General features: G+C 43.2%; 1 protein-coding gene across 2 annotated transcripts; it reads right to left on the reverse strand.

The window, feature by feature from the left end:
- Window positions 1-827: 827 nt before the first annotated feature.
- LOC139372733 (raftlin-like) lies at window positions 828-49,704 on the reverse strand. Of its 2 annotated transcripts, none has more exons than XM_071112530.1 (10): window positions 49,358-49,704; window positions 37,395-37,584; window positions 14,681-14,864; window positions 12,811-12,916; window positions 3,305-4,289; window positions 2,932-3,135; window positions 2,369-2,478; window positions 2,039-2,142; window positions 1,727-1,802; window positions 828-1,360 (listed from the first exon to the last, which is right to left on the reverse strand). In XM_071112530.1, exons 2-10 carry the CDS (start codon window positions 37,540-37,542, stop codon window positions 905-907), a joined length of 2,373 nt encoding a protein of 790 aa, XP_070968631.1. In that variant the 5' UTR covers window positions 37,543-37,584; window positions 49,358-49,704; the 3' UTR covers window positions 828-904. The 2 variants fall into 2 exon arrangements, with proteins under 2 accessions (XP_070968631.1, XP_070968630.1); XM_071112529.1 differs by having other exon boundaries at window positions 828-1,363.
- Between the last annotated feature and the right edge of the window lie 3,296 nt (window positions 49,705-53,000).

The following is a 53,000-nucleotide window of genomic DNA, read 5'->3' on the forward strand; positions in this document are numbered from 1 at the left end:
ATCAACAACAGTCACCCACGAAGCATCGTTACCCATCGCTCAACAAAAGCCGCGGCCCTTGCAGAGCAAGGGGAACTACTACTTCAAGGTCTCAGAGCAAGTGACGTCACCGATTGAAATGCTATTTAGCGCGCACCGCTAACTAAGCCAGCCGTTTCACATCCGTTACATTAGTATATGTAAACTTCTGACCCACTGGAATTGTGATACAGTGAATTATATTAAATACTGTCTGTAAACAATTGTTGGAAAAATGACTCGTGTCATGCACAAAGTAAATGTCCTAACCAACTTGCCAAAACTATAGTTTGTTAACAAGAAATTTGTGGAGTAGTTGAAAAACGAGTTTTAACGACTCCAACCTAAGTGTACTTACGACTTCAACTGTATGTATATATATATACACACAAATATATTATATATATATATATATATATACACACACAGAGTATATACTGTATACGACTCCAGGTTTGATACAGTACCAGGAATAAGTGACTGTTAAGTGACTGTTAAGTGACTTGGTTTCCATCGATGAGCTACTAGTGCTTCGTCCTATTCTGTCATTCTGTATATTTATTATTTCCATTCCAGGGTTACAATAGTAGGCTGTTTGAAATATTGCAACTTGCTGAGCGTGCCTAGAGTGTCAGGTGGGCTGGGTTTGCACTTTTGGTACTTTTCCATTGGTTCCATCCAGGCAAGGCACCATGCAAGCTCAATCAAGCAATCTTACAAATACTATTTGAACCCAGGTCAGGGCCTGTAACGTTATTCAGAACACATCTCAGAGTAGGAGTGCTGATCTAGGATCAGTTCCCCGCTTATTCATTATGATTTAAAAGACAAAACTGTTCCTAGATCAGCACTCCTACTCAGGTGCTTTATATTTAATTCTATCTAATTAACATACTCCAGAAAACAGCGCTCTCTCACTCAGCTGCTGTGTGATCTTCTCCTCTGACTTCTCTTCATCATTCTTCTGATTGACAAACTGATCTGCAAACCTAACGGCCTTCTCATGTCTGGCCAATAGGGCTTTGCCATTCCCCCGCTCTACTTCCTGGTTGAGGTCTGTGGCCCCGCCCTCTGTACCCTGGGTGAAGTCTTCTTGAAATTCTGTCTCACACTCTCTCTCCTCTTCTCTCTTGATTCCATCTCTGTCTACGGTTCTTCTTTTCTCATTTATTTTGTTCTCACAATTCCTTCTCACCTCTCTCTCCTCCTCCTCTTCCGTGTTCCTCTTCTGTCCATCCATCCCTCTCTCCATCACTGGGGATGTGTCCTTTCTCTCCTCTTTCTTCTCTAGCATTTCTCCAGCAGAGTTTTTCTTCGGCTTGTTCCGACCCCTGAGGTTCAACTTCTGAAAGATAGACATTTTAAGGATATGTTTTTTTTTCTTTATATGAACTCTCTCTCTCTCTTCAGACACCTGACAAATGACTACAAACATCTCTGTGATGCTTCTCTTGGACAGTTAACAGCAAAGAATTGACTGAAGAAAGTAATCTTTCTGACTGTAATGTACTAAGAAATGATTATTTTTAGAACATAAAAACTCTCCCCCTGAGTGTTAACAGAACCAGAGTAGGACTATATCAGCTGGGTTATCTACAGCTACATTAAGAAGTATGACTTTTTATGACACAGCATTGTGTAAGGTACAAGGAAAGAGTGAGTGATAGAGAGAAAGACAGAAGTAGAGGAACAAAAAAAAGTGAGGAACCTTGAAGTCTTTCCTGTTGCGTTGCAAGGCAGGTCTCTGGAGGAAGAGGATCTGCTTTGTGGACAAACTGCCATCACTAAGGAGAGAACAGTGCTATTAACGTAATGTACATCACTACTGGCTTCACATCTTGGAACTTGATATTAGAACTTCTGAGTCCTATACAGTATCTTATAGTGTGAAAGAAAATGTGAAATGTCATTTTGTTCCAAATGATGTGCAGTGTTCCAATGTTTAGTATGGTTTAGAGAAATACTGTAGCTACTAGTCTGGGCTAGGCTAGTGCTCCTGACTGGTGGGTTGGGACAGCACCTGTTGGTCTTAACGATGGGAGTAGGCAGCACACACGTCAGTCTCCATCCATAGGGAGCCAGAGACTGGAGCAAGGGAATGTAGTCTGTCCTTACCACTACACCCTGGAGAGGAGAACAACAGTGTCACACACACGTCGACAATGGTCGCTCGGGTGCACACACACACGCGCACATTTACACGCACGCGCACACACTCACATCGACAATGGTCGCTCGGGTGCATACACACGCGCGCACATTTACACGCACGCGCACACACTCACATCGACAATGGTCGCTCGGGTGCACACACACACGCGCACATTTACACGCACGCGCACACACTCACATCGACAATGGTCCACTGCTCCACCACAATGGCGTCGTATGAAGTGGGTGGGGTTTCTTCTGAGGAGCTCTGAAAGATGAACACACTGTCCACGGAGGAGACCCCGCTGTCTGAAAGAGAGAGAGAGAGAGAAACTCAACAACGTCTTCTGTTACAGTTGAATCTCTTCCACAGATTTGGAAAAGATAGAGTTGATCCGTTCTTGGCTTTGATGTACTTCCATGCATCATAGGTGAAGGGACATGGGTAAGCTTTCCAAATAGGCCTTTTTTCCATTTTCCCCTAAGTTCCAAAAGTATGTTGTAAGTTGTAAGTATGTTCGCCATGGTAAACACTACAGCACTAGCGTTGTCAAAGAGCTGTTTGTGCTCTTCCTAACTGCAATGCTCATGGACAAGCCAAACAGTCTGGCCTCACTGAAATCTTCAAATATGAACATGTTATCTTTAATGAGCTAGGACCTATTGTTTGGCATGACAATGAGTGACAAGGAGTTTGACAGCACAAACAGACTGACACTCAGGCTACTACTGTATTACACATCACCATTGTGCAAAACATACCATTGTCGTCTCCTAGGTGAAAGAAGCCGTCAATGAGGTGAGCTCCGCTGGTGAAATGCTGGGTCATGTGATCCAGCCAGTGGGCGTCGACCTCAGTCACTAGCCCTGCCTCTCTCTGCAGCTGCAGCGGAACCCTGAGGGAGTAGAACCTCAGAGAGCTGGACAGCTCCCCCGTGTGGTTGTATAGGGCAAACAGCTGCACCCCTACATACACAGACACACACACAGAGAGAGACACAAAGCATTAGTTTTAAATACTATACATACTATACATATATCTGAAATCAATCAATATTATATTATTCAGTAATATTCAGTTTAAACTCTATAACCTCTATAACCCAGTGGCAATAGTCGTAGACTTCACACTCACTGCTCTGTGCTGGTGGAGACCCTACCCGACTCTTTTCTCTGTCTGGACTCTTGACCCGGATGTGATTGTTGTTGTTGTGGGTCGGAACTCTGCTGCTCCTCAGATGCTCACCCGGGTCACCACCCGTGCCTTCGTTTCTACGGTTACACCCCCTCTCAGCCCCGGACTCTGACCTGTGGTCACCGTTGTCTAGTTCTGGTGACCGGACCAGGTTGTCTGAGCCGTGGTCTATTTGCGGTCTCTGTTTGTGGTTCTGTGTCTGAGGGCTTAGACTCTGTCTGTCTCCATGGCACTGTCTGTCTGCGTCTGGACCACCAAGTCCATGTGTTAACTCTGTTGGGCTGAAGTTGGGTAGTAGAATCCTGAGGAAGTCTGCTTGGCTTTCATTCTGTTGTCTCTCTATACATGTGGTCTCTATTGTGTTGTCAGACTGTAGTTGATCCTGGTCACCAGGGAGTTCTGTTGGGGCGTGGTTGTGGTTCTGTTGGTCACTAGCTGGATCTCTTTGGCTGGGTCTCTCTGGTGAGTCTGCTGGTTCATCTGGACAGCGTTTTGGTTGGTCTTCTATTGAGGCTATTTTGCCTGGACTGTGGTCGTGTTCTCTGTTTGATGATTCTATTGGAGTAGAGTCCTGTGTGAGATCTAGCGGTCCTGTGGAGCTCAAGTCCAGCTCCACCAGACTGGTATCTGTAGGGTTCTGCTCAATTGTTCTGAGTTCAACCGACTTGTGTTCTGGTGTTTTCACTTCTGTGTTCCGGTTGTGTTCTGGTTCTAGGAGGTTCTGGTGGGGTTCTGCAGAGTCTGTAGGGCTGGGATCCAGTATCATGGGTTCTGAGGGACTGGTGGGGTGTCTGTGTATGGGGGAGGGGCTGGAGTGCAGGGAGGACAGGTCCTCAGGGTCCAAGTGCCCCAGGAAACAGGGTCCCCCGCCAGGCTGCTGCAGGAAGCCCACAAACAGCATACCCTGCTCCGCCATGTCCTGGATCTGGTCAAACACAAAACACACACACACACACACACACACACACACACACACAGAGTAGTGGTCACTTAGCAGACACATACAGTACCAGTCAAAAGTTTGGACACACCTTCTCATTCAAGGGTTTTTCTTTATATTTACTATTTTCTACATTGTAGAATTATAGTGAAGACATCAAAACTATGAAATAACACATATGGAATCACGTAGTAACCCCAAAAGTGTTAAATAAATCAAAACATATTTTATACTTGAGATTCTTCAAAGTAGCCACCCTTTGCCTTGATGACAGCTTTGCACACTCTTGGCATTCTCTCAACCAGCTTCATGAGGTAGAATGCATTTCAATTAACAGGTGTGTCTTGTTAAAAGTTAATTTGTGGAATTTCTTTCCTTCTTAATGCGTTTGACAAGGTAGGGGTGGTGTACAGAGGATTTGGTAAAATACCAAGTCCATATTATGGCAAGAACAGCTCAAACAAGCAAAGAGAAATGACAGTCCATCATTAAGATATCGGAAAATGTGTGCAGTTGCAAAAGCCATCAAGCGCTATGATGAAACTGGCTCTCATGAGGACCGCCACAGAAAAGGAAGACACAGAGTTACCTCTGCTGCCGAGTATAAATTCATAAGAGTTACCAGCCTCAGAAATTGCAGCCCAAATAAATACTTCACAGAGTTCAACAGACACATCTCAACATCAACTGTTCAGAGGAGACTGCGTGAATCAGGCCTTCATGGTCGAATTGCTACAAAGAAACCACTACTAAAGGACACCAATAATAAGAAGAGACTTGCTTGGGCCAAGAAACACAAGCAATGGACATTAGACCAGTGGAAATCTGTCCTTTGGTCTGATGAGTCAAAATCTGGTCTGATGAGTCAACATCCATATCTTTGTGAGACGCAGAGTAGGTGAGCGGATGATCTCTGCATGTGTGTTTCCCACTGTGAAACATGGAGGAGGTGTAATGGTGTGGGGGTGCTTTGCTGGTAACACTGTTGGTGTCACCACAGCATTCTGCAGCGGTACGTCATTCCATCTGGTTTGCGCTTAGTGGGACTATCATTTGTTTTTCAACAGGACAATGACCCAAAACACTTCTCCAGGCTGTGTAAGGGCAATTTGACCAAGAAGGAGAGTGATGGAGTGCTGCGTCAGATGACCTGGCCTCCACAATCACCCGACCTCAACCCAATTGAGGTGGTTTGGGATGAGTTGGACTGCAGAGTGAAGGAAAAGTAGCCAACAAGTGCTCAGCATATGTGGGAACTCCTTCAAGACTGTTGGAAAAGCATTCCTAATGAAGATGCTTGAGAGAATGCCAAGAGTGTGCAAAACTGTCATCAAGGCAAAGGATGGCTACTTTGAAGAATCTAAAATATATTTTGATTTGTTTAACACTTTTTTGGATACTACATGATTCCATATGTGTACTGGTACTGTGCACTCAAGCACACAGACACGGACGGACACGGACACACACACACTCATGCCCGATACATATATAGATACAAATCATATTCAATCAGTAGCCATTACGCTTACTTGGGGTTACACCCACAGCCTCATTTACACACTACAGACATTCTGCAAACCATCCTGCAAACAGCCTAATCATCCCTAAAGACCAAGTATTCTAATGACAAAGGAACCTCATTATCCACGGTCTGTATGTGCGTTTGTCATTACCGTGTGTGTGTGTGTCATTCTCCCTCTCCCTCCCACAGAGCTCCTCTGGTTAACTGTCAGTTGATATTAATGCTGACAGTTTGAGAGGGGCTCGTTAGAGAGAACACAGAATGCTAACTACCACCAATAATAACGAGACATTTTTCCCCATTACCATCTCTCCTTCAATGACAATCAACACACACACACACATTTTTGTTGGGGGAGGCAGATGAAGATGATGGACAGTGAACAGACACTGCCCAACTCTTGAGTGTGTCAAGATGTGAGTAGAAATACAAAATGTGTGTGTGTGTGTGTGTGTGTGTGTGTGTGTGTGTCACGTGTATGTGGGTGGTGGGGATTATTACTCAATCCCACCCAAAGGCTTATTATACCTCCTTGACATGTACTTACTCATGTTTAGTGTGTCCATGTACGCAAGAGTACACGTGTGTGTGTGTGTCATAAGAAGGAAGGAAGTAAGTGCCAAACCCTGCAGTATGAGAAGACCCATCAATGTCCCCTACTCTTCTATTGCGTCCTGTCCGTGGTTCTTTTCAGTGATTCCCTAGCAGCCAGGCTGCTATCTGATTGCCTATTCATGTCACGCTGCCTGACCATATCACATTATACTGAGCCCTGTGCATTTCAATCCAATCACCGCTCCCTTTTATGCTCCGCCTGTTCACATGCAAATCTCCTCAATAAGGCCTGTTCACTTATAGTAGTGAATTAATTTCATTCTACAGTGACTCATAGTCGCTGTAGACTGAGATGAATTCACAACTATAAGTGCCTAAGAGGGAGTTTGTGATTGTTAAATGATGTTACAGCTGATAGTGACATTACGGGGGCATCTCAATAGTCATAGTGGCTTCCTCTTCTTCCAGTAAGGAGGCATCCAAGGAAATTAGGATGAGCTTGCCACTAGAATTTTTCAGTCAAATATTAAGGTTCAAATAAGGGATGAATTTTAGAGTGTAATGTCCCTTTAAAGGGAGAATCTGCAGTTGCTACATCCATTTTTTACTTATAAATTAAAGATATATACCTATTGATTCTTGAAGAATGTAACTTATAAACGCCTAATGACTTTAGTTCAACTGTCGTACCCCATCAGAACCCATAATGTTAGCTTGTTTTACTCCATTGTTTGTAAACAATGCAAATGTAAATAAACACTGTAGCGCCTCAAAACATGCTTTAAACTATCATTTTGATATCTTGGATTGGTCAGTCCTTGAATCCATAGCTCAGTCTATGAATTTGAATTTCTCCAGGCCCATCGTTGAGTCATTTGTATCCTCTGTCACAGGAGGAGACGGTGGCTATGGAAACATATGTCACCGAATCTCTGGGACAGGGATACATTCAACCTTCCATCTCACCCATCTCCTCGAGTTTCTTTTTTGTGAAGAAAAAGGATGGAGGTTTGCGCCCGTGTATTGATTATCGAGGTTTGAATAAGATCACGGTAAAATAAAGTTACCCGCTACCGCTCATAGCCAGTATGACCGAGTCATCACACGGGGCACGCTTCTTCACAAAATTGGACCTCAGGAGCGCTTACAACCTGGTGCGTATGTAACGGATGTGAAACAGCTTAGTTAGCGGTGCGCGCTAAGTAGCATTTCAATCGGTGACGTCACTTGCTCTGAGACCTTGAAGTAGTTGTTCCCCTTGCTCTTAAAGGGCCGCGGCTTTTGTGGAGCGATGGGTAACGATGCTTCGAGGGTGACTGTTGTTGATGTGTGCAGAGGGTCCCTGGTTCGCGCCCGGGTATGGGCGAGGGGACGGTCTAAAGTTATACTGTTGCACATATCCGGGGGGGAGATGAGTGGAAGACAGCATTTAGCACCACTTCTAAACTAATGAATGCTCCATCAGTCTTCCAATTCTTTGTAGATGAGATTTTCAGGGACCTGCACGGGCAGGGTGTAGTGGTGTATATCGACTACATTCTGATATACTCCGCTACACGCGCCGAGCATGTGTCCCTGGTACCCACGGTGCTTGGTAGACTGTTGGAACATGACCTGTACGTCAAGGCTGAGAGATGTCTGTTCTTCCAACAGTCCATCTCCTTCCTAGGGTACCGCTTTTAGCCTCAGGGGTGGAGATGGAGAGTGACCGCATTTCAGCAGTGAGTAATTGGCCGACTCCAACCACGGTAAAGGAGGTGCAGCGGTTTTTAGGGTTTGCCAACTACTACCTGAGATTTATCAGGGGTTTTGGTCAGGTAGCGGATCCCATTACCTCACTGCTGAAGGGGGGACCGGTGCGACTGCAGTGATCAGCTGGGGCGGACAGGGCTTTTGGTCACCTGAAGGCTCTGTTTACCTCGGCTCCCATGCTGGCTCATCCTGATCCCTCCTTAGCGTTCATAGTTGAGGTGGACACGTCCGAGGCAGGGATAGGGGCTGTGCTGTCTCAGCGCTCGGGTACGCCACTAAAGCTCTGTCTCTGTGCATTCTTTTCGAAGAAGCTCAGCCCCGCGGAGCGAAACTATCATGTGGGGGACCGGGAGTTGTTAGCTGTTGTCATGGCTCAGAAAGCGTGGAGACATTGGCTTGAGGGGGCTAGACACCCTTTTCTCAATCTGGAGTACATTCGAGCAGCGAGGAGACTGAAGCCTCGCCAGGCAAGGTGGGCCATGTTTTTTACCCGTTTTGTTTTCACCCTTTCTTTCAGATCAGGTTCCCAGAACGTGAAGGTAGACGCACTGTCCCGGCTGTATGATACAGAGGAGCGGTCCACAGATCCCACTCCCATAATTCCAGCTTCTCGCCTGGTGGCACCGGTGGTATGGGAGGTGGACGCTGACATCGAGCGGGCGTCGCGTGCAGAGCTCACTCCCCCTGGGTGTCCAGCTGGGCGTCTGTACGTTTCGTTTGATGTCCGCGATCGTTTGATCTGTTGGGCTCACACGTCGCCCTCCTCTGGTCATCCTGGCATCGGTCGGACGGTGCACTACCTTGCTGGGAAGTACTGGTGGCCCACTTTAGCTAAGGACGTGAGGGTGTATGTTTCCTCCTGTTCGGTATGCGCACAGTGCAAGGCACCTAGACACCTGCCCAGAGGTAAATTACAACCCCTTCCCGTTCCACAATGACCATGGTCACACCTATCGGTGGATTTCGTGAAGGATCTTCCCCCGTCGCGGGGTAACACCACGATTCTGGTCGTTGTGGATCGATTTTCTAAGTCCTGTCGCCTTCTTCCTTTGCCCAGTCTCCCTACGGCTCTACAGACTGCGGAGGCCATTTTCACCCACGTATTCCGGCACTACGGGGTGCCTGAGGATATAGTTTCTGATCGGGGTCCCCAATTCACGTCTAGAGTATGGAGGGCGTTTATGGAACGCCTGGGGGTCTCGGTCAGCCTTACCTCAGGTTTTCACCCCGAGAGTAACGGGCAGGTGGAAAGAGTCAACCAGGATGTGGATAGGTTTCTGCGGTCCTATTGCTAGGACCGGCCGAGGGAGTGGGCGGTTTATATCCCCTGGGTGGAGATGGCCCAAAACTCCCTCCGCCACTCCTCTACCAACCAATCACCATTTCAATGTGTGCTGGGTTATCAGCCGGTCGTGGCACCATGGCATCAGAGCCAGATCGAGGCTCCTGCGGTGGATGAATGGTTTCGGCACTCAGAGGAGACATGGAACGCTGGCCATGTGAGGCTACAACGGGCCGTCAGGAGGCAAAAGGCGAGTGCTGACCGCTACCGCAGTGAGGCCATACACCGGGGGATCGGGTCTGGCTCTCGACCCGAAACCTGCCCCTTCACCTGCCCTGCCAGAAGCTGGGTCCGCGGTTTGTGGGGCCATTTAAAGTCCTGAGGAGACTGAACAAGGTTTGTTATAGGTTACTACTCCCCCCTGATTATCACATTAAACCCTCGTTCCATGTGTCTCTCCTCAGGCCGGTGGTGGCTGGTCCACTCCAGCAATCTGAGGTGCGGGAGGTTCCTCCGCCCCCTCTGGACATCGAGGGGGTCCCGGCGTATACCGTACGAGCCATCATTGACTCAAGGCGTCGGGCGAGGGGCCTTCAGTACCTGGTGGAGTGGGAGGGGTACGTCCCGGAGGAGAGATGCTGGGTACCGGTGGATGACATCCTAGCGTGTCAGCACGCTGCTGGAGCCGCGCGTCAAGGGGGGGTACTGTCACAACTTCCGCCGAAGTCGGCCCTTCTCCTTGTTCAGGTGGTGTTCGGCGGTCGACGTCACCAGCTTTCTAGTCACTAACGATGCATTTTTCTGTTTCGTTTTGTTTTGTCTGATTACACACACACCTGTTTTACATTCCCTCATTACATTCCCTATTTAACCATCTGACATACATTTCTGTTCTGTCCGTGATTGTTCATGTCATTAGTGGTTGTGTTTGTGTTAGAGCTGTGTTGTATGTTCCTATTTGGAATTTTGCTTTATTCTTTGAGTAAAACTCAGTTGGATTACTCTATACCTGTGTCCTGCGCCTGACTCCGCTTTCACTCTGCACCCAATCGCTGACAGAATATCTACATAGGCATACAGAAGCCTGATATCAGGAACCATCACTCCTGTGTCCCAATGGCACGTTGTATTAGCTAATCCAAGTTTATCATTTTAAAAGGCTAATTGATCATTAGAAAACTCTTTTGTAATTATGTTAGCACAGCTGAAAACTGTTGTGCTGATTAAAGAAGCAATAAAACTGGCCTTCTTTAGACTAGTTGAGTATCTGGAGCATCAGCATTTGTGGGTTCGATTACCGTCTCAAAATGGCCAGAAACAAAGACCTTTCTTCGGAAACTCGTCAGTCTATTCTTGTTCTGAGAAATGAAGGCTATTCCAAGTGAGAAATTGCCAACAAACTGAAGATCTTGTACAACGCTGTGTACTACTCCATTCACAGAACAGCTCAAACTGGCTCTAACCAGAATAGGAATAGGAGTGGGAGGCCCCGGTGCACAACTGAGCAAGAGGACAAGTACATTAGAGTGTCTGAGAAGCAGATGCCTTACAAGTCCTCAACTGACAGCTTCATTAAATAGTACCCGCAGAACACCAGTCTCAACATCAACAGTGAAGAGGTGACTCCAGGATGCTGGCCTTCTAGGCAGAGTTTAAAAGAAAAAGCCATATCTCAGACTGGCCAATAAAAATAAAATATTAAGATGGGAAAAAGAACACAGACACTGGACAGAACTTTGCCTAGAAGGCCAGCATCTTGGAGTCGCCTCTTTACTGTTGATGTTTAGACTGGTGTTTTGCGGGTACTATTTAATGAAGCTGCCAGTTGAGGACTTGTAAGGCATCTGTTTCTCAAACTAGATACTAGGCGGTGTGAGAGGAATGCCCAAAAATTGTCAAAGACTCCAGTCCCCCAAGTCATAGACTTGGATTCTCTCTGCTACCGCACAGCAAGCGGTACCGGATCGCCAAGTCTAGGTCCTTTCCAGCTTCTACACCCAGGCCATAAGGCTGCTGAACAATGAATCAAATGCCCACCTGTGCTATTTACATTGACCCCCCCCCCCCCCCCTTTGTTTTTACACTGCTACTACTCATTGTTTATTATCTATGTATAGTCACTTTACCCCTACCTACATGTACAAATGACCTCAACTAACCTGAACCCCAACACATTGACTCGGTAACGGTATTTTATTGTGTTACTTTAAACAAATGTTTTATTTTATTTAAGAAATATTTTCTTAACTCTTTTTCTTAACTGCATTGTTTTTTATGGGCTTGGAAGTAAGCATTTCACGGTAAAGTCTGTAATACCTGTTGTATTCTGCGCATGTGACAAATAACATTTGATTTCAACAGTTCCCCAAGACTGAATTCAAGCATTTAACTGTTGTTTTAGGTGCATTTTACATTTACTGTACTGTTCACTGCATATGTTGACAACGAAATCTGAAAATATTCTGGATACATTCAGTAACATGATAAGACTATTCCTGGAAAACGTGGTGTAGGTGCAACCTAAGACATAAAAATGGTTTGAGTGAGAAAGTGTGCACAGTTGCGAAGCAATTTCAATGCACTTTTATGAATCAAAGAAGAGTCTTCAAGTTGAAGGTGCTTTTTGGAGCTCTCCTAGCCGTGCCATTGAGGGAATAGAGCAAGCACACTTTTAGTTGTTTCAGATGGAACACAACCCTGCATCACACAATTACTGTTGTTTAAGCAATCCAAAAACTGTCCATTAAAAATCGCAATCTGTGTCAAGTGGGCATGATTAGAAAGTGTGTTCTATTGCTAGCTAAGTTATAAAATACAACCTTACAGTGTTAGGCGTTCACAAGGCAATTCAGAGAAACAGATCGTAATTTTGGTGCGCATAAAAAGGAGTCATGAGTGCATTTAAGTGAAATAAACAAACACAAGCTCATTGTGTTCAGAACATCCCAGGGTATGACCACATGTCATCTGGTAACTGTACATCAAACATAGTGATCAGAAACCTTGACCCTGCATATGGCATGAGTTTTATGATTTGGAGATGTGATGTGACTCACAGGTGTTTGGCTTGCTTGTATGACATCAACATATCATATTTCAAAATACATAGAGTCCTCTTAATTTACAGCATTTCTGACTCAGACACCGACTCTTATTAGTGCCCAAATCTGCCATTTTCAACCCGAAAGTAAAGGGCTACAATTAAAATGTATGGGGGAATTTGTTGATCCTAGATCTGTGTCTATGGGTTACTTCTCCCAGAGTGGAGCTGAGTGTAAATAGTAAGCTGTTCCTAGATCTGTGCCTATGGGTAACTTCTCCCAGAGTGGAGCTGAGTGTAGGTAGTAAGCTGATCCTAGATCTGTGCATTAGGACTAATGGGCAGGGCTGACCTTCTTCACGTAGTTCTGGATGACTTCTGGGTCAGGGGCCTGTTGACCCGCCACACACACGTCTGTCTCCAGGCGAAGCCCCGCCCATTTCAGCTCGTTCTCTGAACTGGACAGAGAGAAATGAAAGAGGGTTGAAGGAAGACATCAGCGGACATTTATGTACCCTATTCCCTATATAGTGCACTACTTTTGCAGGGCTCATAGGGGCCCATATGGCTATGGTCAAAATGAGTGCACTATGTAGGGAATAGCCATTTAGGACACAGCTTTACTTTCTTCTCAAAGAAAGACATGAACGTGGAGAAAGACATGAACATGTAGAAAGGACTGATGAAGGCCTGAATAAAACTATAGATAATCATGTTTGCATTCTGGATCTTAGTAATCTATTGTGCTTTAGAGAATAGAAGAAAGGAGAATGGTGATAATGGAGGGAGGAGAGAGATGAAGTGATGGAGAGATAAAAGGAGGAGAGAGTGGAGGATAGAGGGTTGGAGAGAGGAGAGAGATGAATTGATGGAGAGATAAAAGGAGGAGAGAGTGGAGGATAGTGGGTTGGAGAGAGATGAAGTGATGGAGAGATAAAAGGAGGAGAGAGTGGAGGATAGAGGGTTGGAGAGAGATGAAGTGATGGAGAGATAAAAGGAGGAGAGAGTGGAGGATAGAGGGTTGGAGAGAGATGAAGTGATGGAGAGATAAAAGGAGGAGAGAGTGGAGGATAGAGGGTTGGAGAGAGGAGAGAGATGAATTGATGGAGAGATAAAAGGAGGAGAGAGTGGAGGATAGTGGGTTGGAGAGAGATGAAGTGATGGAGAGATAAAAGGAGGAGAGAGTGGAGGATAGAGGGTTGGAGAGAGATGAAGTGATGGAGAGATAAAAGGAGGAGAGAGTGGAGGATAGAGGGTTGGAGAGAGATGAAGTGATGGAGAGATAAAAGGAGGAGAGAGTGGAGGATAGAGGGTTGGAGAGAGATGAAGTGATGGAGAGATAAAAGGAGGAGAGAGTGGAGGATAGTGGGTTGGAGAGAGATGAAGTGATGGAGAGATAAAAGGAGAACAGAAGGCCTCATGGTTCCCCTATCCTAGCACATTGTTCCCCTCCGGCGGGTGCTGATGATGCAATCAGTCGTCGCCACGGTGACAAGTGCCAATTGGCAGGATCACCCAACTGTGTGTGTGTGTGTACGCACACACACATGTGAGTATGAGGGAAAGATTGTGTGTGTGTGTGTGTGTGTGTGTATTTGTGTAAGCATATACAGTATGTGTGGAAGTGTGAGAGAAAAACAGTTTACATTTCTAAGTGTGAGCATGTCTATAAGCATGGGCCTGCAACATGGGCCTGCCACACGCTGTATACAGTTCCCTATCTACACATACAGTATGCTTCAAGAATTACACGGGTGAGAATAGATCTCTGTCGAGAATCCTCAGTGTGAAAATAGGATTCTGCTCAGATTTCACACATTCTGTGGGGGAGAATAGAATTCAGATGAGGCTCCTGCAGGTGAGAATAGAACTCAGATGAGGCTCCTGCAGGTGAGAATAGAACTCAGATGAGGCTCCTGCAGGTGAGAATAGAACTCAGATGAGGCTCCTGCAGGTGAGAATAGAACTCAGATGAGGCTCCTGCAGGTGAGAATAGAACTCAGATGATGCTCCTGCAGGTGAGAATTGAAGGCATTCCCTAACTATGTGTCTCTGTGTTCTGTGTAGCAGGCGTTGGTTGCAGAAAATGAGTGTGTGTGTGTATATATGTTTCCGTACCTGTGTGTGTGTGTGTGTGTGTGTGTGTGTGTGTGTGTGTGTGTGTGTGTGTGTGTGTGTGTGTGTGTGTGTGTGTGTGTGTGTGTGTGTGTGTGTTTCCATACCTGTGTGTCTCTCTGATGAGGACAGCTCTGTGTAGCTGGCGTTGGATGCGTGCAGGCCTGGGGCCACAAGGGTGGACAAAGGGATGGACAGCCACCAGGACGAAGCCCTGACCATACAGCTCCCTCACCTGGACTGGTAACTCTCTCACTGACGACAGACACAGTACTGAGGACACAGACACCTCTGTAGAGAGAAAGAGAACGTGTGTGAGAGAGTGAGTAAGTGTGTGGGAGGGTATGTGTGGTTGTGTGTGTGGGGGGTATGTGTGGTTGTGTGTGTGTGTGGGGGGAGGGGTCTGTGTGGTTATGTGTGTGGTTGTGGGGGTGTGTGTGTGGATGTGTGTGTGGGGAGTGTATGTGTGACTGTGGGGGGTGGTGGGGTTGTGTATGTGTAGAGGTGTGTGTGGTTGTGTGTGTGTGGGGGGGGGGTAGGTGTGGTTGTGTATGGGTGGGTGTGGGGTGTGTGTGTGTGTGTGTGTGTGTGTGTGTGTGTGGAGGAGGGTGAGTTGGTGGGTGGGTGGGTGGGTGGGTATGTGTGGTTGTGTATGGGTGTATGGGTGTGTGTGTGTGTGTGTGTGTGTGTGTGTGTGTGTGTGTGTGTGTGTGTGTGTGTGTGGTAGTGGGTGTGTGTGGGTGTGTGGGTGGGTGGGTGGGTGGGTGTGGAGGAGGGTGAGTTGGTGGGTGGGTGGGTGGGTGTGAGTGGTAGAGACACACAAAGACAGAGGAAGAAAATAAGGGGAATGTGAGTGAGAAAGTAGTATATAGGGAGAGAGGGTGTAGGGTTATGGTTAGAGAGGGTTATGGTTAGAGAGGGTTAAGGCTATGGTTAGAGATGGTTATGGTTAGAGAGGGTTAGGTGGAGAGAGGGTTAGGGGGAGCGAGAGTGATGGTTACGGTTAGAAAGGGTTGGGGTTGGGGGAGAGGGTGTATGGAAAGAGGGTGTAGGGAGAGAGGGTGTAGGGTTACGGTTAGAGAGGGTTACGGTTAGAGAGAGTTACAGTTAGAAAGGGTTAGGGTTATGGTTAAAGATGGTTATGGTTAGAGAGGGTTAGGGTTAGAGAGGGTTATGGTTAGAGAGGGTTAGGATTAGAGAGGGTTATGGTTAAAGAGGGTTATGGTTTCGGGAGGACAAGTGTGCGAGCAAGAAATAAATCACAAGATCTGTATTTCGGTGTTCCTCAAGGTTCCGTTTTAGGACCACTATTGTTTTCACTATATATTTTACCTCTTGGGGATGTCATTCGAAAACATAATGTTAACTTTCACTGCTATGCGGATGACACACAGCTGTACATTTCAATGAAACATGGTGAAGCCCTAAAATTGCCCTCGCTAGAAGCATGTGTTTCAGACATAAGGAAGTGGATGGCTGCAAACCTTCTACTTTTAAACTCGGACAAAACAAAGATGCTTGTTCTAGGTGCCAAGAAACAAAGAGATCTTCTGTTGAATCTGACAATTAATCTTAATGGTTGTACAGTCCTCTCAAATACAACTGTGAAGGACCTCTGCGTTACTCTGGACCCTGATCTCTCTTTTGAAGAACATATCAAGACAGCTTTTTTCCATCTGCGTAACATTGCAAAAATCAGAAACTTTCTGTCCAAAAATGATGCAGAAAAATTAATCCATGCTTTTGTCACTTCTAGGTTAGACTACTGCAATGCTCTACTTTCCGACTACCCGGATAAAGCACTAAATAAACTTCAGTTAGTGCTAAATACGGATGCTAGAATCCTGACTAGAACCCAAAAATTGGATCATATTACTCCAGTGCTAGACTCCCTACACTGGCTTCCTGTCAAGGCAAGGGCTGATTTCAAGGTTTTACTGCTAACCTACAAAGCATTACATGGGCTTGCTCCTACCTATCTCTCTGATTTGGTCCTGCCGTACATACCTACACGTACACTACGGTCACAAGACGCAGGCCTCCTAATTGTCCCTAGAATTTCTAAGCAAACAGCTGGAGGCAGGGCTTTCTCCTATAGAGCTCAATTTTTATGGAATGGTCTGCCTACCCATGTGAGAGACGGAAACTCGGTCTCAACCTAAGTATTTACTGAAGACTCATCTCTTCAGTGGGTCATATGATTGAGTGTAGTCTGGCCCAGGAGTGTGAAGGTGAACGGAAAGGCTCTGGAGCAACGAACCGCCCTTGCTGTCTCTGCCTGGCCGGTTCCCCTCTTTCCACTTTCCACCCCCCCCTTGGGTTGTGCCGTGTCGGAGACCTTTGTGGGCTATACTCGGCCTTGTCTCAGGATGGTAAGTTGGTGGTTGAAGATATCCCTCTAGTGGTGTGGTGGCTGTGCTTTGGCAAAGTGGGTGGGGTTATATCCTTCCTGTTTGGCCCTGTCCGGGGGTGTCATCGGATGGGGCCACAGTGTCTCCTGACCCCTCCTGTCTCAGCCTCCAGTATTTATGCTGCAGTAGTTTATGTGTCAGGGGGCTAGGGTCACTTTGTTATATCTGGAGTACTTCTCCTGTCCTTTCCGGTGTCCTGTGTGAATTTAAGTATGCTCTCTCTAATTCTCTCTTTCTTTCTCTCTCTCTGAGGACCTGAGCCCTAGGACCATGCCTCAGGACTACCTGACATGATGACTCCTTTCTGTCCCCAGTCCACCTGGCCGTGCTGCTGCTCCAGTTTCAACTGTTCTGCCTATGATTATTATTATTTGACCATGCTGGTCATTTATGAACATTTGAACATCTTGGCCATGTTCTGTTATAATCTCCACCCGGCACAGCCAGAAGAGGACTGGCCACCCCACATAGCCTGGTTCCTCTCTAGGTTTCTTCCTAGGTTTTGGCCTTTCTAGGGAGTTTTTCCTAGCCACCGTGCTTCTACACCTGCATTGCTTTGAGATATCAGCTGATGTACGAAGGGCTATATAAATACATTTTATTTGATTTGATGTAGGAAAGAGAGAGAGATACAGAGGGAAAGAGAGTGGGAGAGTGAGAAAAGAGAGAGAGGAGTGGGAATGGCGGGGCAGAGAGAGAGAGAGGGAGAGAGAGAGAGAGAGGAATGGGAACGGGAGGCAGAGAGAGAGGGAGAGGGAGAGAGAGGGAAAGAGAGAGGGAGAGAGAGAGGAATGGGAACGGGGGGCAGAGAGAGAGAGAGAGAGAGAGAGGGAGAGGGAGGGAGAGAGAGAGAGAGAGGGAGAGAGAGAGGAATGGGAACGGGGGGCAGAGAGAGAGAGAGAGGGAGAGAGAGGGAGAGGGAGAGAGAGAGGAATGGGAACGGGGGGCAGAGAGAGAGAGAGAGGGAGAGAGAGAGGGAGAGAGAGAGAGGGAAAGAGAGAGGAATGGGAACGGGGGGCAGAGAGAGAGAGAGAGAGAGAGAGAGAGAGAGAGAGAGAGAGAGAGAGAGAGAGAGAGGAATGGGAACGGGGGGCAGAGAGAGAGAGAGAGGGAGAGAGAGAGGGAGAGAGAGAGAGGGAAAGAGAGAGGGAGAGAGAGAGGAATGGGAACGGGGGGCAGAGAGAGAGAGAGGGAGAGAGAGAGAGGGAGAGAGAGAGAGAGAGAGAGGGAAAGAGAGAGGGAGAGAGAGAGGAATGGGAATGGGGGGGCAGAGAGAGAGAGAGAGGTGTGGGAACGGGGGTGGGCAGAGAGAGAGAGCATTATTTAGATATTATAGTTTGAATTGAATAGTAACATAGCAGCTAAATATGCTGCTGATTAAACCGGAACTCATAGCCTCAAACCACAGCTTAACACTGTCTGGCTTTTGTTTAGTTCACACACACACAACCAAACTACACGTGTTTCGTTCTTCCAGAGGATATGTACAATAACTCTCCCACAGTGCAGAGTGTGTGTGTTCTTGCGTTTTCCTGTGAGTGTGTGTGCGAGCAGTCTTTCTCTCCTCTGGCATTGGGATAGCAGGGATGAGCTGTGACTGCAGTATTAATGGTTATAGCTACCAGGATCAGCTCCTAGTTGCTCCCATTACAGAACACAATGGAGAGAGAGGAGCCATCAGGACACAATGGAGAGAGAGTGGAGCCATCAGGACACAATGGAGAGAGAGGAGCCATCAGAACACAATGGAGAGAGAGAGGAGCCATCAGGACACAATGGAGAGAGGAGCCATCAGAACACAATGGGGAGAGAGTGGAGCCATCAGAACACAATGGAGAGAGAGAGGAGCCATCAGGACACAATGGAGAGAGAGAGGAGCCATCAGGACACAATGGAGAGAGAGGGGCCATCAGAACACAATGGAGAGAGAGAGGAACCATCAGGACACAATGGAGAGAGTGAGGAGCCATCAGGACACAATGGAGACAGAGTGGACACAATGGAGTGAGAGAGGAGCCATCAGGACACAATGGAGAGAGAGGGGAGCCATCAAAACACAATGGAGAGAGTGGATCCATCAGGACACAATGGAGATAGTGTGGAGCCATCAGAACACAATGGAGAGAGAGAGGAGCCATCAGGACACAATGGAGAGAGAGAGGAGCCATCAGAACACAATGGAGAGAGTGTGGAGCCATCAGAACACAATGGAGAGAGTGGAGCCATCAGGACACAATGGAGAGAGAGAGGAGCCATCAGGACACAATGGAGAGAGTGTGGAGCCATCAGGACACAATGGAGAGAGAGGAGCCATCAGGACACAATGGAGAGAGTGTGGAGCCAACAGGACACAATGGAGAGAGAAGCCATCAGGACACAATGGAGAGAGAGGAGCCATCAGGACACAATGGAGAGAGAGAGGAGCCATCAGGACACAATGGAGAGAGAGGGGAGCTAATTAGAACACAACAGAGAGAGAGAAGAGCCAATTAGAACACAATGGAGAGAGAGGAGCCAATTAGAACACAATGGAGAGAGAGAGGAGCCATCAGGACACAATGAAGAGAGAAGAGCTAATTAGAACACAACAGAGAGAGAGAAGAGCCAATAAGAACACAATGGAGAGAGAGAGGAGCCAATTAGAACACAATAGAGACAGCCATGGTATATCAGACCGTATACCACGGGTATGACAAAACATGTATTTTTACTGCTCTAATTACGTTGGTAACCAGTTTATAATAGCAATAAGGCACCCCGGGGTATATATGGGGTATATGGCCAATATACCACGGCTAAGGGCTGTGTTGCGTTATGCATAAGAACAGCCCTTAGCCGTGGGATATTGGTCATATACAGTGCCTTGCGAAAGTATTCGGCCCCCTTGAACTTTGCGACCTTTTGCCACATTTCAGGCTTCAAACATAAAGATATAAAACTGTATTTTTTTGTGAAGAATCAACAACAAGTGGGACACAATCATGAAGTGGAACAACATTTATTGGATATTTCAAACTTTTTTAACAAATCAAAAACTGAAAAATTGGGCGTGCAAAATTATTCAGCCCCTTTACTTTCAGTGCAGCAAACTCTCTCCAGAAGTTCAGTGAGGATCTCTGAATGATCCAATGTTGACCTAAATGACTAATGATGATAAATACAATCCACCTGTGTGTAATCAAGTCTCCGTATAAATGCACCTGCACTGTGATAGTCTCAGAGGTCCGTTAAAAGCACAGAGAGCATCATGAAGAACAAGGAACACACCAGGCAGGTCCGAGATACTGTTGTGAAGAAGTTTAAAGCCGGATTTGGATACAAAAAGATTTCCCAAGCTTTAAACATCCCAAGGAGCACTGTGCAAGCGATAATATTGAAATGGAAGGAGTATCAGACCACTGCAAATCTACCAAGACCTGGCCGTCCCTCTGAACTTTCAGCTCATACAAGGAGAAGACTGATCAGAGATGCAGCCAAGAGGCCCATGATCACTCTGGATGAACTGCAGAGATCTACAGATGAGGTGGGAGACTCTGTCCATAGGACAACAATCAGTCGTATATTGCACAAATCTGGCCTTTATGGAAGAGTGGCAAGAAGAAAGCCATTTCTTAAAGATATCCATAAAAAGTGTTGTTTAAAGTTTGCCACAAGCCACCTGGGAGATACACCAAACATGTGGAAGAAGGTGCTCTGGTCAGATGAAACCAAAATTGAACTTTTTGGCAACAATGCAAAACGTTATGTTTGGCGTAAAAGCACATCACCCTGAACACACCATCCCCACTGTCAAACATGGTGGTGGCAGCATCATGGTTTGGGCCTGTTTTTCTTCAGCAGGGACAGGGAAGATGGTTAAAATTGATGGGAAGATGGATGGAGCCAAATACAGGACCATTCTGGAAGAAAACCTGATGCAGTCTGCAAAAGACCTGAGACTGGGATGGAGATTTGTCTTCCAACAAGACAATGATCCAAAACATAAAGCAAAATCTACAATGGAATGGTTCAAAAATAAACATATCCAGGTGTTAGAATGGCCAAGTCAAAGTCCAGACCTGAATCCAATCGAGAATATGTGGAAAGAACTGAAAACTGCTGTTCACAAATGCACTTGAAATACATTCATTAGGCCCTAATCTATGGATTTCACATGGTCAGGGGTGCACATAAGCCCAGCCACTTGGGAGCAAAGCCCAGCCAATCACAATGTGTTTTCCCCCACAAAAGAGCTGTATTACAGACAGAAATACTCCTCCGTTTAATCAGCTGTCCGGGTGGCTGGTCTCAGTATATGACTACAGTATGTCTGTGTGTATGGAATTTGTGCGTGTTTGAGGTGTGTGTGTGTGTCTATTGGTGTGTGTGTGTAATTAGGTGTGTGTGTGTCTATTGATGTGTGTGTGTAATTAGGTGTGCGCGTGCATGTTTGAGGTGTGTGTGTGTACATATTGAGGTGTGTGTGTGTGTAATTAGGTGTGTGTGTGTGTGTGTGTATTGAGGTGTGTGTGTGTGTGTAGCCTGTCTGTATGCTTGTCATCCTCTCCCATTCCATCTCATTTGCATGGGCCTGGAGAGACACTAGGCTGAATAAATTAACTGAGCTACACAAAGATGTGTTAGCCATCTCATTCTCAATCTGTTCCCCAGATCATCATCTGGCCTGTTCTCTCATACACACACACACACACACACAAGTCAGTGGAGGCCGCTATGGGGAGGACAGCTCATAATAATGTCTGGAACAGAGCAAATGGAATGGCATCAAACACATGGAAACCATATGTTTGATGTTGTTGATACCTTTCCACTTATTCCACTTCAGCCATTACCACGAGCCCATCCTCCCCAATTAAGGTGCCACCAACCTCCTGTGATACCAGTGTTAATGTACATACACAAGCATGCACACACACACACACACACACACATCTACACACACTTTGCCACACATACTCATCACATGGAAACAAGCTTTTTTTCTAACATTAAAATCTCATACTAAAACACTGAATCTATAGGGATTCATCCCACCTCCCCTCTCTTCATTCTCTCCTTCTGGTCATAATAACAGCTGGAGATGGATACAATATGATTGTGTCACTAAACAGTAATTTAGGCATCATTATCTTAACACTCCTATTACACTAACCAGCAAGACATACACAACATATTTGGGTAATTCCCCCCTGCAGTGAAATAGGGAGGAGGTAGGGAGGAGTCATTTCATTTATACGTTTACCACATTGGCTTTAAGAGGGCTATCATTCCGCTCTGCCATGAGAACACTCTCTGGAAGTTTACAATGCCAGGTTCTGCCAGTGGGAATTTTGGATACCCACTCCTCTTGACTCCGTATGTCTTGACTGGTGGGACAGACAGAGGGACGGAGGAAGGTGAAATTTACGGTCCAGGTGTTAATCAGCACTTCACCATTAAGAACCGCTATACTCCAGAATGGGAATATTGAATTCTGGAATCAGAATTATGAGTTATCAAGGTTCTCCAAATAGTACCTTGAGCTCCCAACGCTCCTGTAATCCTGACTGGTGAGGATCTGTGTGTGTCAAGAGTAAGTGGGTGGTGGGGATGATTACTCCCTCCCCAGGACATATTATACCTCCTTGACATTTCCTCAGTATCTTTTAATGACTAGCAGAGTGGAGCAGAGATATACGTGCCAACCACTGACTATAAAATAATACTCTACTGAAAGCATAGAGTTTCCCACCGCTGAGGTATGAGACACACAGACACACACAACGCTGAGGTATGAGGAAAGAGCCTGTGGGTTAGACTGCTGTTGGTCAGGGTCGTAACACACAGGATGCATCCCAAATTACACCCTATTCCCTACATACAGCACTACTTTTGACCAGTACCCATATTTCCCTGTATTTTTTATTTTACCTTTATTTATCGAGGCAAGTCAGTTAAGAACAAATTCTTATTTTCAATGACGGCCTAGGAACAGTGGGTAAACTGCCTTGTTCAGGGGCAGAACTAAAGTTTTGTACCTTGTCAGCTTGGGGATTTGATCTTGCAACCTTTCGGTTACTAGTCCAACGCTCTAACCACTAGGCTCTAACCACTACCTGCCGCCATATGTTGGAAATATGGTGCAATGTGGGAGGCAGACAATCTGTGGGGGTCGGAGTTTGGAGCATTCGTAGTACAGGAAATGCTTGACTAAGTGCACCGAGTTCGGATGAACTGACTGAAAACACCCCAAGACATTTCTGTAGTCTAGAGAGTAGAATATTGCTCGGTCTGAATACTGACTACATCAGTCACGTTTAAAATTCTATCAGTAAACCTCTTCATGCGTTTTCTACAGAGCTTAATATTAACACCGTACACACATTTTGATAGATTCACACAACACATGCAATCTCCTAAATCACTCATTCTGATACCTCAATACATAATCTGTTTTGATAGCTCAATATATGTGTGTTTTGATAGCTCAATATATCATCTGTTTTGATCGCTCAATATATCATCTGTTATGATAGCTCAGTATACAATGTGTTTTGAAAGCTACATTCAACAAACAATCTGAATAGCTGAATACATCAAACTTTGGCAGCTATATGCATCTTGGTCCCTGGCACATATGGGCGCACACAAAAGATCCACACCGCCTGAAGTTCCTATTCTGACTGACCTGCTTTATAGCCTTCATGGTCGTCACCAGTCAGAATAGGAACTGTGTTTCTTTCTCTACAGTGTCTCTAAAACTCAGCAGATGACTTCAGAGGCCCAATGTGTCAGTTGAGGAGAGAAGCTTTAGTCACTGTGTGATCACACCTGACTCATTTTCCCACCCTCACTCTCCTCCTCTCTCTCCTTTTCTAACACATTTTCGCGCCCACTCTTTTTCTCCTTCTTTAATGGCCTCTCCCGCCATTTACTCACTCATATAAATGCAATATGCAACAACTTCAAAGATTTTACTGAGCTACATTTCATAAAAGAAAATCAGTCAATTTAAATAAATTAATTTCTATGCATTTCACATTACGTTAAAAAAATAAAGTAGGGGTGTGCATCAGAAAATCAGTCAGTCTCTGGTGTGACCACCATTTGCCTCATACAGTGCGACACATCTCCTTCGCATAGAGTTGATCAGGCTGTTGATTGTGGCCTGTGGAATATTGACCCACTCCTCTTCAATGGCTGTGCGAAAGTTGCTGGATATTGGCAGGACCTGGAACACACTGTCGTACATGTTAATCCAGAGCATCCCAAACATGCTCAATGGGGGACATGTCTGGTGAATACGCAGGTCATGGAAGAACTAGGACATTTTCAGCCTCCAGAAATGATGTACAGATCCTTGTGACATGGGGCCATGTATTATCATGCTGAAACATGAGGTAATGGCGACGGTGAATGGCACGACAATGGGCCTCAGGCTCTCGTCATGGTATCTGTGTGCATTCAAATTGCCATTGATAAAATGCAATTGCGTTCATTGTACCATAACCATACCATAACCCCACAACCACGGGGCACTCTGTTCACAATATGAACATCAGCAAACTGCTTGCCCACACGATGCCATACACATGGTCTGCGGTTGTGATGCCGGTTGGAGGTACTTCCAAATTTTTGTTCAATGATGTTGGAGGTGGCTTATGGTAAAGAGATTAACATTCAATTCTCTGGCAACAGGTCTGTTGGAACTTCCTGCAGTCAACATGCAAATTGCACACTCCCTCAAAACTTGAGACATCTGTGGCATTGTGTTGTGTAACAAAACTGTTTATTTTAGAGTGGCCTTTTATTGTCCCAGGCACAAGGTTCACCTGTGTAATGATCATGCTGTTTAATCAGCTTCTTGATATGCCACACCTGTCTGGTGGATGGATTATCTTGGCAAAGGAGAAATGCTCACTAACAGGGATGTGAACAAATTTGTGCATCAAATTTGTCCACAACATTTGAGAGAAATAAGCTTTTTGTGCATATGGAAAATCTCTGTGATCTTTTATTTCAGCTCATGAAACATGGGACCAACACTTTACATGTTTAATTTATATTTTTGTTCAGTGTATACATACAGTGCCTTGCGAAAGTATTCGGCCCCCTTGAACTTTGCGACCTTTTGCCACATTTCAGGCTTCAAACATAAAGATATAAAACTGTATTTTTTTTGTGAAGAATCAACAACAAGTGGGACACAATCATGAAGTGGAACGACATTTATTGGATATTTCAAACTTTTTTAACAAATCAAAAACTGAAAAATTGGGCGTGCAAAATTATTCAGCCCCTTTACTTTCAGTGCAGCAAACTCTCTCCAGAAGTTCAGTGAGGATCTCTGAATGATCCAATGTTGACCTAAATGACTAATGATGATAAATACAATCCACCTGTGTGTAATCAAGTCTCCGTATAAATGCACCTGCACTGTGATAGTCTCAGAGGTCCATTAAAAGCGCAGAGAGCATCATGAAGAACAAGGAACACACCAGGCAGGTCCGAGATACTGTTGTGAAGAAGTTTAAAGCCGGATTTGGATACAAAAAGATTTCCCAAGCTTTAAACATCCCAAGGAGCACTGTGCAAGCGATAATATTGAAATGGAAGGAGTATCAGACCACTGCAAATCTACCAAGACCTGGCCGTCCCTCTAAACTTTCAGCTCATACAAGGAGAAGACTGATCAGAGATGCAGCCAAGAGGCCCATGATCACTCTGGATGAACTGCAGAGATCTACAGCTGAGGTGGGAGACTCTGTCCATAGGACAACAATCAGTCGTATAATGCACAAATCTGGCCTTTATGGAAGAGTGGCAAGAAGAAAGCCATTTCTTAACCTCTTTGATCTCTAGGGGCGCTATTTCATTTTTGGATAAAAAACGTTCCCGTTTTAAGCGCGATATTTTGTCACGAAAAGATGCTCGACTATGCATATTCTTGACAGTTTTTGAAAGAAAACACTCTGAAGTTTCAGAATCTGCAAAGATATTGTCTGTAAGTGCCCCAGAACTCATTCTACAGGCAAACCAAGATGATGCATCAACCAGGAAATGATCAGAATTTCTGAAGCTCTGTTTTCCATTGTCTCCTTATATGGCTGTGATTGCGCAAGGAATGAGCCTACACTTTCTGTCGTTCCCCCAAAGTGTTAGCAGCATTGTGACGTATTTGTAGGCATAGCATTGGAAGATTGACCATAAGAGACTACATTTTCCAAGTGTCCGCCTGGTGTCCCTGCGTCGAAATTGGAGCATAAAGCCAGGTGCAATTATTTTTCCATTTGAGAGCAAGGAGAAACCAGGCTTCCACGAAGGATATATCATTGAAGAGATATGTGGAAAAACACCTTGAGGATTGATTCTAAACCACGTTTGCCATGTTTCAGTCGATATTATGGAGTTAATTTGGAAAAAAGTTCGCGTTTTGAGGGCTGAATTTTCGTTTTTTTTTTTTTTTTGTTTTTTTTTTGGTAGCCAAATGTGATGTACAAAACGGAGCTATTTCTAATACACAAAGAATCTTTTTGGAAAAACGGAGCATCTGCTATCTAACTGAGAGTCTCCTCATTGAAAACATCAGAAGTTCTTCAAAGGTAAGTTATTTTATTTGAAGGCTTTACTTGTTTTTGTGATAGTTGCCTGCTAAATGCTAACGCTAATGCTAACGCTAATGCTAACGCTAAATGCTACGCTAGCTAGCTACTGTTACACAAATGATTGTTTTCCTATGGTTGAAAAGCATATTTTGAAAATCTGAGATGACAGTGTTGTTAACAAAAGGCTAAGCTTGAGAGCTAGCATATTTATTTCATTTCATTTGCGATTTTCATGAATAGTTAACGTTGCGTTATGGTAATGAGCTTAGGTCTATAAATAGAATCCCGGATCCGGGTTTGGTCGTCGCAACAGGTTAAAGATATCCATAAAAAGTGTTGTTTAAAGTTTGCCACAAGCCACCTGGGAGACACACCAAACATGTGGAAGAAGGTGCTCTGGTCAGATGAAACCAAAATTGAACTTTTTGGCAACAATGCAAAACGTTATGTTTGGCGTAAAAGCAACACAGCTGAACACACCATCCCCACTGTCAAACATGGTGGTGGCAGCATCATGGTTTGGGCCTGCTTCTCTTCAGCAGGGACAGGGAAGATGGTTAAAATTGATGGGAAGATGGATGGAGCCAAATACAGGACCATTCTGGAAGAAAACCTGATGGAGTCTGCAAAAGACCTGAGACTGGGACGGAGATTTGTCTTCCAACAAGACAATGATCCAAAACATAAAGCAAAATCTACAATGGAATGGTTCAAAAATAAACATATCCAGGTGTTAGAATGGCCAAGTCAAAGTCCAGACCTGAATCCAATCGAGAATCTGTGGAAAGAACTGAAAACTGCTGTTCACAAATGCTTTCCATCCAACCTCACTGAGCTCGAGCTGTTTTGCAAGGAGGAATGGGAAAAAATGTCAGTCTCTCGATGTGCAAAACTGATAGAGACATACCCCAAGCGACTTACAGCTGTAATCGCAGCAAAAGGTGGCGCTACAAAGTATTAACTTAAGGGGGCTGAATAATTTTGCACGCCCAATTTTTCAGTTTTTGATTTGTTAAAAAAGTTTGAAATATCCAATAAATGTCGTTCCACTTCATGATTGTGTCCCACTTGTTGTTGATTCTTCACAAAAAAATACTGTTTTATATCTTTATGTTTGAAGCCTGAAATGTGGCAAAAGGTCGCAAAGTTCAAGGGGGCCGAATACTTTCGCAAGGCACTGTACATACATGCATACATACAGCCTGAATTCAACATTCACCCCTCTACACACAATACACCATAACGACAAAGTGAAAACATGTTTTTAGAAATCTTAGCAAATTTATTGAAAATTAAATACATAATTCTCATTTACATAGGTATTCAGACCCCTAAGTCAATACTTTGTAGAAGCATCTTTGGCAGCGATTACAGATGTGAGACTTTCCACACATAGATTGTGCAACATTTGCCCATTATTATTTTCAGAATTCTTCAAGCTTTGTCAAATTGGTTGTTGATGATTGCTAGACAACCATTTTTAGGTCTTGCCATAGATAATCAAGTAGATTTAAGTCAAAACTATACCTCTGCCACTTAGGAACATTCACTGTCCAGTGTAGATTTGGCCTTGTGTATTAGGTTATTGTCCCGCTGAAAGGTGAATTAATTTCCCAGTGTCTGGTGGAAAGCAGACTGAACAAGGTTTTTCTCAAGGATTTTGCCTGTGATTAGCTCCATTCCATTTCTTCATTTATCCTGAAAAACTCCCCAGTCCTTAAAGATTAAAATCAAATCCATAACACAGTGGCAGTCGCTGCCGTTTAAGATGAGGGAGGACAATCATTTTTTTATGAGCATGGCCTTATTTCTGGATGACTGTCATTCATATTGGGGCGGCAGGCAGCCTAGTGGTTAGAGTGTTGGGCCAGAAACCGAAAGGTTGCTAGACTGAATCCCCAAGCTGACAAGGTAAGAATCTGTTGTTCTGCCCCTGAACAAGGCAGTTAGCCCACTGTTCCTAGGCCATCATTTTAAATAAGAATTTGTTCTTAACTGACTTGCCTAGTTAAATAAAGGTTCAATTAAAAAATAAAGATCTATTCCAGTCACCCAGCTCAATGTAACATTGACAGGTTTAGGCTACTACATGATACTCAAATTGTTCCTATACCCATCATGAGGTTGCAACAACCTATGAATGAAAGTTTACAACGTAGGTGCATAGGTCGAGAGAACATTTGTAGTAATCAAGGTGACAGAAAGTGACACATTCAATACTACATTGCACACTTTTGCCTGCATCTAGCTGATCTAGGGTGCAATCAATAGTCCAGTGTTTCCCAAACAAGGCTTCATGATTAGTTGACTATTTGAATCAGCTGTGTAGTGCTTTGAAGAAGACAAAAACACATGTACCCCATGGGGTCCCCAGGACCGAGTTTGGGAAACAATTGTCCAACAATTGCAAACAATAGTTTCTATTGGACAAATTAAGGTATGTTTATACCCATTCTGTTCTGTTTGCTTCTGTTTATGATACTTTAAAAAAAAAAATCCAACGGAATCGGTGGAATGAATACACCCCTGATCACACGCAAACACAGTTCCCTTTCATTGCAGCCACATACAAACAGCATGATCACTTTCTTCATTTAACAATTCCTTATAGCATCTACGCGCTCTCCTTCTCTCACCTTTTCCCTTCGCTTGTGGACTTTAGTGCACAACACAATTGTGACCAGGCAAAAAAACTTTCCAAGTTAAACCGTCATATCATAATCGCTACACACAGCCTACATCATTGTCAACATAGTTACTAGAATTAACCAGCTAGTAAACCTGCTACAATCATGCAGTACAGTGTACAGTCAGCAAGCAGTTTAGCAGTTATACCGGCGGGCCCCTGGTTGCAATTAATTAATAAAACCAAACACGTTCCTGTGTGGATAGCCATAGCCTGCTAGCTAACATAGCATCCTTCTATGTTTGAGCCGGGTGTTTGAGTAGGCTAAACTAGCTAGCTGCATTCGCTAGCTACGTGAAAAAATACAACGAAATATAGCTATCTCTCGCTATCTCTTGCTTCTCTTTCATTTTAATTAGAAACTTATCATATCTGAAAATGTAGCTAGACTCTTACCCGTATAAATTAATAAACGCTTCATGGCAACGTGACTTTTCCGTTTGATTTGTAGCTAGCTGCAGCTTGTTTGGCCAGTTGTGTCAAGTCAATCTTGTTCACACTGGCTGTGTGCAGAAAGTAGTCCATCACAAATAAAGTAATAGTGCAAAAATGTCTTGAATACAAAGTTTTATGTTTGGAGCAAATCCAATACAACACATTACTGAGTACCACTCTCCATATTTTCAAGCATATTGGTGGCTGCATCATGTTATGGCAGTCGAGGCTCCTCAGATGAGGAAGGGGAAGTGAAACATTTCAAAAAGTGAACCATTAAAGTTACCTTTTTCAGATAAAACTATACTAAATATATATAGCTAGCACTGCATAACATGTGGTGAGTAGTTAACTAAAAGAGAGAAAGACAATAGTTGAGCAGTTTTGAACAAATTCAAGTGAAAAAAATACTCACGCTCTCTCTTGATTCTTGAAGAAATGCATTTGTTCAAAACTGGTCAACTATTGTCTTTCTTTTAGTCAACTGCTCACCACATTTTATACAATGCAGTGCTAGCTAGCTGTAGCTTATTCTTTCAGTACGAGATTCATTATCTGATCCTTTGATTGGGTGGACAACAAGTCAGTTCATGCTGCAAAGTTTGAGGACATCCTCCAGAAGTTGTCAAAATTACTGTGTAAGTCTATGGAAGGGGGTGAGAACCATGAGAACCATGAACCTCCATGAGTACCCAGAGCAGGATGGAAACTAGCTGTCCTCCGGCAACGCCACGGTGCTACCCTACAGATTGCTGTTGAGGCTACTGTAGACCTTCATTGCAAAACAGTGTGTTTTAATCAATTATTTGGTGACGTGAAAATATTTAGTATAATTTCATCTAAAAAGGATATCTTTAATGTTTCACTTCCCCATCCTCCTCTGAGGAGCCTCCACTGCCATAAGATGATGCAGCCACCACTACGCTTGAAAATCTGGAAAGTGGTACTCAGTAATGTGTTGTATTGGATTTGCTACAAACCAAACGGAAAAGACACGCTGCTGTGAAGCGTTCATTCATTTATACGGGTAAGAGTCAAGTTACATTTTCAGATATTATACGTTTCTAAACTTGCCAGAAAGTTGTTTTCATTGCAAGTTAAAGTGTACTGTTAGCTAGGTCGCAGACGTTAGCTTGCTGGCTCACTAGCTAACGTTACATGTATGATCTGTGTAGTAATATTATTAGTATCTCAGAAAGACATTTGCATTGCTAGTTATAGCCTAATGTCAGCTAGCTAGTTAACATTGAACTGATTTAGTTAGCTTTAGCTATCTGCAGATTTCTACTACAGCATGTCATGCATGGTGGCTAGCTATGACAATCCATTTGTACTTTAGCTATGGGTTGGGATTATGGTTCATTTTTTAGCTAGCTAGCTACATGTCTAAACAAAAGACTCCACTTCACCAGATTACATGACCGATCAAGTTAGCCAGGTTTGTCTGGGGGTGATGACAGCCATCTATTGTATTTCATGTCTAGACAATAGTGACCCATCCATTTAGTTAGATGTGGCTAGGGGGTAGTTAAAACATTTCTTTAACATGACCTATCGATTTAGACAAGTGTATCTGGGTATAATAATAATTCTAAAATATGTTTTATCTGGACACATCCTAGTTTTGATATTGCTGTAATACAAATATGAAGTAACCATTTCACTGTAGCATTTAAACCTTGTGTATCCTGTGCATATCAACATATCAGGTTTGATTCTATTTCACATAGTGTGTGTTTACCAGACACGGCGATGTGAAGAACAACATGACCTGCACCAAAGTCAGATTAGGATACGGGCCAAGGATTAGATAAAGTGTATTTTAACCTGGAGTTTTTACTTATTGTAGGCTACTACTTTCACCACTTTTAGTCTAGAAATCTTTGGTTGTTTACTACACTACTTACTCACTCTGTTTAGCACATGTAACATATACGTTTTGCAAATTCATAAAATATTGTCTGTTTTGAATATTCTAACATAATACGAATTGTAATTAGTAACATATCATACTAAACAGAGAGTCTTAGATTTACGTACAGAATATTACGAAATGCTCTGAAATCAGGTTGCAGAGATTGGGTGTATTGATACACCATCCAAAGTGTATTTCATAACTTCAACATGCTCAAAGGTATATTTATTGTCTGTTTATTTTTTCACTCATCTACCAATAGGTGCCCTTCTTTGCGAGGCATTGGAAAACCTCCCTGGTCTTTGTGATTGAATCTGTGTTTGAAATTCAATGCTCGACTGAGGGACCTTACAGATAATTGTGTGTGTGGGGTACAGAGATGAGGTAGTCATTCAAAAATCATGTTAAACACTATTATTGCACACAGAGTGAGTCAAGGCAACTTATTTTTATTTAACCTTTATTTAACTAGGCAAGTCAGTTAAGAACAAATTCTTATTTACAATGACGGCCTACCCCGGCCAAACCCTGACGACACTGGGCCAATTATACGCGATCCTATGGGACTCCCAATCACGGCCGGGTGTGATACAGTTTGGAACCAGGGTCTGTGGTGACTTATTATTATGGGACTTGCACATTTTACTCCTGAACTTACAGTTGAAGTCGTAGGTTTACATACACCTTAGCCAAATACATTTCAACTCAGTTTTTCACAATTCCTGACATTTAATCCTAGTAAAAATTCCCTGTCTTAGGTCAGTTAGGATCACCACTTTATTTTAAGAATGTGAAATGTCAGAAAAATAGTTGAGAGAATAATTTATTTCAGCTTTTATTTCTTTCATCACATTCCCAGTGGGTCTGAGGTTTACATACACTCAATTAGTATTTGGTAGCATTGCCTTTAAATTGTTTAACTTGGGTCAAAATGCTTTGGGTAGCCTTCCATAAGCTTCCCACAATAAGTTGGGTGAATTTTGGCACATTCCTCGTGACAGAGCTGGTGTACAAAGTCAGGTTTGTATGCCTCTTTGCTCACACACGCTTTTTCAGTTCTGCCCACAAATTATCTATAGAATTGAGATCAGGGCTTTGTGATGGCCACTCCAAAATCTTGACTTTGTTGTCCTTAGCCATTTTGCCACAAATTTGGAAGTATGCTTGAGGTCATTGTCCATTTGGAAGACCCATTTGCGACCAAGCTTTAACTTTCTGACTGATGTCTTGAGAGGTTGCTTCAATATATACACATAATTTTCCTTTCGTCATGATGCCATCTATTGTCTGAAGAGCACCAGTCCCTCCTGCAGCAAAGCATCCCCACAAGATGATGCTGCCACCCTCGTGCTTCACGGTTGGGATGGTGTTCTTCGGCTTGCAAGCGTTCCCCTTTTTCCTCCAAACATAACGATGGTCATTATGGCCAAACAGTTGTATTTTTGTTTCATCAGACCAGAGGACATTTGTCCAAAAAGTACAATCTTTGTCCCCATGTGCAATTACAAACAGTAGTCTGGCTTTTTTTATGACGGTTTTGGAGCAGTGCCTTCTTCCTTGCTGAGTGGCCTTTCAGGTTGTCGATATAGGACTTGTTTACCTGTGGATATAGATACTTTTGTACCGGTTTCCTCCAGCATCTTCACAAGGTCCTTTGCTGTTGTTCTGGGATTGATTTGCACTTTTCACACCAAAGTACGTTCATCTCTAGGAGACAGAACGCGTCTCCTTCCTGAGCGGTATGACGGCTGCTTGGTCCCATGATATTTATACTTGCGTACTATTGTTTTTACAGATGAACGTGGTACCTTCAGGTGTTTGGAAATTGCTCCCAAGGATGAACCAGACTTGTGGAGGTCTACAATTTTTTTTCTGAGGTCTTGGCTGATTTCTTTTGATTTTCCCATGATGTCAAGCAAAGAGGCACTGAGTTTGAAGGTAGGCCTTGAAATACATCCACGAGTACACCTCCAATTGACTCAAATGATGTCAATTAGCCTATCAGAAGCTTCTGAAGCATGACGTAATTTTCTGGAATTTTCCAAGCTGTTTAAAAGAAACAGACCCACTGGAATTATGATACAGTGAATTATAAGTGAAATAATCTGTCTGTAAACAATTGTTGGAAAAATGACTTGTGTCATGCACAAAGTAGATGTCCTAACCAACTTGCCAAAACTATAGTTTGTGAACAAGAAATGTGTGGAGTGGTTGAAAAACGAGTTTTAATGACTCCAACCTAAGTGTATGTAAACTTCCGACTTCAACTGTATTTAGGCTTGCCATAACAAAGGGGTTAAATACTTATTGACTACAGACATTTGAGCTTGGATTTTTACAATTAATTTGTAAACATTTCTAAAAACATAATTCCACTTTGAATTTATAAGGGTATTGTGCGTAGGGCAAAGATAAAAACAATCACAATTGAATCACTTTTAAATGCAGACTGTAACACAACAAAATGTGGAAAAAGACAAGGGGTGTGAATACTTTCTGAAGGCAATATAAATATAAATATATATACAGTACCAGTCAAAGTTTGGGAACACCTACTCAGTCAAGGGTTTTTCTTTAGTTTTTACTATTTTCTACATTGTAGAATAATAGTAAAGACATCAAAACTATGAAATAACACATATGGAATCATGTAGTAACCATAAAAGTGTTAGACAAATCAAAATATATTTTATATTTGAGATTCTTCAAAGTAGCCACCCTTTGCCTTAATGACAGCCCTGGTACACTCTTATTACCTTCCATTTGATATATGTTATTGATCAGAACGCTTTCAAAAAGAGGAGCCGCCAGTTGTCCATCTCTGCTCTATGCCTTGAAGGAGAAACCGTTCAATCCAAAGCCAAGCCCATGTATCCGAGTGAATTAACAACTGTGACTAGATATAGTCTCTGAATGGAAATGAGTAGACAGACATGGTTATTTATTTGTCATTACTGTGTGGGAGTCATGAAGTAACAGAGGGAGAAATAATATTATTAATGGAAACTAAATTTAATTAAAGCGTACATTTGACCGTGGGTTCTCTTCAATGTCAGCCTGAGAGACAGACCGATTCCTCACTGGACACATGCACACACAAACACTGTTTCTCTCACACACACACCACATCTTTGTCTCATACACACATGCGTCTACACACACAAATCCCATTGCTGGGAATGAAGTCTCAATCTTCACAAACAATCAGATAATCCTTCAGGAATCCTTCACTCGCTCTCTTGGTCTCTCTCCATGACACACATATAAATATGTACACACACACAAAAACAATACCGAGTATCTTCCTTTATCCCCTCAGCAGAGCACTGCTATGCAGACATAAGGAGCTCATGTGGCATCAAGGAATTTACCATATAAATGACCTGCCTGTCTGTCTAGAGACAAGATGACAATACTCCCTAGCCTGAAATCTATTGTGTGTGTGTGTGTGTGCGCACTAAAGTGAGGTTGAGTGTATGCATTTCGCTACACCACAAGCATTTCACTACACCCGCAAAAACACCTGCTAAACACGTGTATGTGACCAATACATTTGATTTGATGAGTTGAGGTTTTTTTTAATGTGTTTGCACGCATTTGCATCTACAGTACAGCATGGGCATGTGTGCTGCTCTAAGCTGGCTCCCATCCATCTCATGATAAGCTTAACAGAAATGGAGGAGGCTGAATTCAGAGCTGTTGTCTGGATGGTCATGACTTCCTCTGCTAGAGTTCCAAATAGTGCCCTAGTCCTTTTATAGTGCACTATAAAAAGCAACCTAGTTCCTGTTGTATATGGAATAGGGTGCCATTTGGGGTGCAACCACTGTCTGTATTGGGCTGGCTGCTGAATGTTCTGCGTATGTAGCAAATTCAACAACTGACTGACTCAACTTCCTGCATCCATTCCTAAATAGAGTGTGAGGGAAAGTTCATTTTAACATGGACAAAGTGAGGTTTAAAAATCCAGAAACATCTCCCTTTATCGCACCCTCCCTCTCTCCCCAACTCTCTCTTTTCACTCTCTCTGCACAATCTCTTCTGTTCTGTCACAATAGCAGAATTAGTATATTTAGAACCCAGCAGCCTCATGGGACTTCTCATCAAACACTCCCAAAACACTGCTGCGCAAAACACACACACACAAAGACACACACACTTCATTCCCTAAACACTGTGCAAAACATCAACTACAGTACTCTCTCATCTTCCTCTCATTTTCAGAGGTAGGAAGGGGGCGTGGATTAGTCTGAACTGTACAGCTGAATCTTTGGTACTGTGGGATGCCTACTCACACTGAGATTATCTTGAAATATACACCCTGGTTACAAACCTTGGTCTTGAAGAGCTACAGAATTCCAAATGTAGCTTGTGAGGTGTGGAAACACTTTGTTGCTTTTATTAATTTTGTCTTGCTGCTTTTTGTTTTATGTTGCTCTGTCTGTATGCTACGTCTTGCTTGTCCTATGTTGCTCTGTATGCTATGTCTTGCTTGTCCTATGTTGCTATGTCTTGCTTGTTCTATGCTGCTATTGTCTATATTGTAATTGTTTTTAATAACCTGCCCAGGGACTGCGGTTGAAAATTAGCCGGCTGGCTAAAACCGGCACTTTTACTGAAACGTTGATTAATGTGCACTGTCCCTGTAAAAATAAAAATAAACTCAAACTCAAACTCAAACTCAAATTAGACTTCTAGCCACTTCATATACAGTGGGGTCTGAAATTATTGACGCCCTTGATAAAGATGAGCAAAAATGACAGTATAAAATAATTAAAATACCGAGCTATATTGTATGCTAAAAAAAAAAGGGATATTATATTATTTTATACTAGTACATTTCCTTAGAGAAAGACGGGTCATCATTCTAAATAAGAATTTGTTCTGTATAAATAAAGGTGAAATTAAGGTAAAAAAATATATTTTAACAAGTACTACTTTTTTCTCCTAAAAAGGTAGGAGTCAAAATGATTGACACTCCTGTTTTTAATACCTTTAATTACCTCACCACGTGAGGATAAAGCCACTGAGATGTTTTTTCTGTTTTATGAGATTGGAGAACACATTGGGAGGGATCTTAGACCATTCCTCCATACAGAATCTTTCCAGATCCTTGATATCCTTAGTCTGCTCTTATGGACGGCCCTCTTCAATTCAAACCACAGGTTTTCAATGGGGTTCAGGTCCGGAGACAGACGGCCATTGTAAAATGTTGATTTTTTTGACCAATTAACTATTTATTTGTATGTGTGCTTGGGGTTATTGTCTTGCAGGAAGACCCACTTGTGGCCAAGTTTCAGCCTCCTGGCAAAGGCAACCAGGTTGTTGGCTAAAATGTCCTGGTACTTGTTAAAGTTAATGATGCCGTTGACCTTAACAAGTGACCCAGGACCAGTGGAATCAAAATAGCCCCATAACATCAAAGATCCACCACCATATTTTACAGTAGGTATGAGGTTCTTTTCTGCTCATGCATTCTCATTTCAATGCCAAACCGACCACTGGTATGCGTCGCCAAAGAGCTCTATTTTCATGTCATTCAACAAAATGTAAACGCTTGGAGTTTGATAAATCTCATTGGCACATGGATTGGAATATACCAGTGCTTTGATCATGTGACATATAGATCTGGATAAATCAAATGGATTCCTGTCTAATCCTTTATGATGACTAGGGGTTGAATTGGAATTCACTACTGGAGCTAGAAGTGTGTGTGTGTGTGTGTGTGTGTGTGTGTGTGTGTGTGTTTGTGTGTGAGTGTGTGTGTGTGTGTCTGTCAGTATTCCCTACCTTCCTTCCCCAGCAGGAAATCCAGAAAGTGGTAGGTGTAGGCCACGCCCACCTTGGTCTCCACCTGCGGTCGTCGGAGGGTGGAGTAGATCTTCCCGGGACTCTTCTCCTCCCCAGTCCTCCGCAGCTTAGGAAGCCTGCAGCCCATCCCTCTGCAGGGAGAAAGAGAGGAGGGAGAGATAGAGAGGAGCTAGATTGAAAGGAAGAGAGAAAGCCAGGTAAGAAAGAGAGAGGTGAAGAGAACGAGATGGAGAGAAAGAGAGTGGGAGAGAGAGAGGAGTTTGATTGAAAGGAAGAGAGAAAGCCAGGTAAGAAAGAGAGAGGTGAAGAGAATGGGATGGAGAGAAAGAGAGTGGGAGAGAGAGAGGAGTTTGATTGAAAGGAAGAGAGAAAGCCAGGTAAGAAAGAGAGATGGAGAGAATGAGATGGAGAGAAAGAGAGTGGGAGAGAGAGAGGAGTTTGATTGAAAGGAAGAGATAAAGCCAGGTAAGAAAGAGAGAGGTGAAGAGAACGAGATGGTGAGAAAGAGAGTGGGAGAGAGAGAGGAGTTTGATTGAAAGGAAGAGATAAAGCCAGGTAAGAAAGAGAGGTGAAGAGAACGAGATGGAGAGAAAGAGAGTGGGAGAGAGAGAGGAGTTTGATTGAAAGGAAGAGATAAAGCCAGGTAAGAAAGAAAGATGGAGAGAATGAGATGGAGAGAAATAGAGCGGGAGAGAGAGCGAACGGAGAGAGATGGAGAGAGAGATGGGGTGAGAGAGGGAAGAGAGAAATAATTAGCATAAAGATAAACTTGTTTCTAAATATAAACCCGTCACAGGTGTTGCATTATAGTATTAAACCCTGCCTCTGTCTGCCGTGAGAAACTATGGGGGATAATGTGTCACAACGCACACACAGCTCGCACACACACAACCATGAACACGTCCACACACCAATAATACAGGAATATGAATGTGTCAACCATTACATGGCTGGTGGCCTCAGATACGGGCATCCGCTAATCAAATCTGGGTGATTGGGAGCGACATGTTTGATCAGAATGAATTAAAGCAGAAATGAAACTCAGATTTCCTGCCCTGTCGACCATGACAACATTGGCACTGGAGGAGACGAGAGAAGGAAAGGAGGTGGAGAGGAGGGAAGGTAGGGAGGAGGAGGAGGAGGAGAGGAAAATAATGCAAAAAAAGAAGGAACTAGGGAAGAGGAGAAGAGAGGAGATGAGAGTCAGAATGAAAAGGAGAGGAAATTGAGGAAGAGGAGAAGAGAGGAGATGAGAGTCAGAATGAAAAGGAGAGGAACTTGAGGAAGAGGAGACGAGAGGAGATGAGAGTCAGAATGAAAAGGAGAGGAAATTGAGGAAGAGGAGAAGAGAGGAGATGAGAGTCAGAATGAAAAGGAGAGGAACTTGAGGAAGAGGAAAAAGAAAATGAGTTAAAGAAAGGATGCAAGGAAGTAAAGGAGGAGACAGGCGGAGGAGAGGAACAGAGTAAGAGAGGGTTTAGAAAGGAGGACAAGGGACATGGGGGTCTGTGGAAACGGGAGAGAAGAAGAGGAGAGGAACAGAGTAAGAGAGGGTTTAGAAAGGAGGACAAGGGACATGGGGGTCTGTGGAAACGGGAGAGAAGAAGAGGAGAGGAAGAGAGGAGCGCAGGATCCAGAAGTCAGTTGGGTGGAGTGGAGCGTCGTCAGGCTAATCCCTTGTGACAGTGTCGCTACGATATGACCGTCTCCGCGGTTACCGTTAAAATCCCTGTCAGATACGGCTGGTTAGAGCCGCAAGGAGAAGACAGTGTGTGTGTGTTAATGTGTGTGTGTGTGTGTGTGGTTTAAGTCACACTGAGCCAACACAGAAATGTGTGTGACACCTGACTGTGTGTGTGTTAATGCACGTCTTTCTCAACGTGTGTGTGTGGTTTAAGTCACATTGAGCCGATACGGAAAGGTGTACGACAACTCTCAGGTGAGTGTGTGTGTATGTGTGAGGGTAATGGGGACTTATGCAGCCAAGCCGGGTGTGTAAATGTGTGTGATCCGTGTGTATAATGACACCAAGTCCCTTTAGGCCCACAGCAGCACAGACACAGACATTAACGCAACTAACGAGTCAAAGAGCCTGCATAGTCACAGTTTTACAACAAATAGCCTAACTCACTGGTGGTGACGAAGTGTGTGTCTCCAGCAGAGAGTAACATGCTCTAAAAGTTAAAAACTTCCAATGAACAACATAATGGATGCGTTTACATAATTCACCTTCCCTCTTCCTCCAGATTGTGTTCTCTCCTTACTCATTCAGGTACATTCGTGGAGAACATGCCTTCAATTTCATTAACCATAAGAGGAAACTATGAGTGAGTGAGAGAGAGAGAGAGAGAGAGAGAGTGAGAGCATAGACAGTAGGTATACATGTTGAAAGTATGGGAGAGAATGAGAGGAGGGTGAGAGAAACCTCCAGACTCTCCAGTCGACAAGCATCATCGCACAGAGACAGGGGTCGTTTCAGCAAGCCAAGCCACCATCTCAGATTGTTCTGAAATAGTTGATGTAGTTAGAAACAGATAAGTGTTACAGAAAAATTATTTTGCTGAAATATTTATCTAATGAATGCAGATATGCATCTGTTGGTCACAGATCTTTTTTCTTTAAGTAGGGGCGTGGATCAGAAAACCAGTCTGTATCTTGTGTTAACACCATTTGCCTCATGCATCTCCTTCTTGCTCAGGTTGGTGATTGTGGCCTGTGGAATGTTGTCCCACTACCTCTTCAATGGCTGTGCGAAGTTGCTGGATATTGGCAGGAACTGGAACAAGCTGTCATTCATGTTGAACCAGAGCATCCTAAACATGCTCAATGGGTGACATGTCTGATGAGTATGCAGACCATGGAAGAGCTGGGACAGGAATTGTGTACAGATCCTTGTGACATGGGGCTTTGAATTATCATGCTGAAACATTGAGGTGATGGAGGTGGATGAATGGCACGACAATGGGCCTCAGGATCTCATCACGGTATCATGTGCATTCTAAGTTCCATCGATAAAATGCAATTGTGTTCGTTGTTCGCAACTTATGCCCGCCCATACCATAACCCCACCATGGGGCACATTGTTCGCAACGTTGACATCAGCAAACCACTCTCCGAAAACAACGCTATCCACGCCATCTGGCCCATCTGCCCAGTACAGTTGAAACCAGGATTAATCTGTGAAGAGCACACTTCTCCAGCATTCCAGTGGCCATCGAAGGTGAGTATTTGCCCACTGAAGTCGGTTACGACGCCGAACTGCAGTCGGGTCAAATCAAATCTAATTTTATTTGTCACATACACATGGTTAGCAGATGTTAATGCGAGTGTAGCGAAATGCTTGTGCTTCTAGTTCCGACAATGCAGTAATAACCAACGAGTAATCTAACCTAACAATTCCAAAACTACTACCTTATACACACAAGTGTAAAGGGATAAAGAATATGTACATAAAGATATGTGAATGAGTGATGGTACAGAACGGCATAGGCAAGATGCAGTAGATGGTATCGAGTACCGTATATACATATGAGATGAGTAATATAGGGTATGTAAACATAAAAGTGGCATAGTTTAAAGTGGCTAGTGGTACATGTATTACATAAAGATGCAGTAGATGATATAGAGTACAGTATATGCATATACATATGAGATGAGTAATGTAGGGTATGTATACATTATATTAAGTGGCATTGTTTAAAGTGGCTAGTGATACATTTTTTACATCAATTTCCATCCATTTCCATTATTAAAGTGGCTGGAGTTGAGTCAGTGTCAGTATGTTGGCAGCAGCCACTCAATGTTAGTGGTGGCTGTTTAACAGCCTGATGGCCTTGAAATAGAAGCTGTTTTTCAGTCTCTCGGTCCCTGCACCTGTACTGACCTCGCCTTCTGGATGATAGCGGGGTGAACAGGCAGTGGCTCGGGTGGTTGTTGTCCTTGATGATCTTTATGGCCTTCCTGTGACATCGGGGGGTGTAGGTGTCCTGGAGGGCAGGTAGTTTGCCCCCTGTGATACGTTGTGCAGACCTCACTACCCTCTGGAGAGCCTTACGGTTGTGGGCGGAGCAGTTGCCGTACCAGGCATGGATACAGCCCGACAGGATGCTCTTGATTGTGCATCTGTAGGAGTTTGTGAGTGCTTTGGTGACAAGCCGAATTTCTTCAGCCTCCTGAGGTTGAATAGGCGCTAATGCGCCTTCTTCACAACGCTGTCTGTGTGGGTGGACCAATTCAGTTTGTCCGTGATGTGTACGCCGAGGAACTTAAGACCCTGGTGAGGACAACGACCATGCAGATGACCTTCCCTGAGATGGTTTCTGACATTTTGTGTAGAAATTCTTCGGTTGTGCAAACCTACAGTTTCATCAGCTGTCCAAGTGGCTGGTCTCAGACAATCCTGGCTGGTCTCAGACGAGGTGAAGAAGCTGGATGTGGAGGTCCTGGGCTGGCGTGGTTACACATGGTCTGTGGTTATGAGGCCAGTTGGACATACTGCCAAATTCTCTAAAATGACATTGAGGTGGCTTATGGTAGATAAATTAACATTTAATTATCTGGCAACAGCTCTGTTGGACATTCCTGTAGTCAGCATGCCAATTGCACATTCCCTCAAAACTTGAGACATCTGTGGCATTGTGCTGTTTGACAAAACTGCAAATTTTAGCGTGGCCTTTTATTGACCCCAGCACAAGGTGCTCCTGTGTAATGATCATGCTGTTTAATTAGCTTATTGATATGCCACACCTGTCAGGTGGATGGATTATCTTGGCAAAGGAAAAATGCTCACTAACAGGGATGTAAACTAATTTTGAATATGGAACATTTCTGGGATCTTTTATTTCAGCTCATAAAACATGGGACCAACACTTTACATGTTGAGTTTATCTTGTTGTTCAGTATATAAGTAACATCACTGAGTTACACAACCCATTTTTTATACTTTAGGATGGTTTAGACATAAAGTGAAAAAATGCTAATATATTCACAATCGACTCGCATTGGCTTTGTGACAAAAATACTAAAAAGCATTTGAAACAGTGGCCAGGTCAACAAAACCAAAGCATGGGGTGCTGTCATATCTGGTTCATAGCAGTGTTAATTTTGGCTCAAATCTTGGTCCAAGTGCTCAAGTCTGAGTCCACATTAACTCAAAAGAAAGTTATTTACCCACTGAGATAGTGTAGTGGCGAGAGGAATTTAGTCAATAAACTGAACAAGGTGTAGCCTTAACAAATGGTTAATGGTCCGGTCCGCAAGTAGCCTAGTTTTAGACCGGCCCGCAATATGTTTTAAGAATGTAAAAGCACAAAAAAAAACTTTGCACCAGTATTATGTGTCATATCTTTGGAACTGTTATCTCTCAAGCCCTTTTCACTAAGAAAAAGAGGGAGACTTGGCTACTTTGTCTACAGAACCTGGCTATGAAATGCAGTAGGGAATGTGGGAAGGTTGGGCGAGGGAGGGAAAAACATGGCTAGACTGTTGTTTTACTATTAAACTCAAGACTGCTATTGTTTTTACATTCATGAAGCAGCTTGTGTTTCTTAACCAGGGTAGCTAACTAGAAGGTGACTGGTTAGCTATGGGGAAGCAAGCGAGTCACCTACTCGATGTGTATAATCGGAAGCGGAGCCTGTCTGCCCACACTCATCGCTTGCTCCCCGCAGCTCACCAGCTGATGTAGGGTGTGTGTGTCTCGGGTGTGGCGCGTCGTTCCCACTACCGAACAGAACTGTGCTGTGCATCTGTGCTGCTAATATACATTTTATTAATATTATAATTTTATTAATAATATTATCCATATTATTAACAGTCCACTTAGTAGTCCGATTTTAGTTACAGAGAATTGTGTATTGTCTCGTTTTAGTCAACTGAAATGAAAAATCTTATTCATTAAGTTATAGTTTTTCCTGGGTCTATTTAGTCAGTTATAGTCTCGTCATTTGAAACTGAAAAATAGGTTTGATGAAAATGTGTCACTATTTTTGTTGACAAAAGTAGCACTAGTCCATAGACCGCCTACAGGGTAAGAAAACCAATGTGTAATTTTGTAGTTTGGGTGAACTACCCCTTTAACAATGTGGAGGATTCAAAAAAAAAAAAAACTTACTAGCAGGAACAGCACCATCTAGTGGTAAGAACGTGGTAATATCCGGATGTAGGAAGGGACATAAACCCAACAACTTCCAATTACTAATTTCTCTGAACAGGGGAAAAAACATGACCAAAATCACTGAGAATACATTCCATAGGATGAAGAAACAATACTCGGAGCCACAGCCCCATACTACATTATTGATGTTGAGGTGGGATTGGCATGGGGTGTGGTTCTGTGGTTGGTTTTTGACAATTTCTTTGGATTCCTCATTCCTCATTGTTAAAAAATTTAAGTCCAAATCGGATATTAGGTACAATATTTATAGACGGGTTAGCTGAGAATGTCACAATAAACAATACACACGCTTCAATGGGGCAGAAGGCCGTGTGTTGTGATTCTGGATGGCCAGATAGCTAGCAGCAATGACAATAAACTCCTTGTGGGGAATCGTAAGTGGCTCGTTTCAGTTAGTTTTATCTTGTTCTTGATACCATGTCTTGTTTTGAGGTGTTTTGACTGATGTCACATCTATGCAAATTTAGCTAAAATCCACTAGGTAACTAACCAACAACTGTAACGATGTCTTTGAGAGACAAGTGCTCACTGTGCAATTTCATTTTTGCTTTCAATAAACATTGGAGACTAAATATAGTTTAGATGTTGTCAACGATCTAATGCAGCCCCATCTGTTTTGCCCCATAGTTGTGCACACATCGGTTTGTTGCTAAACAACCAACCACTCTATTTAATGTTACACAGTTGAAGTCTGAAGTTTACATACACCTTAGACAAATACATTTAAACTTAGTTTATTCACAATTCCTGACATTTAATCCTAGTAAACATTCCCTGTCTTAGGTCAGTTAGGGTCACCACCTTATTTTAAGAATGTGAAATGTCAGAATAATAGTAGAGAGAATGATTTATTTCAGATTTTATTTCTTTCATCACATTCCCAGTGTGTCAGAAGTTTACATACGCTCCATGAGTATTTGGCAGCATTGCCTTTAAATTGTTTAATTTGGGTCAAACGTTTCAGGTAGCCTTCCATAAGCTTCCCACTTCTGGAATTGTGATACAGTGAATTATAAGTGAAATAATCTGTTTGCAAACAATTGTTGGAAAAATTACTTGTGTCACTTACCAAAACTATAGTTTCTTAACATGAAATGTATGGAGTGGTTGAAAAACGAGTTTTAATGACTCCAACCTAAGTGCATGTAAACTAAAGACCGCTCAGCAAGGAAGAAGCCACTGCTCCAAAACCGCCATAAAAAAAGCCAGACTACGGTATGCAACTTCACATGGGGACAAATATGGTACTTTTGGAGAAATGTCCTCTGGTCGGATGAAACTAAAATAGAACTGTTTGACCATAATAACCATCGTTATGTTTGGAGGATAAAGGGGGAGGCTTGCAAGCCAAAGAACACCATCCCAACTGTGTAGCACAGGGTTGGCAGCATCATGTTGTGGGGGTGCTTTGCTGCAGGAGGGACTGGTGCACTACACAAAATAGATGGCATCATGAGGGAGGAAAATATGTGGATATATTGAAGCAACATCTCAAGACATCAGTCAGGAAGTTAAAGCTTGGTCTCAAATGGGTCTTCCAAATGGACAATGACCCCAAGCATACTTCCAAAGTTGTGGCAAAATGGCTTAAGGACAACAAAGTCAAGGTATTAGAGTGGCCATCACAAAGCCCTGACCTCAATCCCATAGAACATTTGTGGGCAGAACTGAAAAAGCATGGAGGCCTACAAACCTGACTCAGTTAAACCTCCTCTGTCAGGAGGAATGGGCCAAAATTCACCCAACATATTGTGAGAAGCTTGTGGAAGGCTACCCGAAACGTTTGACCCAAGTTAAACAATTTAAAGGCATTGCTACTGAATACTAATTGAGTGTATGTAAACTTCTGACCCCCCGGGAATGTGATGAAAGAAATAAAATCATTCTCTACTATTATTCTGACATTTCACATTCTTAAAATAAAGTGGTGATCCTAACTGACCTAAGACAGGGTATTTTTACTAGGATTAAATGTCAGGAATTGTGAAAAACTGAGTTTAAATGTATTTGGCTAAGGTGTATGTAAACTTCCGATTTCAACTGTACATAAAATGCAGTTTGAGTTACTCCAGGAAGTGATGTTGCAGGCCAGCCCCTCTCACTGAGTCAGGCCGACTGGGGTACTGCAGGCTGCCATTAGCAAATAAATTATTGTTATTTCTTCTGTGTGCGATTTTAAATTAATAGTTTCCAGGACATACATCTGGTGTATTAGAAGCAATTAGATTGTTGCCATTATTTTCTTTAAAACAATGCCTGGTCAGCCTTTAACTTCTGTGGCTTCAATGAGGGTGCAGTCGTTCTCCCCTTGTGTAGACAGACAGTAGTGGGGTCCTTCTGTTCACTTCTCTTATTGCTCTAGCAGCAGAAGAATGTCCCCTGCTGAGAATGCTTTTCCCATAAAGTAGTCCAACCACATTTTCCACTAATCCTGTAAAAGAGACTGCTTCCGTTATTAGAACACACAGATAAACTACAAACATACTCTGTCCCCTAGGCTTGTATTAAACACACTGTCTGCTAACACAGAGGGAGAACATTAAGGTTCAAGTGGTGCAGGAGGAGACAAGCTTTTAACTGGTTCTACTGTTGAAGCCCTTAACTGGTTCTACTGTTGAAGACCTTAACTGGTTCTACTGTTGAAGCCCTTAACTGGTTCTACTGTTGAAGCCCTTAACTGGTTCTACTGTTGAAGCCCTTAACTGGTTCTACTGTTGAAGACCTTAACTGGTTCTACTGTTGAAGACCTTAACTGGTTCTACTGTTGAAGACCTTAACTGGTTCTACTGTTGAAGCCCTTAACTGGTTCTACTGTTGAAGCCCTTAACTGGTTCTACTGTTGAAGCTTTTAAGCTTTTAACTGGTTCTACAGTTGAAGACCTTAACTGGTTCTACTGTTGAAGACCTTAACTGGTTCTACTGTTGAAGACCTTAACTGGTTCTACTGTTGAAGATTTTAAGCTTTTAACTGGTTCTACTGTTGAAGCCCTTAACTGGTTCTACTGTTGAAGACCTTAACTGGTTCTACTGTTGAAGACCTTAACTGGTTCTACTGTTGAAGCTTTTAAGCTTTTAACTGGTTCTACTGTTGAAGCCCTTAACTGGTTCTACTGTTGAAGATTTTAAGCTTTTAACTGGTTCTACTGTTGAAGACCTTAACTGGTTCTACTGTTGAAGACCTTAACTGGTTCTACTGTTGAAGCTTTTAAGCTTTTAACTGGTTCTACTGTTGAAGCCCTTAACTGGTTCTACTGTTGAAGACCTTAACTGGTTCTACTGTTGAAGACCTTAACTGGTTCTACTGTTGAAGACCTTAACTGGTTCTACTGTTGAAGACCTTAACTGGCTCTACTGTTGAAGACCTTAACTGGCTCTACTGTTGAAGACCTTAACTGGTTCTACTGTTGAAGACCTTAACTGGTTCTACTGTTGAAGCTTTTAAGCTTTTAACTGGTTCTACTGTTGAAGACCTTAACTGGTTCTACTGTTGAAGACCTTAACTGGCTCTACTGTTGAAGACCTTAACTGGTTCTACAGTTGAAGACCTTAACTGGTTCTACTGTTGAAGCCCTTAACTGGTTCTACTGTTGAAGACCTTAACTGGTTCTACTGTTGAAGACCTTAACTGGCTCTACTGTTGAAGCCCTTAACTGGTTCTACTGTTGAAGCTTTTAATCTTTTAACTGGCTCTACTGTTGAAGACCTTAACTGGTTCTACTGTTGAAGACCTTAACTGGTTCTACTGTTGAAGCTTTTAAGCTTTTAACTGGTTCTACTGTTGAAGACCTTAACTGGTTCTACTGTTGAAGACCTTAACTGGTTCTACTGTTGAAGCTTTTAAGCTTTTAACTGGTTCTACTGTTGAAGACCTTAACTGGTTCTACTGTTGAAGACCTTAACTGGTTCTACTGTTGAAGACCTTAACTGGTTCTACTGTTGAAGCTTTTAACTGGTTCTACTGTTCCAAGCTTTTATCTGGTTCTACTGTTCCAAGCGTTTAACTGGTTCTACTGTTCCAAGCTTTTAACTGGTTCTACTGTTCCAAGCGTTTAACTGGTTCTACTGTTCCAAGCTTTTAACTGGCTATACTGTTCCAAGCTTTTAACTGGTTCTACTGTTCCAAGCTTTTATCTGGTTCTACTGTTCCAAGCTTTTATCTGGTTCCACTGTTCAAGTGTTTAACTGGTTCTACTGTTCCAACTGGTTCTACTGTTGAAGCTTTTAACTGGTTATTCTGTTCTGTTGAATCATAACTGGTTCTACTGTAGTTCTGCTGTTTAAGCTTTTAACTAGTTATGCTACCTGTGTGGTTTGAAGAGTTGGGTTTAGATGATGAACTGCAGTCCCATCATAACTGCTCAGCACTACCTGTGGTGATAATCTTACCACACGGTTAAGGTGAGGCATCTATCACCACAAAACAGTACAGAGCCCTTAGAAGTTAAATGAGCAAAGGAAGGCGGTATGAGGAAAGAGAGAAGAGCTGGAGAGAGACAGAGGAGGGCATCTCATTAAAGCAGCTCTTTTAACTGAGTTATTTTAAATGACAGCGCAACCAAACGCGGATTACACGCGAGGATAATCCGTCTGTGCTGTGGCACCGCTATCTTGGAACTCTTCTGGGGAGCGCAAACGCACAGAGAAACGCCATTCATCTTCCGCGGAGGGAGAGCGCGAGATGGGCACGCGGATGAAAAGATTCGCACTAAATATGGAAGGGGACGCAGGAAGAAGAACAAAAATGTAAAAGGGGATTAGAGAGAGCATGGGAGAGTGTCAATGTGCTCCGAGGGAGACATGATCCCTGAAGAAATAAAATAAACCTAAATGGGTATAAACTATATTGAATACGATTTCACACACCTGTTTGACGTTGATGAATTGCCTGCAAACATTGTCATCCAATTCATTTCAATGGGTAGCCTGAATCTAGTCTACTTTACAAGAATAACACCAGACATATTGTCAAACACCCAATGAAAAAAAGTTAATTTTTATTTGTGGTGATTTACAAACAAATGTATGCTACATTAAGAAAAACGCCAAAAGGGGGCCAACATGCGCCTGTGGGGTTTTTGTGCACCTTTCTCTCCTGCATGCTCAGGGCACGTGGCGAACTGCTGGTGCCCGTTATAACAATGGCAGTTTAGCAAACAGGAAAAGACAGATCGCTTACGCACCGAATCACACTCTCGCACATTTCTCTGCTCTTTCCATCTCTCCAGCTGCGCTTGACACAATTTACTCTGTCACGCATATCTGGGCTTGAGCCCTGCCAGAGAGTGTGGCGTGATTGGAATACTATCCACAAATAGTCGCTGGCACAGACATCAAAATCAATATCATACAGCGGATAAGAATCGTTTACAGGTCTTGGCAGAACGTATAACCTAGAGTAGAACATTGGTCGGGTGTTAATTAACCGTTATTAACTGTTGTGACCAGAACTTGTGTTGTGGCCAAAAACGAGCCCATGTAAGGGATCCTTCTATAGACAATCCATAACTTCTCCCCTCTCTTTCCAAAAAGTGTACACTGTACAGTTGAGCCTACACACGTCTCAGACGTTTCCCAATAGTTTATCTTAGAGGCCCCAGATAGATGTTGCCAGTAGACCTACAACATTAATAAGTGATGAGAATACTTTTCGTTTCATCTAGGAAAAGAACAACACCCGTGAACCTTGCCCTACATTTCCATTCCATCTTAATACACAAATGTAATTCGTTTTCAGAGAGCTGAGACAAACAACAAAACATAAACATACCCGTTTGGATGTTGTCACGGGCAGAGAAGTCGAACCCAGTCAGGACACATGGGCAAGCAATGAGCTCATGTGGTTACACCAACACACAAACAAACCCTCACACTCTTCCTGGGGTAAATGTGTCCTCGGTGTGTTTCTCTGTGCGCCTGTCTGTCAATCCACAGTCGTCGGTGAGATCACCTCGGTTGAAGAGGCACTACCCGCGGTTAAGATCATGCTGCTCCGCTAACCGGAAATCCGAATCCTCCCTCTGACAACTGTGAAGTACTGTATCCCTCCCTAAACCCGTGATATCAACTCCTCACACACACTCCGTTCTCTTCTCCCCGCTCACTCCCTCCAATTATATCTCCCTCTATGTGTGTGTTTGAGAGCGTCAGCACGGTCTACCATTATGCTTCTCTCCTCCCTCTGCTTATTGAACCTTCGCTACAGTCGCAGAAGGCTGATTTAACCAGCAGGGAAGGAAGCGCAATAGTATGAGTGAAGAGGAAGCCACAAAGAGTGAATAAAATGGCAAGCTCAATTACTGAATTAGAAATGTCATAACGGCATGTTATAGCAAGTGCTGTAGGTTTGTTTTAGCACTTGATCATGACTCAGTTTCTTTACACATAAGTGTCACTGGACAAAGGCGTCTTCTGTACAGGGGAGTTTTGAGCCCCAGCACTCCGCCTGAACATTAACACACATTGGTTCTGGAAGGGCTTGGAAACATAATCCTTATTTTGAGGGGTCTTCGGGCATAAGTGACATACGGGGATAATACAGTAAGAACAGGCCATCTTCTGAATTCTGTCGCTGTACATTTCAAAAGTTCTGAACAAATAGTAATATTGACTACGTCTGTCCTAGCTCGCTCATTAATATCTTAATAGAAATCACGAATTGCCTCATCCACTCGTCGTCCCCTTATGCAATAGTGTGTACATCTCAATTGTCAGTAGAAACCACGTGTAAGCAAGTCTTCCATATCAGCTGTTTTTTTAAAGGCAGTAAATGAGGTTGAATGAACTGTTTCCCTGCCAGACAAGGCTCTCCGGATAGCCAGGTGTAGCAGCGGTAAAATGTTGGGACTACTGTTGGGGTAGCTTTGTGAGTGACCTAACAGTTTGTGGGCACCATTTCTTCACAATTATAGTGCAATTAATGTATTGGTTTGTATAGTGACTTTGTCATGCATTAAACATTTTAAAAATCCTGAGTTTGTCCGACCAAGATTCACATGCTAAAATCGCCACTGGACATAAGTTTTTTTTTTTGGGGGGGGGGGAATTCAGGGTCAACTAACTATTGAGTTAGCATACACAAGGTGCAGGTGGGAAATTGGTTGAGCATCAGAAGTTTTTCTAATTGTTATGTCAGTCACAGAACATGTAAAGTGCTTGGACTAGAAGGAGCACGTTAGGTTGCTTTAGTCCTTTATTTAACTATGTCTGTATGGAAATTGAGTTTGTGTGACATTGTGTTCAGTCAGTCAGTCATTGACAGAAAAGTCGTTGATGTTGAGACTCATAGCATGTTTTTTTTAATTATACCTTTATTTAACTAGGCAAGTCAGTTAAGAACAAATTCTTATTTTCAATGACGGCCTAGGAACAGTGGGTTAACTGCCTGTTCAGGGGCAGAACGACAGATTTGTACCTTGTCAGCTCGGGGATTTGAACTTGCAACCTTTCGGTTACTAGTCCAACACTAACCACTAGGCTACCCTGCCGTTTGTATGGAAGTTGTGCGGGGTTTGTGTTAGGCGTGGATCGCCGTTATAAATTCATATTTCATAAAGCCTATCAGACTACTCCATAATTCAGAGCAGCCTGTCTGTGAAGGGGGCAGGCCCCCCCAGGGAGCATAGGTACGTACACCAGCATCCTGCTGTCTGTGACAAAATGGTGTGACCAGAAGAGTCTGATTTGCCTTGACAGAAAAGCAGCTGTGACCAACCAGCAGCCACTTTTGGAGTGTATGCCAAATCAGGGAAGGACTAACCTGAACTTACCCAATAATAAATGCTAGTTTATGTTGCAACACATTTTGCTAGGTGTGCACTAACAAAACCACCCCGGGTCACAAATTGTGGAATAGATCAAACGGCGTACCAAAGCTGACTTAAGTTAGGTTCAGCTTCATACTTCAATTTAGCTTTGACCATAACGGAATCGTAGGACATGTCTGCTCTTTGGATCACACTCTGGGTCTTGACCAACAACCAATTTCAGATGGCAACCAGTCCACAGTGAAGACAGGAGCACTTCTGCACAACAGTAGACAGAAAAATACTTCAGAAACAGTGTACTCATCTGGGAAATAAAGCTCCAAGGGTCATGGATTGAAACTGGGGGAGAAATGTCCACTTGAAAATTGGACTGATGGTATACAGTACAACGGTCAAGAAACAATTACAGTTTTCAGTAAAGTACGAGTGTGTGATTACTTAATTCAAATTTATTTGTATATATATATATTTTTAAACAAAATCCAAACCTTAAATTGTTAACATGAACACCTCAACAAGAACACCTCAACAAGAACCCAACTTAAACCAGTACAGTGATCTAGAAAAGCTCTAACCATCATATTCCCATCAACATGATTAGATTCCTTTAAGATCAATGGCTAGGTTACATCCCAAATGTTACTTTCGACCAGAGAAGTAGTGCACTATAAGCAATAGGGTGCCATTTTAAACAACTTTGGGTACCGAATAGCATGGGTCATAGCAGGAGAATAGACAACGAAAACTAAACCAAGAGATCCATGACAAGGTACAACTATGCATGCCGAGGGTACATTTAGAAGAGGTTATCCAGGGCAGGCAAAACCTTACGTCCACATACACCTGGGCAAACTGCTGGATGTTACCGATATGAAATCCCACCCATGACCCGATGTATCCAAATGTTATCCCATTTAAATGCACCCAGTTAACCCATTGGCCTGAAACGTGATTACATCAGGGTTTTTCCATTCATGAAATCAAAATGACACCATCTCGAAAAAAAACCCTCTTCTTAAACACACAAAATCAGTGCAACAATTTCTCTCAATAAAGTGAACTTCAAACTGTAGTGATGGAACACATTGCTTTTAGTTATGTCCTTAATTTGAGTGAATTAAAATTAAAATAAGTTTTCCCGACCCAGGTTGCATTATAAAAGTAGTTTATCAACACCTTCATGGGAAATTGACGCAGTGATTTTCCTCCAAGTCAACTCCCCAAATGGCACCCAATATAGTTCACTACTTTTGATCAGGGCCCTAGTCAAAAGTAGTGCACTAAATAGGGAACAGGGTGCCATTTGGGACGTAACCTAAGAAATATTGACCAGTGCCACAATAAAAGGATCCATAACTTTGGAAACAGCAACACTCGAGATACCAGTGCATCCCAATTCTAAATAAACCCCTCATAACAGAAAAGCAGGCAGGCACTTGGAATACAGTGATGGAAAACAAAATGGTGACTAAAGTAGCTTATTAAGACAGGAACAAAAAAAAAAAAAAGTACCTGAAAAATGTGTTAGTGTTGTGCCCAATGCTGCCCTCATAATAACTCAACGCACTAGTTTATCTTAAATTGAAGCAGTATGGAGATGGAACGTGAATTAATAAAGGGAAAGTTAATCGATCTCACTATTCTAAA

This window comes from Oncorhynchus clarkii, chromosome 18 (assembly GCF_045791955.1).
Source record: "Oncorhynchus clarkii lewisi isolate Uvic-CL-2024 chromosome 18, UVic_Ocla_1.0, whole genome shotgun sequence".
NCBI lineage: Eukaryota > Metazoa > Chordata > Actinopteri > Salmoniformes > Salmonidae > Oncorhynchus > Oncorhynchus clarkii.

What these genes read in the sequence shown, in the direction of transcription:
- LOC139372733 (XM_071112529.1), bottom strand. Translation starts at nt 37,542, where the DNA reads ATGGGCTGCAGGCTTCCTAAGCTGCGGAGGACTGGGGAGGAGAAGAGT. An exon ending in AGCAGTGGACCATTGTCGAT is followed by an intron (nt 2,143 to 2,368) that starts GTGAGTGTGTGC and finishes TCTCCTCTCCAG; the next exon opens with GGTGTAGTGGTAAGGACAGA. An exon ending in GCAACAGGAAAGACTTCAAG is followed by an intron (nt 1,364 to 1,726) that starts GTTCCTCACTTT and finishes TCTATCTTTCAG; the next exon opens with AAGTTGAACCTCAGGGGTCG.